A 71340-nucleotide genomic window follows, 5' to 3' on the forward strand; every position below is an offset into this window, starting at 1 on the left:
AAAAGTGACTGCAATTTAGAAGTAGTGACGAATGTAAATGACATTTTTTTTTTGGCCGTGCCATGTGACATGCAGGATCTTAGTTCCCCAAGCAGGGATCAAATCTGTGCCCCTGCGGTGGAAGCACAGAGTCTTAACCACTGGACTGCCAGGGAAGTCCCTAAACATTTTGAGATACATACAGCTGTAAATGTGGTGTGAAAATAGCTGATTTCTGTTGGTGACAAAGTCACAGGAATGCACACATCACTGAGGCTTGTGGCCTAGACTCAGAAGGAAAATCTAAGCTTCATTTAGAGGTTAGTGAAAAGAAAATGTAATTTTTTTCTTAACCAAGTTCACAGACCCCTGAGTGGACCTGTCTATGAACCCCAGATTTAGGGTCACTGCATTTGCTGTAGGAAGCACTGCTGTTTCACGGCTACCATGTCGCCTTGGCAACGCTAGACTCACTCACCTGTCCTGACTTGTTTTCCTCTAGACCTTGTGCAACAATTTCTCACTAGCTCATTAGCCATCTGATGTTTCTAGAAAAACACTTTTTCTATTTTATCCAGCATATAAATTGTCTTCAGCGTGAGAGTTGACCACGGAGATGCCGAACCATCGCCTCGTGTCACCACCTTTATGTGTTGCCGGGTCCTCATTTCTCCTCGCCTGGATTGCCAGCACGGCCACCTGTTTCTAACTCTGTAGTCTGGCCTCCATTCTCCACAGTCAGCAGAGGGATTTTTCTAAATGCAAATCACATTTCTACAATGCAAACCTGATCAAATCAAAGTCCTTCAGAGGCTTCCAAATGTTTTAGTGCAAAAATCCAAATTTTTTAGCATGGAAAATCAGACTCCTGTAAAACTTACACATCATGTATGTCTTATAAGCCTCCTATGAGACCCTATGAAATGGGAAGCTGCTCTCTGGCTACACCCCGCCCCCCCCATCCTATGCTCTTGCCAAGCCAGCCCCTCGGAGGGCCCAGAATGCTCTATGTGCCCATGGCTTCTGTGCCTTTAAACATGGCATTTCCACCCAAAACAGCCATCGCCTCTTCCCTCCTTGGCCTGGCTAACTCCTTGAGTGTTCAAGTCCTGGCTCAGGCATCACCCCTTCTGGGAAGCTTTGGCGATTTCTTCATCTTTGGAGGCCTTCCTATGCTCTCTCTTAATGCCCCATGCCCATTCCTACTTTTGTAAAAGCATGTTCTTCTGGGATTTGTGCTCTGGCTGGTCTCTCTCACTAGACCACATGCTGTTTCAGGTCAGAGGCCTTCTTCCTCTGAATGCACAGGGTACAAGCAGGTTACACACACAGTGTCTGACCCTATGTGTTCAGGTACCAATTGAATGGAGTTACAGTTAGCAACTACTATTTTTTTTTTTTTTTTTGGTACGCGGGCCCCTCACTCCCGCGGCCCCTCCCGTTGTGGAGCACAGGCTCCGGACGCGCAGGCCCAGCGACCATGGCTCATGGGTCCAGCCACTCCGCGGCATGTGGGATCCTCCCGGACTGGGGCACGAACTCACGTCCCCTGCACCGGCAGGCGGACTCCCAACCACGGCGCCACCAGGGAAGCCTGGCAACTACTATTTTTTTTTTTTTTTGGTACGCGGGCCCCTCACTGCTGAGGCCCCTCCCGTTGTGGAGCACAGGCTCCGGACGCGCAGGCTCAGCGGCCATGGCTCACGGCCCCAGCCGCTCCGCGGCATGTGGGATCCTCCCGGACTGGGGCACGAACTCACGTCCCCTGCACCGGCAGGCGGACTCCCAACCACGGCGCCACCAGGGAAGCCTGGCAACTACTATTTTTATTGCATCATTGACGTGACCTATTCCCTCTTTTTAGAGTTCTAGAGTGACAGGACTCTACGACTCTTGCCTTTATCACCACTTCTGCTGATGTGCCTCACTTAGGAATTTGTGTTTTGTGAAATGGCTCATTCTCATATATATTTTATTTTATTTTAAAAATGTATTTATTTATATATTTGGCTGCACTGGGTCTTAGTTGCGGCGTTCGGGATCTTTAGTTGCAGCATGTGGGATCTTTACTTGTGGCACGTGGGATCTAGTTCCCTGAGCAGGAATCAAACCTGGGCCCCCTGCATTGGGAGCATGGAGTCTTAACCACTGGACCACCAGGGAAGTCCCCTCATACATATTTTTAAAAATTGGGGACACAAAGTTACTCATATATGCCCAAGTGACTACTCCACATTTATCTTTTACTTGATTCTTCCCCAAATTGGGCTCTCTTTTTAAATTAAGACAAAATAAAATAGAAAAATTGGAGGTATAAAAAGGAGATCAGAGAGTGTTTAAGGAAAGATCCAGGGCAGTATTACAGGAAGCTGCAGTGAGACAGTGAAACAGGAATTGCCTCTGTGCCCCTTGCTAGGAAGGCTAACAAGGGGAAGTGATAGGACTCATCTATCTGATAAAAATAAATCATAGGGCTTCCCTGGTGGTGCAGTGGTTGGGAGTCCGCCTGCCGATGCCGGGGACATGGGTTCATGCCCCGGTCCGGGAAGATCCCACATGCCGCGGAGCGGCTGGGCCCGTAAGCCGTGGCCGCTGAGCCTGCGCGTCCGGAGCCTGTGCTCCGCAACGGGAGAGGCCGCAGCAGTGAGAGGCCCGCATACTGCAAAAATAAATAAATAAATAAATAAATAAATAAATAAATCATAGACATTTGAAGAGGCAAACTTTTACTTGCACTAAATTCTAAGAAAAATCTATTACATGGATCCTTATAAAGAAAAGAATAGGTCATGTAATTGACCATGTCTTCAATTATAATTTTTGGAAGACAGAAGATGTTGCTCACAGGGCTATTTCTTTGCTAAAAGCAAGGAACTTATACCTTAGCCCAGGGGTATTGCTTTCCGGCATCAAGTTTGATATGGAAATAAAATTGGGGGAACCAAGAGAAACAGACAGACGATACTGTCCTTCGTATCTCTCTCGTTTCCCTTATTAAACTGTGGCCATGCCTTGATTAGCAGCCGGCTCATCACTGAGCCCACGGAGTGCAGACATGCGATGTTGATTGGAGATCAGGAAGCTCTAGGTACCAGAAGATGGCAAAGTTGATGATCTTTCATAAAAATGAAGGAGGCGGGCTACAGTCTCATTCAGACTGAAGAGCAACCGACTTGCCCAGAGGTTGAGGGCAGCCATGCCTGCGAACAGAGCTAAGCTGTTGCCGTTTGTTAACGATGAAGTCAGACGAAGCATATGCTATTTTTCATTTAGGTTATTTTCATGACCTGTTCTGGAAATTAGATTGCAGCCATGCCCAAATCATCTCGTTGGCACCAGTGTTACTAATGTGAAATTATTTATACCTTACTTAGTTCCCCAAAGAATCTTGGTGGGATTTTAAGAAAGATAAAATAGTAAAAATGTAAGTATGAAAAGGAGATTAGAAACCATTTAGGGGAAGAAAATATACAATTTAACCAGGAAGCTGGGATACGATGGTGAGACTACTGCTTATCTTACAGGGTCGTTATGAGGATTAAACAAGGTAATCTGTGGAGGGCCATCAGTCCACTGTCCAGGACACGGATGCTCAAAAAATATTAATCTCCTTCACCCCCTTCCTTTCCCGTAGGCAATAAGTAACCACGGAAGCTATTTAAGAGCAGCAATGACATGGTTAGAATTATACTTGAGGAAAATTGCAGGTTCAGAGATGACAGAAGCAGTTAGTAGAAGTTTTAAAAAATTTACATTTGAGCTGGGAACAACTTTGGGTCCCAAGCAGTACCCCCACTTAAACATTCACTGAAAACATTCTGTCATATACAAAGCTCTGAACCCAAGAAAATCATTTCCTGTCAAACTTTTTAGTCCCGGCTGTTAGGACAATTTTTCTTCTGAGTCAAACGATCTCATATTTTCAGATTTACTTAGGAAGTCTTCTTAGGATTCCTTGTAAATTCCTTGGGGCAGAAATAGTCATTTACTTTTGTCCTCATTCTCATAGAACCTAACAGAATTGGACAAGAAGCCAGGCTTAGGTAACTATGCACTGAATTGATATTGTTTTTCCTTGTCTTAGCCAGGAGAATTTGTGAGCATCTTGGTATACAGAACATGACCTACGTAGAGCAGAAAATACTCCCATGTTAAGAAAAATGCCATCTCCTCTAAAGTTATGTGAATGATAGTGGTTACTCCCCCAAGGAGTCTTTGGAAGACTTGAATTTACTCCAGTGAAGCTCTCATGGCTCAAAATACTTTTGGATCTTCTTTCCTTTTGTGGAGAGTATTACAAGGCAATGAAGAGGATGGAATATGGAGCTCTGAGCTCACCGGGGTCTGAACCCACTCTCTCTACTAGTAGCTGGGTGGCCTTCAGTGGATCTGTTTTTTCCATCTATAACATGGGGATATCAGTATTACCTACCTTACAAATATATGAAACATTTAAAAAATGTATTTAACAGTAGGAACTGTTGACTCTTGGACAGATGTAAAATGAACATGTGCCAATGATTTTATTTAATTTATTAAAATTTTTTTTTATTGGGGTATAGTTTTACAATGTCTTGTTAGTTCCTACTGTATGGTGAAGTGAATTAACTTATTTTTTTTAATGACAGAATCAGGAAAATGTTAAAACCAGTTCAAATGAGGATTTAGCTTTATTCTCTACAGCACAAAATTCATTTGCATTGCCATGGATGGGAATCACTTGCATAGCAACAATTAGGGAATATTCACATTACTATCAGTTTTCTATGAATTAACTTCTACCTCTAGAGAGTTGTAAAATAGCCTATTCAAAGACGTGGTTACACACCCTACAAGGATCAAGCATCCCATTGAAAGGATATCTAGTAATCTCTTTTGTTCATTCCAAAAATCTTAAGTTTTTCCTTGCGTAGTGTGGTTGTAAAGATTTACAGGTTTATCTACTTAAAGCATATGAGCGTCTGATTCATAGTAAATAAATCATAAACATTAGATATTACTATTGCCTTCAGAATCGACAGTGCCTTTGATATTCTATATTGATAATCTGTACTGCCTTTGAATAGCCCCAGTAGTTGTTTTTCTGTTGTGGAAAGGATATTCAATTTTTTTGAAATGACTAAGTTATTTGAAATCAAGTCTGTTAAATATTAAGAATACTGATTTTGCTTTTTAAAAAATGAAGGGCTTTTTGGACAAGGTGAGAGTACTTTCAGAGCTAGTTGATTAGATACATTAAAAAAAAAATCAATTCTCAGAGGATTCTGGGAGGTGGCAGAGCAGGAAGTGCCAGGAAGCTGTCTCTCCACCCAGACAACAACTGCAATGGCTCAAGGGAGTCCTGTGGGGTAAAATGAAAGGACACTAGACACTAGACAGTGACTTGAAGCTATATGGAGAAATAAAGATCTCAAAAAAGGCAAACATGTGGGCAATTATGTAAGCTACCATCATTGTAACAATGGTTTGTAACTGTACTTTTTGTTTTCTACATGAATTAAGAGACTAACACATTTTAAGAAAAAAACTCCCAACAATTACTAGTGTAAAAGCTAGTATTACTGTAACTTTGGTGTGTAACTCTAAATCTAGACTAATGCATTTAAATGAATTTTTAATTTATGTTTTTGGGCATACAATGGATAAAGACGCAGTTCTGTGACATCAGCAAATGAAAGGGGTGGGGACAGAGCTGTAAAGGAGCAGTTTTATAAAAACTTATTGAAGTTAAGCTGATATAAATTCAAATTAGAGTGTTAAAGCTTTACCATGTTATCCCCATGATAACCACAAAGAAAAGGGCTATAGAGTATAGAAAATGAGAAAGGGATTTAAATATTTCACTACAAAAAAATCAGCAAAACACAAAAGAAGACAGGAATGCAGGAAATGAGGGACAAAATGGCTACAGGGCATATAGAAAGCAAACAGCACAATGACTGAAATATGTCCCTTCTTATCTGTAATTACCTTAAACGTAAATGAATTAAACTCTCCGATCAAAAGACAGAGATTGGCAGAATGAATAAAAACACATGACCCAACCCATCTATGAGAGACTCCCTTGAGATCCAAAGACACAAAGAAGATGAAAGGGAAAGGATGGAAAAAGACATTCCATGTAAATAGTAACCAAAAGAGAGCAGGGGTGACTATACTAATATCTGACAAAATAGACTTTAAATCAAAAAAGGTTACAAGAGACAAAGGACATTATATATTAATAAAAGGTTCAATACAGCAAGATGATATAACAACTATAAACATTTACACACCTAGTGACAGACCATCAAAATACATGAAGCAAAAACTGACAGAGTTGAAGAGAGAAACAGACAGCTCCACAAAGATAAAGACACCAATACCCACTCACAATAATGGACAGAACTAATACCAATCATTCTCAAACTTTTCCAAAAAACCGAAGAGGAGAGAATACTTCTTAACTCATTCTATGAGACCAGCATAACCTTATGCTAAAGCCAGACAAAGACACTACAAGAAACAACAACCTTATGCTAAAGCCAGACAAAGACACTACAAGAAAAGAAAAACTACAGCACAGGGGACTATATTCCATACACTGGGATAAGCCATAATGGAAAAATATATTAAAAAGAATGTTTATATGTGTATAACTGAGTCACTTTGCTGTACAGCAGAAATTAACACAACATTGTAAATCAACTATACTTCAATAAAAAAAAAAAACTACAGACCAATATCCCTTATGAACAGTGATGCAAAAATCCTCAAAAAAATACTAGCAAATAGAATTCAGCACCATATTAAAAGGATTATACACATGACTGAGATTTATTCTTAGAATGCAAGGATGGCTCAACATATGACAATTATCAGTGTAATAGGTCATATCATCAAATGAAGGAAAAAACACAAAATCTTTTCAACTGATGCAGAAAAAGCATTTGTCAAAATTCAACACTTTCACGATAAAACCACTCAACACAATGGGAAGAGAAGGAAACTACCTCTACATGATAAAAGCCATATTTAAAAACCCACAGCAAACACCACATTTGATGGTGAAAGACTGAAACCTCTTCCTCTAAGATCAGAATGCCCGGCTTTACCACTTCTATTCAACATAGTACTGGAAGTTCTAGCCAGAGCACTTAGGCAAGAAAAATAAATAAAAAGTATCCAAATTGGAAAGGACTAAGTAAAATTATCTGTTTGCAGGTGATGTTTATCTTATATGTAGAAAACCCTAAAGGCTCCACGAAAAAGTTGTTAGAATAAATGAATTCAGCAAAGTAGCAGGATAGAAAGTCAACACACAAAATCCAATTGCATTTCTATATATGAGCAATCTGAAAAGGAAATTACAAAAACAGTTCCATTTAAAATAGCATCAGAAAGGACAAAATACTTAGGAAGTAACTTAACCGAGGAGGTAAAACACTTATACAATGAAAACTGAAGGACACTGCTGAAAGAAATTAAATAACACATAAATCAACGAAAACACATTGCATGTTCATGGGCCAGAAGACTTAATATTGCTAAAATGTCAATATTACCCAAAGAGACCTACAGATTCAATGCAATCTCTATAAAAATCCCAGTGACTATTTTTTGCAAAAACAGAAAAAAAACCATCCTAAAATTCATATGGAATCTCAAAAGACCCCCAATAACCAAAACAATCTTGAAAAAAGAGGAACGGAACTGGAGCAAGCACACTTCCTGATTTCAAAACTTACTACAAAGCTACAGTAATCAAAAGTGTGGTATTGGCATAAAAACAGACATACAGACCAATGGAACAGAATAGAAAGCCCAGAAATAAACCCTCACATATATGGTAACATTATTTTTGACAAGGGTACCAAGACCATTCAATGGGGGAAGGACAGTCTTTTGAACAAATGGTGCTGGGAAAACTGGATATCCACATGCAAAAAACTGAAGTTGAACCCTTACTTAACACTACATACAAAAATTAACTCAAAATGAATCAAGGACCTTTAGGTCTTTAAATTTATTTAAGACCTAAGCAAATAAAACTCTTGGAAGAAAGCATACGATAAAAACTTCATGACATTGGATTTCGTAATGATTTCTTGGATTTGACACCAAAGGCGCAGGTGACAAAAGAAAACATCAACAAATTGGACTTTATGAAAAAAAATTTTTAATTTATGCATAAAAGATACTATCCACAGAGTAAAAAGGCAACCCACAGAATGAGAGAAAGCATTGGCAAATCATATATCTGATAAGGAATTAATATCCAGAATGTACGGAGAACTCCTAAAACTCATCAACAATAAAAACAACTGGATTAGAAAAGCACAAAGCACTTGAATATACATTTCTCCAAAGAAGACGTAGGAATAACCAATAAGCACAGGAAAAGATGCTGAATCATTAGGGAAATGCAAATCAAAACTACAATGAGATATAACCTCACACTCATTAGTACGGTTACTACAAAAAACTAGCAAACAGGTATAGGCAAGGATGTAGAGAAATTGAAGCCCTTGTAAAATGGTACAGCTGCTGTGGAAGAGTGTGGTGTTTCCTCAAAAAATTTAAAAACAGAATTACATTATGATCCAGGAATTCCACTTGTGGGTGTATCGCCAAAAAATTTAAAAGCAGGATCTCGAAGATATCTGCACACCCATGTTCACAGCAGCACTATTCACAACAGCTGAAATGTGGAAGCAACCCAAGTGTCCACTGACAGATGTATGCATAAGCAAAAGGTGGTCTATACGTACAAGGGAATATTATTTAGCCTTAAGAAGAATTTCCGACACATGCTACAACATGGATAAACCTTGGGGTTTCCCAAGGTTTCCCTTATGCTAAGGGAAATAAGCCAGCCACAAAAAGACAAACTATGATTCCACGTAATGAGGTACTTAGAGTTGCCAAAACCGTAAAGACAAAGTAGAATGGTGGTTTTCAGGGACGGTGGGAGGGAGTTATTGTTTAACGGGTATAGAGTTTCAGTTTCACAAGATGAAGAGTCGTGGGGACGGATGGTGGTGATGGATGCACAACAAGGTGAATATATTTAATACCACTGAATGTGAACTTACAAATGGTTAAGATGGCAATTACGTTATGTGTATTTTACTATGATACAAAAAAGAAAAAAATCAATTTTGAACAATTCCAAATATTTGGAATGTTTATCCTCCCATGATAAATTACTTAACATTATATGAAGGTTTTTTTTTTTTTTTTTGCCGTACGCGGGCCTCTCACCATTGTGGCCTCTCCCGTTGCGGAGCACAGGCTCCAGACGCGCAGGCTCAGCGGCCATGGCTCACGGGCCCAGCCGCTCCACAGCATGTGGGATCTTTCCGGACTGGGGCACGAACCTGTGTCCCCTGCATCGGCAGGCGGACTCTCAACCACTGCGCCACCAGGGAAGACCTATATGAAGTATTTTTTAAACTGGAGTATACAGTAGTTGATTTACAATATCGTGTTAGTTCCAGGTATACAGCACAGCGATTCAGTTATATATATGTATATGTACACTCTCTTCAGATTCTCTTCCAAGTTATTACAAAATATCGAGTAGAGCTCTCTGTGCTACACAGGTCCTTGTTGATTATCTATTTAATATATAGTATAGTAATAAATAATCCCAAACTCCTAATTTATCCCTCTCTTCCCCCTTTCCCCTTTGGTAACCATGTTTGTTTTCTACGTCTGTGGATTTGTTTTGGAAATAAGTTCTTGTATTTTTTTTATTCCACACAGAAGCGATATCATATAACATTTATCTGAAGTACTGGTGTATGATGTGCTCACTTCACAATCCCTCTTGAGAGTTTCATGGTTAGCTCAAGTCCATCACAGAAGGAAGGTGGATGTGCACGGGGTTGGGGGCACTGAAGCCTCAATGTTTGGGCACAGAGTAAACGCAGCGGGTCTTGCTCCAAGGTCACAGCTGGTACATGTTTTTGCTGCACCTGCAGATATGGACCTGCAAGCATTTCTCAGGAATCTCGCTGGCAACAAGCTTATGATAAGGTATGATGCCACTGTTGGAAGTAAATGTCCCATCCTGCTTCCAGTGATGTTTTTAACCATAAAGCAAAATACTCCCCACAAATTGAAAATGTTAAAGACGTCACACTAAACCACATCATTTCCCTTCACTTGGTTTTGAAATACAACTTCCCCTTTATTTCGAAATGGCTTATCTAAACCAGTCTCCCTTTGCAGAGGTGACCTATGAAATGGAGCAATGAGCTCTGTGGTTTCAGTGATGACCTCACTCCTCCGTGCTGCCCGGCATGAACAGGGCAGGAGCAGGTGACATGATGCAGCCCGGTCCTCTCCTTTCCACAGCAGAGGCAACGGTGACATGGGACCACAAGGTGGCCCTGAGGACGGAGACTTGGGTTCAGACTTATTGCTAAACGCCCACCTTGTTTCCCACCTATTTACCTACTACCAGCCCTGCCTGCTTCTCAGGATGCTGTGAGGACCCATGGGGTCCTTGCTAACAAAGCTGTTAAGTGATCTGGGGCCAGCCTGCCTCTCAGACCTTAATCCTGCACCCTTCTGCATCGTGCCCACTGCCTTCTAGCCACACCGACTGCAGGTAGAATTCGTTTCTGCCTCAGGGCCTTTGCACAAGCTGCCTTTTCTGCCTGGAAAGCCTTTTGAGTTCTGTGTCTGGCCCCTTCTTGTTATTCAGACCTCAGCCTAATTCAGTGAGATTCACTGAAATCAGTGAGAGCCTCTCAGAGCACCCAGTCATGCTGGTGAGCCCCCGTGAGCCCCCCCGTTCTAAGTCTCTTCAAGGCACTTCTCCCACCTGAGCAGGGTCAGTGACCATCTCATTCTGGCTTGGAGCCCCAGTGTGGCGGACCGTGCCCGGCATACTGTATGCTCACTGCACATTTATTTAATGAATGGCTGAAGAGGGTGAAAACGCTCTGGAGAAAACAAAGCACTGTGTGAGATATAAAACGTTTTTATTAACGAATAAAACCTTCCTTGCTTTCACTTAGTGATTTCTCTTGGAAATGACAGCAATATCACACTGATTACTCCAAGACCCAACATCACGCAGATGAAAACCTGCCTTTGCGTTGAGCAAGACTGGAAGGCAGTTGCTCTGTATCACGTTCCAAGGGAAGACGATTCACGTGTGCACATCCCTCCTCGGGTGTCACCGAGACACTGTCCACTCGCCGAGGTTAATTTCACCTATTCCCCTTGAGAACGTGAAGAGCCTAAAAAGGAACAGCTGCCGCTGAGGTGGCGGCGTAGGAGAGCTGCTGCTGCTCCACCGCCGGGGCCCTGGTCAAGGCCGGCACATGGACCGCCCGACGCTGCAGTTCGCGGCGGGGAGGATGCACCTCACTAGACTACACGCTGGGAACTGCCCACGGGCTCCTTCTGCCATGAAGCCGAGACCTAGTTACTAGTTTATCGGTTGTGATGCTCAGTTAGGCACGACAGAAGTTGGCTTTAAGTGCGAGAGCAGAGGCTCCAGAAGCTGAGTTTACACGAGTCAGTGACATACTATACAGGGCGGCCCCACGGTTTAATCTATTTACACTCTTCCTACCAGGAGGGTTGAGGGAGTGCTGCTGCCGCTGTCAGGTCGGGGCCCACCAGTCCCCTCATCACAGGCAGCGCGGCCTTTCTATGCACCCCCTCGGCCTCACTTTCCTCAGTTCAAACACCACCACGAAGGGTGCTTCTGTGTCCCTGCCCAGCCGCGGGGTCGGCAGAGCGATCACCCCACCTGCTGATCCTGGCTGGAGCAGCCAGGGAGGGTCTGCCCCGAGCGGATCTCAATGCCCCAGTGACCCACGGCACTGCCGGGAAAAGTTCCCGTCCTCGGGCACCAGGTGACACGGGGGGTTTCCAAATACGCTCTCCAACGTTCCACGTCCTCACTCTTGGTTAGTTGCTTCCGGTTTTAAATCAGCTGTACGGCTCCAGAAGCGACCAGGGGTGCGATGGTTTTGTATCGGATCAAGTGCTGTGAGCCCTCCTCCAGGTCGATCACGTAGTCCCTGGAAGAGAGAACAATGTACCCGCGGAGCTCAGCTGCAGCCCCATGGGGAGGAGTGCTTCCCACCACCCACAACGCAAACGCCACTCACCTCTGCTCATCTGTTTCCGGTTCTACCAGTATGTTTTCCTGTCGCTCTTTCACCCTCAGAAACACATATGAATCCAGATCTGGTTTGGGAACTGCCAGGAGGACGATAGTGTGATCAGAAAATGCTCAGCTAACAAGATCGGGATGGAGAAGCTGCTAGGATTAACTGCCTCAGGCACAAAGGGACCCCTGATGTAAAAGCATCTTGGGGGCAGGGATGAGAGGAGAGATCTGGCTCCTTCTAGAAACAGCATACTTCCCTCAAGGTTTCACACGGCACGCGCTCATTTGACAAGTGATGAGGATGTAAGATCTGCAGGGCACCTGGGAGGGAGAGCGAGGGCCATGGGAGAAACACGCGTGACGTCTTAGGAGGACAGAGTGTGTGAATCGGGCCAGAAAGTGTCTGTATAAAGGGTGGGAGGACTGGATGTTAGGCAGACTGGGTCACACGGTGATGGCCTTGAGTGTCAGGGAGATGAATACGGGCTGCGCGCTGTAAGCATCCCTCCCTCTCTACCACCAGCCAGCACTTCACCACGAAGTGCCCCGCGCTGGCAGCTCTCCAGCCCTTCCCTGCCTGCGGCTCCGTTTGTGCCAAGAGGACCCCATCACCTGCGGGGTCCGGAGAACCCACCGGACAACTCAGTGTTCAGAGCCCAGCTCAGGTGTGGGGCTGCCCTCGGTTCCCTCTCTACGGGAAGGGGGTCAGGATAACTGATCGCAAAGGTCCGGGGAGGGTCCCCTGGGCTGCTCGGGGGTTCTGGGCCTGCTAGAGACACCAACTTCAGCAGGGTCAGCTGGGCCCACTGGGCAGCTGCTGATTTGAGGAAACCCTCGAAGGATGTTCGGCTACAATGCCCTTCCACGACTCTGCCACTGTGGTCTCCGTGCTCCAGGGGGCATCTGGGCTACGTGAGCAAGGCTCTCATCTCACGAGGGAAGGCTGGTTCCCGAACAGCTCCAGCCCTAGGCGCCCAGCTCTGGTCCTTGGAAGGGACCCAGGACAAGCGACACATGAGCGTCAGGAGGTGTTGGCCAGCATCAAGTAGAAGCAGCTCTGGGGCAACGGCCTGGACCTGGCTCAACTGGATACGACAGGTGGTGCTGGGCAGTGATTAGGGACGTGGTCCTTGCCCCACTCGTAAGTGCAGACGAAAGCGGCCGAACTGGACACGGACTGGGCCTCCTGTGTCCCTCAGGCAGGTTCACCAAAACGACCAGTTCAGAGTTCCACAAGCCCAGCACGTGGTGGGCTTGCTCCTGGTGTCCCCTCCACGATGACACGCTGAAGCCCCGAACCCCAGTACGTCAGGACGGGAATGGATTTGGAGACCAGGCCTCTAAAGAGGCAAAATAAAGCCGTCAGGGTGGGGTTCTGATGCAACCTGATGAGGAGAGGGACAGACAGCAGGGTGCGTGTGCAGGGGCGGCTGCCTGCAAGCCAAGGAGAGAGACTCAGGGAAACCAACACTGTCAGCACCCTGACCATGGACTCTGGCCTCCACATCTGTGAGAAGATCCACGCCGACTGGTCAGGCGCCCCCGTCCTGTCGGTGGTACTTAGCTGTGGCAGCCGGGGCTAAGTCCCCCACCAGCGGCAGGGCTCAGGGCGCGGCCCCCAGGCTGGGTCGGCGAGGGACGCTCAGGGCTTGGCTGTCGTGAACTCAGCTTGGGAACCTGTGGACTCCAGGCCCCCGTGAGGTCCTGCGCGGACACAGCGAGCTGGGAAAGGCCGGGGAGGAGGACTGGAGGCCACACGCCAGGGGCCCTGCTGGCTGATCCAAGGTTAGGGGTTACCACCAGGGCCCCTCCTTGGCTCGGCAGACTTTCAGGGGACCGAGCAAGGGGGCGAGAGGTAGAGATGGCCGTGCTTCCCTCCCTGGCGCCTCCCTGCCGTCTGTCCTGCTCCCCTTCCCACAGCCGGGAGGCTGTTCACAACCGAAGATCAGGAGCCCTGAGGGACCCCTGTAGGCGTCCCAGCCTCCCAGCTAACGTTCCCCCCCCCCGAGGAGACAGGCCCTGCATGGCCTGGAACCTGTGAGGGGGACGCTGCTGCCCCCGGAGACCACAGACCCCGGCATCTTCCTCGCCCAGAAGAGCCGAGCACAGCATGGACCCTCGGGAGGTGACTGCGTACGCGGGTGAGTCTGCACTTACAGGGGCAGCTACGAGAATTTCCTCTGAACCGGAAGAACACAAAAGTGATGCTGAAATCGCTACCCCGGCGCCTGCTTTTCACGATTTTTGGTTTTTTAACCCAGAACCCTTCCCCTCTGTCTCTTTTCTGCTGATCTATCTATGCACCTATTTGCCCATGTTCGAGAGAAGAGAGTGGAGATGAAGACGCTATTCTAAGGCACCTGGAGATACGTGGGGTGTAAACTACAGCCCCTCGGGATGTCCGAAAGGAGAATGTTCTGCTCACCTGCCCTCAAGAGGTCCACCTTCTGTAAATTAGGAGGCATGTGCTTTAAGGCAACGTTCTTTAGGTAGGTCTCTGTGTTAGCCATGTACCTGAAACACACAAACCCACATCGCAGTGACGACACGCCCCGGAGCCACCAGGGCTGTAAGACCAACAGCAGTGGCCCTGCGACTGGCCTCAGGGACACAACCACCAAACACACTGGCAAGCCAGGGAAATAAAGGCGGGTCCCACGCTCGCTGCTTACTTACTCTCTGGCAAAGGCAAACTCTTCCGGAGAAAGGCTGGAAGGCTCCCCCTCACGGCGTGTTTTCTCCTTTTCGAGGACATGAGGGAAAAACTTCTCTATCTGTGGGGACAGGAAACACCTGTCAACGCTTTTTGCCATCAGCAAGTTTGATCAAGTGTGTCATCGAAGGTCTGGTCTGACTCCAGTGGCACACATGCTAGTTTTCTGAAACAGGTCGAGGTTAATCTAGAAAGTGGCTCTTAAAATGACACGTTTTCATGGTTGAAGCTCTTTCTAATCATAAGACTTACACACTGGACTTCACGAAGGCAGGTTTCAGAGAATTTGGAGCAAAGGCCAGGGCTCAAAAAAGGAAGACAGTTTAAAAAGGATGAGAGGCTTTCATGAAAGAAACTATGGTGAGACAACTGGAAATGGAAGTTAAGAGAAAGGAAGGGGCTGTTACCCAGCACTTCTATGTCCTTGTACAGACACAACTGTACAACCTGTGAAGTGAAACAGATACAGAGGCTGGAGAGACACACACAGAACATTTAAGCAGACAGAGAGTGAAGCTCGATTATAAGACTATAACCAGGGACTTCCCTGGTGGTGCAGGGGTTAAGAATCCGCCTGCCAATGCAGGGGACACGGGTTTGAGCCCTGGTCCAGGAAGATCTCACATGCCATGGAGCACCTAAGCCCGTGCACCACAATTACTGAGCCTGCGCTCTAGAGCCCGTGAGCCACAACTACTGAGCCTGTGAGCCACAACTACTGGGCCCACGTGCCACAACTACTGAGCCCACGCACCTAGAGCCTGTGCTCCGCACCACAACTACTGAGCCCACGTGCCTAGAGCCTGTGCCACTGCAACGAGAAGCCTGTGCACTGCAATGAAGAGTAGCCCCCACTCGCTGCAACTAGAGAAAGCCCGTGCGCAGCAACGAAGACCCAACACAGCCAAAAATAAATAAATAAATTTATAAATTAACAACAAAAGAAACAATATAACCAGCAAGGATAAAACCCACAATGAGGTGAGGCTTGGGAAGCGTGCTCGGAACTACCAGAAAACAACAACAAAGCTAAAAGCTACAGAAAGGTGTGTGGTCAGGAACCAGGAAAGGCAGTCTCGTTTGGAGTCAAAGCTCTCACGATCACCTCCACCAGGGAAACACTCTCTGCGAGCAGGACCACGATGATGGCAAGGAGGAGCTGAAGGCCCAGAGAAGGCAGCACTTATCCTTAAAGCGGTGAGGTGTCCCGGCTCGGACGGACTGTGTTCCAGGATGAACTAAATTCTCGTCTGTACGGAGTTTGAGTGTGTGAGGCACCTTCTCCTGTCCTCTGTGGATCGCGGCTGCTACTGTATCACTTCGTGCACTAAAAATACATGCCATTTCAGAATCTCAGAGTCACTGAGTTCAGAAGAGGTGGGAAAGATTAGAGGCACACACATTTCCTGATTTTCAAAAATACAAAGGAGGAGACTCTTCCAACACACATCAGCGTCCTTCCCGTTGTACGTGGCCTTGCAGACAGACGGTCTGTGAACTCACAGGGAAGTAGCGGTGCGCGTGAAGAGCATTCACCTCACCACACGCCTCAAAAAACTGAGCGGCCTGGCAGCTGAGGGTGGGGAGAGGCGTAGCACGTCTCAAGTTTTTCAAAATGCGTGATGATGTCTTTAACGTCCTTGTGGACAAGCTGTAGCGGGGGTGCTGGCTGACAGCACAGACTAGGAGACGCATAAATGAGTGAAAGAAGAACACGGATTCAACTGACAGACGCCGATCGGCGGGGAAGGCTCTGGCGGGACATCGATCACTGGCCCAGTCCTACTAAAGAACCAGATAAGATCTCTGATGACACACTCATAAAACTTGCTGAAATAACTAACAGGCTAGGTGACAAGACTGGGATCCAGAGACCAGGGAAATGGCCCAAAAAAAGAAGCTGAAGAGGGACAAGTACTGAGCCCTACACTGAAGGGTCAAAAATCAAGCCATGGAAATACAGGAGAGTGACGGGATGGCGTAATAACAGTAACAACAGCTTAAAATTTTCCAAAGAGGTTGGTGCTCATGGCGAGTGCGGAATGAACCCAGGGTGACGTGTCCGTCAGATGCTACATGACACTGGGTGGCGTTACTACCAGTCTGATACCCACAAGGGAAGCGACCATCCTGCTTTTCACAAAAGTGACCAAACTACAACGGGAACTCTGTTCCACTGTAGGTGGGGTAATGTAAGGAGGATACTGATAAACCTTTTAGGGGAAGAGACCAGGAGAGTAAATGGAAATAAGCTGAAATGTTTAGCTGAGAGGACTCTCAAGAGCCTTCTGAGCTGTCTTCAGTATCTGAAGCGCGTCCACATGGTAGAGGGTACGGCTGGCCCTTGAACAACTCGGGGCTTGAGTGTGCCAGCAGCCCTCCCCTCCCCCCGCCTTACAGTCGGCCCTCCGTACCCCTGGTTCTGCACCCGGATTCAACCAACCTCGGATCACTTTACAGCAAATATTGAAAAAATTCTATGTATCAATGGACCCACGCAGTTCACACCCATGGTGTTCAAGAATCAAGCATATTTGCTTTGTAATAACTAAGAGGACAAGTGGAACCAAATGAGAAGAGACTTCAAGGAGGTAAGAACTTCCAGGGTTAAAACAGACGTCATTGAAAAGAAGCATGTTTTGCCGTTTCATTTTTATAAGTTAGACGGCCATAGAGATATAGCTGAATGTCACTAGCATGGTCCATTTGACATTGACTTGACGACAGATGCAAAACAGTTCTTAAAACCAGGTCCCCTCTGGTCAGTATTCCCTGTTCATCCACTGCCAATACCTCCACGCTCAGCACCGCCCGACGGTCACTCCGGGGGGTGCCGTTCGCGCAGCAGACAGACTAACAGTGTCCCTGGAGGTGGGAGACAACCGTGCCGTCGATGCTTCTCCAGAACAGTCCCGCCCTCCTGACTCTGGCTCCCCTGACGTGGGGCCTCAGCAGCACCTGCAGGCCCTGGACCCTCCTAGCTCCTCCCAGGACCCTCAGTCCGCACGACAGCTGCCCCCTGCCCCCCGACCTTCATGAGCCGACACCGCAGGTAGCTGCTCAGGACGAAGCGGATCCTCTCCATCTCCATCTGATGGATGCTGACCTTCAGGTCCCCCTTCTTGGCCCTCCTAAGATTTTCTTCCTGTTAAAAGAGAAAAAGAAGTTTGTAAAAAACATGAGAGTCAAAGACTAAGGACCTTATTTGTTCAATCAGCGTGTGGCCCATCATTGTTGGCAACAGTAAGGACGCAGAGGCTACATGTAGGTCAGAGGAGAACAAAAAACTCATCGTTTAAGGGCTCTCATTTCCTTCTAATTTCTTAACTACACAAACAATACATGACCACAGTCTCACGACATAAAGTGCAGACAGCACTCGTTTACTTTTAGAAAATGACCACTTGAATAGAATCTGAAGCTGGCTGGTCAGAAGGGCCCAAAAGAACCCCAGCCCGAGTGTGAAGGACAGCAGCAGACAGAAGAAATGTCTAAAGAGTCTTAAAATAGTTAAAACACCAGCTGAGAAACTGTAAAATACCAACGTTTCAAAGCCACCCTGAGGCTGACAGTGACTAAAGCCCGGCTCATCTAAGGCAAGGGCCGCAGACGCACAGGCTTCGGGGCCAGGCAGGTAAGGTACCTGAGAAAGGTAGGCAGCCAGGAGCTGGGGGCCTGGGGAGCACATTGGAAGGGGCGGTCCCTACCCTGCTCTGGTCAGCTGTTCTCACGTACAAATGCAGGAATGCTGAGGACAGGTTTTTAGAAGCTGACGTCCAGATGTTCATAGGAGCTCCCAGGCTTTGTAAATGTAGGTAATTAATTCAACATTAAAAAAGAAAAAAAACCCAAACTAGGATGGGCCCAACGAAACAGATTTGCTATCAGCTTACGGGCTCTCACTGTGCCGACGCACTTTCTACGCTGCCCTCCTCTGAACGCTGAGGGAGGCATCGCTTACCATGTGCTGCAGCTGCTCCATGACACACTCAACGATTTCCGACTTGTTTTCCAGCAGCTCAGGGGCAAACTTTTCATTCATCCAGGCCTAAAAAAACAATGCCCGAAAAACACACAAAGGGGCGTTACTCCCAATGGAGCAAAATAACCCTGTGAGCCAGTACTCACCCCTAAAATCACAGCCACCTCAGCGAAGAAACTGTCTACCGGTTGGAAATACTGGAAATGCTTTGAAGACAAGCTATGTTTAATGATGGCTTTTTTATTTCCATTAGTGGAAAGGCTGTGTTGTCAGTACACCTATGGCTGAGAGTAACCCTACCTGGTGTCCACTCGGTACCTGTCACCGGGCACCAGTGTCTGGATCTGCTATTGCCCACCAGGGGGCACCAGCGCCCTCCCATTCAGCTCAGAGCACTTTATAATTTTTTCATTCATCACTATCATAACCGAGATGAAATGGATACAGTTATCCTTACCTTCTTGATGAGAAAACACAGATTACGTTATTTACTAACTTCCCAAGAGTACAAAGGATCACAAAGGAAATGGAGATTTATCTGTTAAGCAGTTTTTGGAATAAGACGTTAAATCCCTAATTTATGACTTAGGCCCAGACGCTTGGTATGTTTCAGCAATTACCAAGGCTTGGGGAACTGAAGTATCCACTGGTGACTGAGGAAGCTGTACTTACCTTTCAATCACAGGAAATTGAGTTCTAGCATAGCTCAGAGTTACAGGCCAAGCACGCTCCAGTTATTCATTTTGACACACTTAAGCGTCTGCTTCTCCAATTATCACCATTCAGACGCATTATTAAATACCGGTATTGCTACTATCATAAAATTTTTTTTCAGGTGCTCAAGCTTCTGGAATAGTGTTGCAGATATATAAAATTAACCAGAAAGACAATCTGTCTTTTCAAGTAGCATAATGAATGAGAAAAGATCAAACTGTCATAGAGAACTTATAAAGCAGGAGATTTTCTTTTTTTTAAAATAAATTTATTTATTTTATTTTATTTATTTTTGGCTGCATTGGGTCTTCATTGCTGCAAGCGGGGGGGGGGCTACTCTTTGTTGCGGTGCGCGGGCTTCTCATTGCGGTGGCTTCTCTTGTTGCGGAGCACGGGTTCTAGGTGCGTGGGCTTCAGTAGTTGTGGCTCACGGGCTCTAGAGTGCAGGCTCAGTAGTTGTGGCACACGGGCTTAGCTGCTCTGCAGCATGTGGGATCTTAGTTCCCAGACCAGGGCTCAAACCCGTGTCCCCTGCATTGGCAGGCGGATTCTTAACCACTGTGCCACCAGGGAAGCCCAGGTTTTCTTTTTACCTGACTTTATTAAATACTGAATAGGTACAAAAATATTTATGAAATACATAACAACATGAAGAATACTGATAAACACCTATGTGCACACAGCTTCATTAAAGAATGTCATCATCACTTTACAAGTCCCCTTGTGTCCCCTCCCTCCTCAGAGGTGATCGTTGGTCTGAATTTAGTGATTAATTTTCTGTCGTTTCATTACTTCTGTTCTTATCTCTACATGGTGCTCACCAACCTTTCCATGACAGGGCACTCAAAGAAATGAGAGCACTTGTATGGTATACTGGGTAAAATGGAGTAGATCTGGGGGAGATTTCTCATTTACAGTATGAAATCATGGTAATAAAACATGTAACAGTAGGGCAAAGTTTATATTCGTACAACATGCTCAAATAAAATCTTTTCAAAATTTTTAGTGGGAAACTTGTATTTAAGTTCACAGTCTTTTTAAAAATAATGAAGTTCTCTGTTTGAAATGACTGCATCAAAAAAAAATCTTAACAACAACCTGTTTATCACTGTTACGGGTGAAACTGTGCCGCCTCCACCTGCCGATTTGTATGTTAGAGCCCTAACTCCTAGCACCTCAGAACGTGACTGGATTTGGAGATGCAGTCTTTTAACGAGGCAGTTAGGTTGAAAGGCGGTCATTAGGTGGGCCTTAATCCAATACGGCTGGTGTCCTTGTGGGAGAAGAAGAGGACACAGACACGGAGTTTCCCAAGGCTCAGTCCCTGGCACCTTCTTTTCTTTATGTACATTCACTCTCTATGGGAAATTATCTACCGAGAGGACAGAGCACATGAGGACACAGAAGATGGCCGTCTCCAAGTCCAGGAGAGAGGCCTCAGAGGAGACCGTGTCAGCACCTTGATCTCGTCTCAGATAGAAGAGCCTCCAGAACTGAGAAGATAAATCTCTGTCAGCAAAGCCACCCAGTCTGTGGCACTTTGTTAGGCAGCCTTAGCAAACTAATATGACCATTAAAATGAGAAACTTTGCATTTTAGGTACCAAGTTTTAAATCGTATTTTTACCAGCATTCAAGAGTATCCTACGTATGCCCCCAGAGCTGTGCTCATCAGTGGCCTGTCAGGCCGGCCCCGAGGCCATGCTACACGGCAGCTGTCCAGGCGGTGGCTGCCCTCCGGGAGGGAGAGCATCAGGCCGCAGGCGTGACTCCTGCTCACCCCCTGCCAAGGCCGCCAGACCCCACCCTCCTTGGGTTCCCTCCCAGGGAGCCCTGAGGACACCCAGAAGATGCCAGCAGTCTGGGCCCGGCTGACCTGGAGGGCGAGGGTCAGCATCTGAGCCTCTGCAGAGCCTCAGCGTGTGCAGCGCCACCAAGCTGGCAAGCTCGGCCCCGGACGACAGCTTCGCCAGGCTCTGAACGGTACACAGACGGTTTCTTCCGCAACTTATCTTTTGTTCTTCTATGTGATGTTCCTGACATCTGTCCATGCTGTGGCAGGAGCTTTTACTCATTTTACTGCTGTCTTTCTCCCTCGTTATGTGTATATGCCGCACTCTAGGTATGCACCCAGGAGTAGAATAATTCGGCCACGAGACACGTGTGCCTTCTTTAACCTGACCAGAAAATAACGTTAACATTTTAAAGTGACTGTACCAAGTTACACGCACACCGTGGTATACGTGTGCTAAATTCTCTACATCCTTGCCAACACTTTATACTGTTCACCTTTTTCATTTCTACCACTCTGATGGGTATAAGTGATATCTCATTGGGTTTTAAATTTTCAGGGTGTCTGTGAATCTCCTGAAATTACATGCAAAGTTCTGCATGGGTGTATATGTGCATTATTCTGGGAGGGCCAGAGTTTTCACCAGATTCTTAAAAAGGTCTGAGACATAATTTTTAAATGACCTTCCTTGGGTTTTATCACTCACGATGGCATGTAATGGCAGGAAAGAATGAAGAATCCTAAAGTAACAAACATGAGAGAGCTCTGGAAAGGGGCGGTGAGAGGGAGAAGAGTAAGGCAGCAGGTGTAGTAAATCAAAGAGACCTGGTTCACATCCTGGCTCTGCTGTCCTTGTGTGGCCTTGGCAAGTTACTTTACACCTCTAACCTCTAAGCTTCAGTTTCCTCATCTGTAAAATGGAGATGACAAAAGTGCTTGCCTCAGGGCGTTGTTGTACTGATTATGACCACTTGCACCTAACATTCAGTGAGTGCTCAGCACACGTCAGACAACACTCTGAGCTCTTCACACATAATACCCCATTTCATCCTCACAAGAGCTCTGTGAGGCAGCCGCTATTATTACCTCCACTGACAGTCAAGGAAGTGCTAGAGACAAGCTATACAACCTGCCTAAGTTGTAAAACAGACGAGTGGGGACTTCCCTGGTGGCACAGTGGTTAAGAATCCGCCTGCCAATGCAGGGGACACGGGTTCAAGCCCTGGTCCGGGAAGATCCCACAAGCCATGGAGCAACTAAGCCCATGTGCCACAACTACCGAAGCCCACGTGCCACAGCTAATGAGCCTGCGTGCTGCAACTACTGAAGCCCGTGCGCCTAGAGCCTGTGCTCTGCAATAAGAGAAGCCACCGCAATGAGAAGCCCGCACACCACAACAAAGAGTAGCCCCCGCTCGCCGCAACTAGAGAAAGCCCACGTGCAGCAATGAAGACCCACTGCAGCCAAAAAAATTTTTTTTTAATTAAAAAATTAAAAAAAAAAAAAAAAAACGAGTGACATGCAGGGATATAAACACAGGTAGTCTGAACTCCAAAACTATCAAGGTCTCCTCAGACAATAATTGTGAAGAGCCCTGGCACACAGGAAATACTCAACAAGCCACAGCGATTATGACTAAAAGGAGAAACAGCCCAGAAGTGGTTTGAGGCAAGCAGTGGAAACATACAGAACGGTGGACAAAAGAAGTATTTGGAGGAAAAGGAAGAGTAAGACCAGTTTTCTCGGGCTTCCCCGGTGGCGCAGTGGTTAAGAACCTGCCTGCTAATGCAGGGAATACGGGTTCAAGCCCTGGTCTGGGAGGATCCCACATGCCGCGGAGCAACTATGCCTGTGTACCACGACTACTGAGCCTGTGCTCTAGAGCCCGCATGCCACAACTACTGAAGCCCGCGCACTTAGAGCCCGTGCTCCACAACAAGAGAAGCCACTGCAATGAGAAGCCCTCGTGCCGCAACTAGAGAAAGCTCGCGTGCAGCAACAAAGACCCAATGCAGCCCAAAATAAAAATAAACTTAAAAAAATAAAAAAGACCTGTTTTCTCCTAAAGTAGGTATTTCAGCACTTTCTAGACCTTACAAGTCTCTACCAAGCACTTCTGCGGTCCCCACAAATACCAAGCAGATCCTCTGCTCTGTGAGCTGTTCTCGTAAGTGTCCCCAAAGCTGACCCTCTCTGGCCCCACTTGAGAATTTTGTGTCTGACATTATGAGGTTTCTATCCGGCTGTCCCCCTACTTCCTATTTCTGAGTAGATGGTAAGATGCGGTCTCTCTTCTCTTGAAATAAGCCTAGAGTTCCATCACATTTCCTGATTCGCGACATTTGCACAGCTGGACTAAATTAGAAGGCTGAGCTTGGAGCAGGGGGATTCTGTTTGGGCTGCTTACCTGTTCCAGCCTGTCAATGAGCTCTGCAGGGGTCAGGACCACCTCCTCACTCCCCGCATCAGAGTCCTGTCCCGGGAGATCCAGCTCCTCTGTCATCTTCTCTGAAACCAGGAACCTAATAAATAAAAGAACCCATACTATGCTGTGTGTTCCATTTCTTTTCAAGAATATGCAACTACGTACCTGGAAAAGGGAAAGGTTTACTGCGGTTGTAGAGGCTCACTTGCAGTGGCTAGGGAATTCATAGGTTTTGGTTTTGTAATTCTTCACCTCTCCGTTCAAATCTTAGGTCAGGGATCAATTTCTCAAAGCGATCACTCCTTACAAGGGCTTCCACGTGTATCCTGAATTGAGCACCTACCACACCCTGCAGTAATCTGTTTGCCTTCCAGAAGGAGGTCCTCTCCTCGGGGGCTGCGTTCACTTCAGCTCTAATATGAATCCTGGAACCTCTAAGGACACAGTGACCTGTGCAGCCCCTGCGCTCAGCACGGCTCTTCACTAAGAGCAGGCAAATAAAATCGCTGGGAGAACCAATCCATGCCCGTTTCCTGGAGCCACAAGGCCCAGCAACATCTGTCCGGTCAGTGACCCAAAGGGCTTAGGAAGGCGGGTGGTGGGGACGAGAGCGCGTCCCCGGAGCCTTGGGGACACCGAGAACACATTCCTCCCGCTCGCCTCCCGGGGCCACGAGCACAGGGTCACCGCCTCCCCCGAGGCGCGCGCGCACTCCCAGCGGTCCCACTCGGACGCTCACCCGGGCCTGGGCAGGCTGCGAAGGCACCCCGGGCTGGCGGGTGGCGAGGGCCGGACCCTCGCGGGAAGCAGCCTGAGGAGCACCGGCCGCAGAACGGTCCGCGCGAGGCCTTTCCGGGACGCAGCTAACCCACTTCTCAGCTCCCGCGCTCCTCTTGGACACTTCCCGTCCGGACTCAACGTCACTGCGCACGGACGGGGCTGACCAATCATGGCCAGACGGCCCCGCCCACCCTGGGGGCGGGAATTGTGTTCCCGTGGCTCGCTCTCCGGGCCACTTCCTGAGTGGAGGCGGGCCCGAGTTGGGCCCCGCCCACCTCGTCCCGGATTGGGTGTGCGGTGCCGGATGATACCTCCCAAGGACCGTCGGCAGGAGGCGCCTGGTCACCGCGGCTGGGGGCTCCGGCGGCGTGGGCCTTCCCGCCACCGGTTGCAGCCGTCCGCGTGTGCTCTGGCCGATAGCCGGGCCGACAGAGAGGTGGGCTGTGTTAAATCAGGCCGCTTCCACCTCTTGGGTCGTCTTCTCCACCCACTTCCCTTGTGGCCCTTCTGGTTACCGAATATCTGCAGGGGCTGCACCTGGGGCCACTACTCCCAGCTCTAAAAGCCTTTAGGCGAGTGGTTCTTAAAACGCGGTTCCAGACCACCAGCAACAAATCGGCTGGGACCCGAGAAAAATGCAAGTTCTCAGACCAGTCCGAGAACTGCGGAATCGGGAACTAGCGGGGGCCGGGGGAGGAGGGGGGGAGACGGTCAACAGGTTCATCAGGTGATTCTGAGGCAGGTGAGCTTGGAGAACCATTGCTTTAGGCAATGCTTCCATCCCAGCTGCTCTCTAGGTTATATTGACATTTACAGTTTATGCCTTCTGCCTTTACTGTAGGGCAAAGATAGATATATAGATATATTTTTTTTTCTTTGTGTGATTATAGTTTTTCATCTCTGAATTGCTGATGCTTTTCTTTCCGCTCTCCTTTGTTTTCTGTGCAAAGTGTCGCTTCTGGCTCCCCTAGAAGTGTCTCTTCCCCACCAATCTGAAGATTCTTTGTGATGTGATTAGAAAAAAGAAGTCCGGCTAATTGACCGATTGGGTAGTACCTGCCTGATTACAATAGTGTTATAAAAATAATTACAATAGAATATACTGAGTGAGAGAGTGGACATATTTACAAAGGGCTGAGGAAACTGGGGGACAGCAAAGAGGTATTCCAAGGGAAGGGCCCTTTGAACTGTGCTTGCAGAACGAGTTTTGTTAATGACAGATGATGGCCTTTTCCAGGTCCATTTCAATTCTGCGTTGCAGTGGTTGGTGGCCCAGTGGTTTTTAGTTGTGGCAAGTTGTGTTTTCCCAAGAGAGCTGCTCTGACATCAGCCTTATCCTGAACTCTTCTGCTCACACCTCTCCATCAAGAGGTGGAGTTTGTGATCTCCCCTTTTTAAAAAGATCTTATTTTGTTGAAGTATAGTTGATTTACAATTGTGTTCATTTCTGCTGTACAGCAAAGTGATTAAGTTATATATATATATATATATACACATATAAACATACACATGCTTTTTCATATTCTTTTCCATTATGATTTACCCCAGAATACTGAATATAGTTTCCTGTGCTATCTGGTAGGACCTGTTGTTTATCCGTTCTCTCTGTAATAGTTTGTATCTGCTAATCCCAAACTCTGAATCCTGTCTGAGTCTGTTTCTGTTTCATAGAGAAGTTCATTTGTGTCATATTTTAGATTCCACATAAGTGATATCATATGGTTTTGTTTTTCTCTGTCTGACTCACTTCACTCAGTATGATCATCTCTAGCTGCATCCATGTTGCTTCAAATGGCATTATTTCATTCTTTTTTATGGCTGAGTAGTATTCCATTGTATATATATACCACATCTTCTTTATCCATTCATTTGTTGGTGGGCACTTGGGTTGTTTCCATGTCCTGGCTATTGTAAATAGTGCTGCTATGAACACAGGGGTATATGTATCTTTTTGAATTAGAGTTTTGTCTGGATATATGCCCAGGAATGGGATTGCTGGTTGTGATCTCTCCTCTTCAATCTGGGAAGATCTTTGTAACTGCCTGGACCAAGAGAACGTGGCAGAAGTGCTGCTGAACGGCTTCCGGAGCTGAGTCATGAAAGGTGGTGCAGCTTCCACCCACTGTCTTTCTTGAGCTGCATCCCTTGGGAGCCGTGAGCTGACAGGTAAGATGTCTGGCTGTCCTGCAGCTGCCATGGAAGGTCCACGTGGAAAGGTCACTTAGAGATGGAGATCCATGTCCAAGGAACCCCAGCTGTTCTGTCCTTCAGATGTCTGAGTTGAAGGAGCCTTCAGATGGTTCTAGCTCTTAGACTTTGAGCGACCCCAGCTGACCCTAAAGGAGCAGAGACAAGCCATCCCTGCAGAGTACTACCCAGATTGCAGATTTGTGAGCAAAATATAGGTGTTTTAAGGCCCTACGTTTTGGGTGTTTTTTTTTAATTTTTTTTGGCTGCATTGGGTGTTTGTTGCTATGCACAGGCTTTCTCTAGTTGCAGCACGTGGGCTTCTCATTGCAGTGTTCTCTTGTTGCGGAACATGGGCTCTAGGTGCTCAGGCTTCAGTAGTTGTGGCGTGCAGGTTCGGTAGTTGTGACGCACGGGCTCTAGAGCGCAGGCTCAGTAGTTGTGGCTTGCGGGCTTAGTTGCTCCATGGCATGTAGGATCTTCCCGGACCAGGGATCGAATCCGTGTCCCTACATTGGCAGGCAGATTCTTAACCACTGCACCACCAGGGAAGTCCATTTTGGGTGGTTTTTAATCAGCATTAGAGGACGTGAACATTAGTCTCTGAGCACAATCCCATTCTTCCATAATTCTCATTCCTACATAGCTTTGCAATGGTCTTTCCAAATATTCCTTAAGTGTTCTAAATTGGAGTCCACTCACCGATGACTTCCCTGTATGAGTACCCATTGCTAAGTTTGCTCACTCAGAGTCTTCCCTTCCGTGGTGCCAACTGCCACCCTGGTCTCCCGCTGTGCCCCAGCTGGGGAGCTGGCGTCCAGCGCCTGCTTCCTTACTAAACAGGGCCGTTACCTGGGACACATCACTTCTTTGGGCTTCGAACAGTTGTACTGCCTGTCCAGTGAGAACAAGATGTGCCTTCCTGAAGGCAGAGGGATAGATACAAAATTGGGCCCCCCCTTTCGCTTCTAAGATCTTTGGTTCCAACTAATATTCATCAGATAAAATCACTCTAGAGTAAAATGAGTTGGAAAAAAAAATGAGTTGGCAGAGAACGATTTCTGCTATGTAAAGAAGGAGCATTGAAGGAGATGTCCAAAGAGGATCGACAGAGCTACCTGTGGGCAAGCAGCACAAACTTCTGGTGGGACGGTTGGCCTGTGAAGTTCAGGAAGGTGGGAGAAAAGACCCGGCTTAAGTTACATTATGTTAAATGGAGAGAAAAATCAGGAACATCTGGTGGACGTAGCCCCATTGTCAAGAAGTTTTAAAAAATAATTACATAGCCGTGCAAATAGAACGCCTTTCATGAAAATGATCACGTGAAAAGGAGAATTACGTAAGTTATGATAGCAGGAGGGTAAAGTTTGATGGTGATGTATGGAATTGCAGGACAGAATTTATAGGCAAGTTCTGATGATTAAAAAAGCAAGTGAACATGCCAGCATGAATTCAGATGAGTAAAACATGAAGCTACCAACATAGCAAAAGAAGGAAGAAGCTAGTGCCCAACGGTGAAGAGGATACAGAAAATAGGACCCTGTACAATTGAAGAAAGTCAATGCAATTTCCAGATACTGCTCAATGAAGGAGTTGATTGCACTTAAAGACAAGGCAAATGGAAACAGCCAAAATATATGTGGATAGGTATGGAAGTATCATTAATAAGAATGGACCTAATTTTTTTCAGTCACTAAGGATAAAAGACAACATATACATATCTATACAGTACCGTGAGCCTTTTTGAAGATGATGCTTTCTAAATACAAAGTAATACCATCATTACGGTTCATGTATCATCACTGCCCTTGCTCATTTGGTCAACAGCTGTTTCTCAATGTTTCCTTCCTCTAAATTCCATCACATTCTTGGTCTTGATACCCTCACAAGCAAAGCACTAAGTCTTGGGGAGTGTATTCGTTGAGCAGAGTTTAAGCCCCAGTAGTTCTGAATGAATGAAGACTTGGCCTAACGATAGGAAAGGAAGAGAGCAATTTGCATTTTTAAGGAAAGCAGAAAAGTACTCTTAGAATATTTCCTTTTAGCCTCACAAGGAAAGCTGTCGACTGGTGAATTGTAAGTATTTTTCTGGCGGATGGTAAAACCCCATACGCAGTTGTATGGCTGAGATGCTGGAAAACTCAGGAGGTCAGAGCCCTGAAAAATGTGAAATCTGGGCAGTGCATGATATTTCTAATTCCTTTTTTCCCCCTCAGACTTTATAGCTCCTCATCCCTTACTCAAAACCCATCTTTAAAGCACATTGAGGGCTTCCCTTGTGGCACAGTGGTTGAGAGTCTGCCTGCCGATGAAGGGGACACAGGTTCGTGTCCTGGTCCGGGAGGATCCCACATGTCGCGGAGCGGGCTGGGCCCGTGAGCCATGGCCGCTGAGCCTGCGCATCCGGAGCCTGTGCTCCACAACGGGAGAGGCCACAACAGTGAGAGCCCTGCGTACCAAAAAAACGCACATTGAATTAACATATATATGTTTCCAATAAAGATATAAACTTTTCAAATGTCTTCTAAGCTTTGAGATCACAGTTTCAAGAATAATGTGGCTTTGTACTATTGTTTAACCAAAAAAAAAAAGCAGGTACAAACCTTTAATGCTCTATTCTCCTACCCGCTCCCTTGTAGGAGCATGGTGAGACCCTCTTTCCTTAGTTCGGTCTTAATGTGTTTCTAGATTCTAGCAGAGACGCGACCTCCACCTTTGTGTCTTGTTGCCTTATGGTTGATGGGAGGATGCTTTTTTTCCTCCCAAGCCCAGATTGAGCCTTGGGAATAACAAAAAGAGTCAGTTTGCTGTGGAGGGGAACCCATCTTCTGAAAAGAAAGCTGACCCAGGAAATAGAGCATCTGGCTTTGACTTCAGCTCTTATGAAGGCTCTGCAGCCCTGGGCAAAGCTGTAGATGCTGTCTCCTCACTTTGCCTGAGCTTTGTTAACGAGGAAGCAGAGGCTGACACCAGCCAAGGCTGGCACCTCCTCGGGCAGAGTGTAAGATTATGTTCTCTCGTCCACTCTCGAAGCTTTCCTTGGAGGGGCGTGGACAGAACGCCTCAGGCTTTAGACCACTGCAAGGAAGCGGGTTGTTGGAGGCTGGAGGGAATCCCCTGAGAGGAGTCGGGAGCTTATGTGATTTTAGTCATGCTCTGAAAGCAGCAGTGTTGATTTTCTTGTTATTCAGTGTTTCCCCCTTACACCCTCTTCGCTCCCTTCATGTGGAACTGCTCAGGGACCTGAGGGATTTTGTCTCCTCTCTTTTCACCTCCTGTTCCCTCTTTCTAGGCTTCTCTCTTTCCCTGTAACCACCTAACGGACTCGTACGCATCCTTCAGGACTCAGCTGAAGTAGCTCTTCCTCTGTGAAACCATCCCTAGCAATTAGGTCAGTGTATATACCTTACACTATACCTTACACTATTCTGATATAGCATTTATCACAGTATATGGCAGTGTTAACATGTCCATTTCTCCTATTAGGTTGTGAATTCCCTGAAGGTATCCCCAAATCTAGCACAGCACCCCTCATTCCCATGTGCATTCATTTCTTCATCCAACAAATATTTCTGAGCATCTAGTGATACTTGAGTATCTACTGCCAGGCCCTGTGTAGGTGCTAGAGATAAAGCAGTGAATAGGAAACACAAACCATATGATGGGAGACAGACAATAAACAAATATCAATTGTTTGTCAGGTGGTGATAAAATAAAGCTGGGTAACACATATAGAACATTAAGAGGAAGGACATTTTAGATGGTTGTCCATTCAGGCTGCTATAACAAAATACCATAGAGTAGGTGTCTTATAAAGAACAGAAATTTGTTTCTCACAGTCTGGAGGCTGGGATGTCCAAGGTCATGGTGCCAACGAAGTCAGTGTCTGGTGAGGGCTTCCAAATGGCTGTCTTTTCACTGTGACCTTACATGGTAGGAGGGACAGTGGAGCTTTCTGGGCCGCTTTTATATGGGCACTAATCTCATTCATGAGAGCCCCACCCTCATGACTTAATCACCTCCCACCTTCTAGTACCATCACCTTGGGGGTTAGGGTCTCAACATGTGAATTTTGGGGGAACACAAACATTCAGCCTATAGCAGACTCCCTAAGGAAGTGACATGTGAGCACAGCTTGCAGGAAGAATGAGTCACTTCCAAGGAGACGAATGTGCAGCACTGTGAGGAGATCCAAAGGCCGTGCAGTTACTTGCTCACTGCAGAATATAAAATGACCATGAATTTTCCTTTTTTTAAAAAAAATTAAATATATCTTCTGAAAAACTATGGCCAAATAGCATTTATCAGGCCAAGTAGAATGATTTTCTTAATGATTTTCTGGATAAGAGTCAAGCAAAGAGAAATGTGACCTTTCCATCAAGAAATATGTGTGCCTTTGTGTCATGAACCTCTGATGAGAAGCTTCTATGTCTACGTGCTGGGCAGGTCCTCATGTTTATTTAGGGTCCACATAATTACTCTAGGGAATTGTCTCTAGGTCTAAATGAAAACCAGGCAAAGTCAGTATTTCTAAATGCTTACAGCTTAGGGCAATGCTCTTTTTTTTGTTCTTAAATACATAGCCATAGGAAAAAGCTAAAGGGTAGCATTACTCAAGAATGTACCCTGTATTGGCACATGAAAAGATTAAAGGGTAGCATTACTCAAGAATGTACCCTGTATTGGCACATGAAAAGATGCTCAACATTGCTAATTACTAGAGAAATGCAAATCAAAACTACAATGAGATACCACCTCACACTGGTCAGAATGGCCATCATCAAAAAGTCTACAAATAACAAATGCTGGAGATGGTGTGGAGAAAAAGGGAACCCTCCTACACTGTTGGTGGGAATGTAAACTGGTGCAGCCACTATGGAAAACAGTATGGAGGTTCCTCAAAAAACTAAAAATAGAGTTACCATATGATCTAGCAATCCCACTCCTGGGCATATATCTGGACAAAACTCAAATTCAAAAAGATACATGCACCCCTATGTTCATAGCAGCACTATTCACAATAGCCGAGACATGGAAGCAACCTAAGAGTCCAGATGAATGGATAAAGAAGATGTGGTGCATATGTAAAAAGGAATACTACTCAGCCATAAAAAAGAATGAAATAATGCCATTTGCAGCAACGTGGATGCAACTAGAGATTCTCATACTAAGTGAAGTAAGTCAGACAGAGAAAGACAAATACCATATGATATCACTTATATGTGGAATCTAAAATATGACACAAATGAACCTATCTATGAAGCAGAAACATTCACAGACATAGAGAACAGACCTGTGGTTGCCAAGGGGGCGGGGGGTGGGAGGATGAAGTGGGAGTTTGGGGTTAGCAGATGCAAACTATTATATATAGAATGGATAGATAATAAGGTCCTACTTCTATAGCACAAGGAACTATGTTCAATATCCTGGGATAAACCATAATGGAAAAGAATATGAAAAAGAATGTATAACTGAATCACTTTGCTGTACAGCAGAAATTAACACATGTTATAAATCAACTATACTCCAATAAAATAAATTGAAAAAAGAATGTACCCTGTATCAAAATTCCATTCATTGTTCTTCGTTTTAATGCCACACCTTTCTTTGTGTTAATGGATTGTAGGCATGGCACCATTTTGAGAACTTCACCTAACGAACGAAATGGGTCATTCCACTTCAGACTAAAGTTTATTAAAATAATTTTTTCTGTATAGAGGCAACTGTTAGAATACAATCAAGTTTGTCTGCATATAGATAGTGGTTTCCCTGAGCTGACAATATACAGTAAGATTTATTTTAAAATTTTCTTAAGTTCCAAACTTTCTAATTAGAGTTACAGAGATGGAATTGTATTATAATTGTTACCATTTTGTTTTCATTTCTACACGGAGGATCTATAAATTATACATCTCTTGAGGTGTCAGTACGTGAAATAATAAGGAATAAGAGGCTTGGGTTAATATAAAAATGTGAAATTTAAAAATTTGTGACATCTTAAAAACTTTTGGCATTGTATCTAAATTTCTTCATTTAAACACTTACAGGTTTCTCACTGGTAAAACTAAACATTTTAATTGAGTTCCGTATTCACCCTCTATCAGATGGCTAAAGAATGGCATGATTAATTATGTTCCATAATTTTACTATTAAATTAGCTAGAACAGATAATGTATTGATAATAATTCCACCTTTAGGGTATCCAAAAGTAATTTAAAAAATTATATTTTCTGTTTATGCCATGTTCAGTCAGTTATAAAAATATTTTCAGCTGAAAATACTGAAATTTGGACATGAAATTGTGTTACTTGTTGGTATCTTTGGAAACAAGAACCAGAAACCTTGGGTCAGTTGATCTGTCAGAGCTGATCTTGCTGTGAGCAGCTGTCATCCTGTGAGCTGCTAACTCAGTAGAATCAATAAGATTTGGATGTGACCCATGGAGCTCTGTGAGGGATGAAATTACTTTGGACTTTTCCCTGTTGGTGGGGAAGTGAGATCATACATTTCCCAGTCACCCTCTTTGTTTCGTCTTAGACATGTTTACTTTAAGAGAGAAATTCAGCTTGACCCTGAACTTTACCCTTCGCTAGAGGCTGCTTCTAGGCTACAAGTTTAATTCATTTCTTTTAGAGGCCTACTCACATACCTATCAACAGGAATAAGCTATTTGTCCATATTTTTCACTTTTTTTTTTTTTTTTGGTATAAGTAGAACTAGCAGGACTCAGAGGCTAGTGTCTCTTGACAATGAGACCAATGAGACTAACAGACCTGAACACGTGGAGGAATTACAGAGACCTGAGTGAAGTCCTGGGGAGTGGGGTTGTGTGTGTGAGTGTGAGAGGTATTGTGTAAAATGATCAAAGCCCAACCTGATACTGGAGATGTTAACTGGTCTGCATAATATTTAGGATATGGTCATTTATGTTGACAAATGTATGTAGTTTTTTCAAATTTTTTTCTCTTTTTAATTTCTTTTTTTAATTATTTTTTATTTTATATTGGAGTCTAGTTGATTTACAATGTTGTGTGAATTTCAGGTGTACAGCAAAGTGATTCAGTTATACATGTACATATATCTATTCTTTTTCAGATTCTTTTCCCACATGGGTTATTACAGAGTATTGAGTATTACTTTTTTTTTTTTTTGCGGTACGCGGGCCTCTCACTGTTGTGGCCTCTCCCGTTGCGGAGCACAGGTTCCGGACGCGCAGCCTCAGCGGCCATGGCTCATGGGCCCAGCCACTCCGCGGCATGTGGGATCTTTCCAGACCGGGGCACGAACCCGTGTCCCCTGCATCGTCAGGCGGACTCTCAACCACTGCGCCACCAGGGAAGCCCTGAGTATTACTCTTTTTGATTGCAGTATAGTTGATTTACAACACGTAACTGTTTTAGTAATAAATATTTTTTAGGCATTTGATGAAGTATGGAAAACAGTAAGCCATTTAACATCACAAGTTCAATCTAGGCCCTGCACTCCTTTTTCTGACCCCATCCCGTCTCCATCTCCAGAGGTAACAACTGGTGTTCCTCACTCCCTGGCATGTTTACATAGTTTATCAAAAATAATATGATAATATAAAAATTGTGTGGTGTGTGTGTATGTGTATCAGTTAGGATAACTCATGGAATGTAGCCATAAAGCAACTTTGTTTTTGTCCCTTTACATTTATTTGTTGTTGTATAGTTCTTCCCTGTCCATGGATGAAAACCGAGGAAGGTCCATGATTGCTCTTGTCAGTGTTGGAAAACAGAATCCCATGATCACTGTCCCAATTCAGTAATTAAAATGTTTTGTTATCATCAGAACGCCCCTGGAGAAGGGTGCCATACTGGGGCTTCGCATGGGCCTCCGATGGCCGCCTGGGCACTCAGCCGTGGCCGTGGACAGATCGGCGGTGGAGAAGTCCACGTGGTTGAGCCACTTGCTTCCCCCACCCCGCTGCAAGGACCATTTCAGGCGGCCCCACAGAGCAAGCACCAGGGAGGTGGGAAGAGGCTGGCAAACAGCAAAGGGTTTTCCACTTCCGCAGTGAGAAAGAACCTTTGCGGAGGACGCTCTCCAATGGGCACTCATGTGGCGTGGATGTCCTCACACCCTGAACCTGCTCCGAGAGGTCCTCACCAGGTTCCTCTGCTCCTCCGGGGCTGCGGGCTGACCCACTGGCCACGCCCTGGATCAGTGCGCACACTCAGATCAGGCGCTGCGCATCCCTCCCACCGGCCGAAACTCCAGGAAGCTTGGACCAGGGAGCCGGGTTGAAGCTGTGCACAGGTCAGTTTTCCAGAATGTAGCGAAGACACCGAAGGAGAAAGGATCCGAGGGGCAAAGAGACTGTCCCGCCCACCGCACGTGAGCCTGCGTCCAGCTCTGCATTCTGTCCCATCTAATGCGAGTCTATTCTTGCTCCAAAGCCACGCATATCAGCTCTAGGACTCGGCATGCCTTGCTAGTTGCAGGGCATGTCCCTTCACTTTCCCTAGAATCAGCATGTCAAGTTCCATTAAGACAAAAAACAAAAAACCCTTATTGACACTTTGTCAGGCCAATAAGTTCTTCAGTTCCTAATAAGCTTGTCTGTTAAGTGAACTGACTAGATTAAGTTTTACCCTGTGAGCCTTTTAAATGCCCCCAGTTTCAGAGGCATTTTTACTTTCTGCCTCTGCAGCTGCGTTTTATTGGCACCACACATTTCCTTGATAAATAAAAAAATTGTATTCACTTCAAAATCCACGTAGAACTTGGGAGCAGAAAACAATGTACACAAGCAACTTTTTCTTTTCCTCAGAATTTTCTCAGTTTCTATCAGGGATCTGATTATTTTTAATGTATAGCTCTTGCTGGCAGGGGTTGGTAAAGTTCCTATTGTCAATATGATTGCTGTTGATAATTCTGGTCATTTAAAAAGATGATTTTTCCTATCCTCAAGTAGCCCCTCCATATCATTAGATATGAAGTGAGGATTTTTCTCTGCAGTATTAAAGATGCCCCAAACATCCTGTTAGGCCTTTCCTGTTTAACTGAAGCACTCCTCATTTTAAAATTACACAGTAACATCTACAATAACGTTGCTTTTTCATAATTCTTCAAATATCTAAGAAATTGGACTAAATAAAACATTTGTAAATTGTATGAGATGCACAAAGATGTGCCAGAGTTGTGCACAGCGATCCTTTAATTGGAGAGAAAAGGCCACAATACATCTAGGTTTCTGAGTCCTTGCGTATCACAGAATCTGAACTCCTACAGTTATGCTGTTTGGCGTTTATTTGGTTGTTCAAAGAAGACTAATTGCTAAAACACTGTGAATACAAGTTATGATGTTCATTTCCTGGCAATAAAGTGGTCTGTGAAAACATGAAGTAACAGAATATATACATGAACAGAAACATTAAGAACAACAGATCTGGACTTCCCTGGTGGCACAGTGGTTAAGAATCCACCTGCCAGTGCAGGGGACTTGGGTTCGAGCCCTGATCCGGGAAGATCCCACATGCTGTGGAGCAGCTAAGCCCGTGCGCCACTACTGAGCCTGTGCTCTAGAGCTCGCGAGCCACAACTGCTGAGCCCACGCGCCTAGAGCCCACGCTCCACACCGGAGAATCCACTGCAATGAGAAGCCTGTGCACCGCAAGGAAGAGTAGCCCCCGTTCACCACAACTAGAGAAAGCCCGCGCACAGCAACGAAGACCCAACACAGCCAAAAAAATAAATTAAATAAAAATAAATTTTTAAAAAAAGAACAACAGATCTAGCAGCCAATGGACTAATTTTTAGCTGCCATCCCCGTCCCAACTGCCTTTAAAAAACTCTTTGTATGAGAAACAAAAAGAAATTCTTCAAAGTGATTTATTAATCTGAAGATTAAAGATTTCACTATCAAGGTAAAAAGTGATAGCACAAAGTTAAATAAATTCTTAACAAGGTCCATAAATACTTATTACTCAGATACTATTTAAAAAACCTGAAAATTCTGGCATAAATTTGTTTTCACTTGACAATGATACTTAATTGAAGATCTTTGGTTTTGTCCGATTTATAAAATTATTTCTTTTTGCAAGTTGGAGGCTTAAAAAATTTTAAAGTAGGCATTAAGTTCCTAGTTTCCTAGTTTTAGGCAGAATTTCTCAGAACTTCACATCTGTGCCATTTAAGGTTTATGGGAAGAACTTAGGATACAATACAGAAGGGCCATGACCTTTATTTGATCACTAATTCTGTTTACTCATTTTGGAACAAAATGTACCACTGTCCTATCCTAGAACTTGGGTGGTCTAGAACCTACGTTTTGGCATTCACCATTCATGGCAAATACGATGTTAATCAGACATTTGCTATCCTCTACACATTGCCATGTTTCCAGTACTGCAGAGTACTACTATATAACCATTTACTTCAGCTCTTGTGGGAGGAATAAAATCCTTCACATTTTACACATCTGCAGATTAAAGTGGGTCATTGTGTAATGGTTATATTTATTGATGTTTATCCTCCAGCCAGGCACAAACGATGAGGAACACTTTGACCTATTTCAATTAGTATTTATACCATTGAGTGGCGATATTTGCGAGCCTGTTTGATTCATTCTAGCTGCTAAATGAGTGACAAGCACATCCTTCATACAGTCTCTTGTAACTTTGTACAGAGAAGTCTAGTTAGTAAGGACTTAACATGAATACAAAGTGTCATTCACGCTTTACGAGGTCCTAGAAAGCTTTGAAAAGTGGAAACTTTCTCAAAGTGAACGTTTATCAGGTTCAAGAAGTTTAAAGAACTCAGGAGAAAAATACTTTAAAATGTTTTCTAGTTTTAACCAGAGCTAGATTTAACATAACACACTGGCAAGGCCAATGACATACAGAATAACAAAAGGACAAAGTATGCGTAGGAGGCTTATTCGTTTTTTTTTCATTACTTATCTACTTCGGGAGTTTTGAATGCAATTCCTTTCCTTTCCCTGGGAATTCCTGATCCAGAGGAAGGTCACTGAAATCCTCAAGAATAGTTACCTCTAGGCAAGTCCACTCTAATGGAGTTTAAGCCACAGATACTGCCTCTTAGAACAAGACTTTATAAGGGGAGTTTACCAGCCACTATCTTATCCAGCCAGCCAAACATCTTACTAATGAAGATGTAGTAAAGTAACTCTGTTAATGGCCTGTCAACTTATATCTCGTGCATTTACACACTTTATAAATAGCTGAGTGCCAAGTGTATGTAGCACTGTGCGGGATGCTGGGAGTTGGGGATGGATGCAGGGAGAAAGAGGAATCACCCCTGCTCTCAGGGCATTCGGGGGGCTAGGTGGGGCGGCAAGGGGGAGGGGAGGGAAGTTTGGAAATCAAAGGTGGCACGAATACCCTGACTTCCTTTATGAGACTGAAACAAACAACAAAACAAGGAACAAAGCCTGTCACTCTTGAGAAGCAATGACGCGGATCCAGGAACTAGGGCCAAGTGGAATATGGAAGGAATTTAAGTCGGAATATAGTCTCTATTTTTATAAGCAGTTACTCTCTGCAAAGGCATTTCATTAAAAAAAAACTGGAGTCATCAGATGATCCAAGATTGTCACAGCACTGGGATACTTTTTTCCTAATGAGACATTCCAATCTCTTATTTCTGTAACTGAATACATTCTGACCATTAGGAGCTATTTCTTGGTTTTTACCTGTTTAGCTAACATGTCTGCACTTGAGGTAAAGCATGTAAAAAATTGCAAAGTGTGACAAACTGTATGTCAGACGTTTGTTTAAAAATACTAAGCTACAGCGAACCAGGAATTCTTGTAGTATTTAATACCATATCATTTATCACTTTACCAAATCACACCAAACATGACACAGAGACAATCTGTTTAAGAAAAGTTTTACTAATGTGTTAATATTTCAGCAAAGTTATTGCAATGGGTTTAAAAGGCAGACAGACACACTATTATAGGCTATAAAGTAACAAGTTTCATACAATTAAAATATTACATAGACCTATGGGATTTACTGAATAACTAACAGACCCATAAAAGAAATTAAATCGGAAAGGTTAAATCCAGTATTAGCACCTACAATATCTCTGAAAGGAAAACTTTTAACCCTTTCATTCTCTCCTAGTGTATGTCCTAACTTTCTCCCAAATACAGTGCTCTCAAAGCCCAGAGATGAAGGGCACAGGAAGTCCCAATACTAAGAACACACGGCCAAAAAGAACTAGAAACAGTGACACAGACTTGAGAGTTTTAGTTGGAAATCACTTCACTTACTGAACTTGAACCAATCATAATATTTCTGTGCACTGAATACTGCATATGAGGAAAGTCTAGGAGTCATAAGGTTTGCCAGTAGGGATAGTCAAAAATTAGCAATATATAGTATTATTCCTATCAAATTTTTTTCTCTTAAGTTATATTTATAACAAAACTATAATTAAAATATTTATTAACACTTGCTCATTCAGGGACACAGCAGGGACATTTGTGTTTGATGGTTTAGCATCCACTTTATTGTGCTTACTTATTTTTATAAGGAACAAGCAACACATCTTCCCAATGTTCAAGGTAATGCAGTAATAACAGAATTCTCAAAAAAAAAAAAAAAAAAACCCAAAAAACAAAAACCTGGAAATTGCATTAAATACTGCTTTAATCAGGAATTGCTATAATAAAACAGGTAACATTATACATTATTTTTCCAATGAGCTTCCATTTGAGAAACTGAACAGCAGAACTTGATCGTTAAGCTTTGAGTCATGGCAAAACTGGTAATTCTCTGAAATCTGGGAGATGCATTAGCAAAACCAGACGCAGCCCACCCTTCACCAAAATCCTGGCGAAAAGCGTTTTATGAATTTGGGGGAGTAAGACTGAGCACTGGCTAGTTCACGACTTGCTGAGGCCCAAGGAATGACGAGAGCCACTGGCACTGCTGGCAGGTAAGAAATAAACTGTGTTGGGCTGACCAACTGCATATTTTATTAATGGCTTTGAATAAAAAAAGTGAAATGCTTCATTGCGTTTTCTCAAAAACTAATCAAAAGATTACAGAGTCCTACACAATTTGGAGACACAAAGTGGATGCTGAGTGACTAGAGGTCGCTCCAGGTGTGGAATTTTACAAAGTCAGTCCTTGGAGTGAATGGCACCGTGGCTCTGGCAGCAGATACGAAGGAATGATGCTCTGGAGAGGAGGTGGGGGACACTCTGCGGTCGGCCGGTGGACAGATGAGGGTCCCAGCTGGAGGTGGGCCTAGAGTTACAGGGGAGAAAAAAAGGTTTTAGAAAGGGATGCTAACTAACTTCCAAACATCGACTGATGGGAGCTCCTAGTACGTGGGCTACACTCTATGAAGCCAGGTGCTAGCTAATAAAATCCCTAGATCTGTACTACCTGCAGGAGCGAGTACACAGCTCGACGGTCTAGAGATCCAAGGCTGTGTATTTCCATCTCTGACCAATCCTGTCAGGACAGGTAGCACAGCACTGGGCAGGCGGCCAATCCGGGGCCTGGCTACCTCCATGACTGCCTGCCCACCTCCATAACTGCCTGCCCATTTTTGGCCTTGCACAAGTAACTTAGGTTCTCTGTGCCTGAGTTTCCTCATCTGAAAAACAGGGATAACATTATCTACCTCACAGGGATGTTGTGATAATTAAAATGAAGCATTTAGAAAAGTACAGGCACAAATGAAGTGCCAACAAACGGTTCTTTTTATTATCACTTATTTATTGTGACAGAATAATGACATATTCTGTTTTCTGAGTAAAGAAGACAATCTTAATCCAAAGAGAGAAAACACCATCAGTCTATATTTTTTTTTGTTTTGCGGTACGCGGGGCTCTCACTGCTCTGGCCTCTCCCGTTGTGGAGCACAGGCTCCGGACACGCAGGCCCAGAGGCCATGGCTCACGGGCCTAGCCGGTCCGCGGCATGTGGGATCTTCCCGGACCGGGGCACGAACCCGTGTCCCCTGCATCGGCAGGCGGACTCTCAACCACTGCGCCACCAGGGAAGCCCACCAACAGTCTATTTAAAGGCCACCTCCAGGATTTGTGTACTCTTCTGTTAAATCATTAATTCCCATATAATGCTTCAACCTGCAGACACCATGTAGACTGAAGAAAAATTATAGAACTGAATTCATTATTCTTATAGTTTCCCCCCTCCTCCAAGACCTCAGCCCACACAGGATCCTGGGTCTGAGGAACACACAGCTCAGAAAACTAAACTGCACTGAACAAAAATATCTGCATTCACGAAATTACCACAAGTTCCTACTGTAAATCTCATTTCAAAATTTTACTGTTGTTGAATGTTGATAGAGTGGTCTCTGGTGTGTAAACGCTCCAAACCCCGCACCACCTCAGAAAACCAGCGTATTGAGCAATAATAGCTGCAAAGTGGGCCATGATGACAAATGGATTGGGCCGAGTCAGTGCAGCTACAACTGATCAAACAAACTCATCCCAGCGGCACGTCACAAATACCACATGTAGGGCTCCTGGTTGCTCGTTTGAGAATTACCAGTTTGGAAACTGCATGTGAGAAAGTGCATGAATAGGTAACACTAAGTGTTCCAAAACAAAGCCTCAGTAGAGAATAAAAAGCCGAGCAGAGGGCATCATTATTTAGGTCTGTGGCTTGTAAGAATCTGTGTGACACATTCCCTAGAGCTAAAAGAGCGCAGCTTTGTAGGATTCAACAAATGGCACAGCAGACAAAACGTATTTTTAACAGGTAGTGAAAAAGAAAAGAAGGGGATAAATACTTAAATCATCTGATCAACTCTTTCCTTTCTCCACGTCTCTGCTGCTGCACGTACTTACAGGAAGTACGGTGTAAAAAACAGGGGTTTTATGGTCCATCAGATTTGGGTTCATATCTCAATACCCATTAGCTGTGTGACTTGGAGAACATCATTTAGTATATTTGTACCTTGGTTTGCTTATCTGTAAAGTGGGGGAAATCCTCTGCAGAATCTTGTGAGAATTGGAAAACACCGTTTGAATAATAGCGGGCACATAGCAGGTACCCTCAAAACGGCAGCTACTATTATGACTGTTGCCCTGGGAAGGAACTGGTCTGCTCTGGTACAATCTGTTTCTGTGCGGCCTGTGAATTAGTGACGGATGCCTGCAGACAAAGTCAATCAGGCAAGCACAGCAGCAGAACACATGACTGGACTTGGCAGAAACAGTGAAGTACAATGTTTTTGTCACTCAGAAGGCTGGGCTAAGGTGCTGTGGCTTCCACGTGATTCTTCCCACAGATTCCCATCAGTATCCACCAATTTGTTTCTCACTTGTTCAAGGTCATTATATGGATATATAAGAACATAAACATTCTAAAAAGAATGAAAATGTATGGTTCTACCCACTAGAGGTAAGTGTTCTTCTAAAGGGCTATGAAGCCACTTAAATAAATGAAATATTTAGAATCTCCCTACCCCACTCTGAAACGTTTCTTTGGTTATTAAAGCCATTTGTCATTTAGGCAGGGAAATCTCTGAACTGATTCTTATATGCAAGATCCATCTATTAAAATGTCTAGGATAGTTTTAAAATATTAAAATAAGACGCCTCCCCCCCAAAAAAAACCTCTCAAAACCCCCAAAACAAAGTAACAACTAAACCAGTCTGAAAACAATACAGGGGGAAGAAAAAAAATCAGGATTAAATTCTCTATCACTTGGGTTATAGAATTTGGTTTAAATACACATTTTGAATATCAAGCCAGTACAGAGAATGAGCCACTACTTACAATGCAGGGAAGAAAATTCATGCATCCTACAAAATTACAAAAATTGCACATAAATCATATAGTTTCATATTTACCTTTAATCCTATGGTTTATCTTCCACTGCTCATGCCTCTGTCTTCATAAATAGTAATTTCAATCTAAACAGCATGGCTGTTAAGAAAACACACTAAAGAACAGAACATAGAAAAAGGGACCACGGCAAGATGATAGGTATGATCTGTGCAGACTTGTCTTTATTTATTTTAAATTATTACTTAATTTAAATTCTTATTTAAATAATTAAATTATTTAAATAATTAAAAATTATTTGCTTTACTTATTTTGAATTATTAAAATTTTCTCCTGCTTGAGTTAAACACGATGTTTTCTACACCTTGCTAAAAATTTAAGAACTGTAATTGCTTGTAGTATACCACATGTAGCTCCTCCCCAAACACTGATTATTCATTTTTTGAAAAAAAAAAAAAAAATCTGAAAAAGGATGCTTTATTGTAGAACTAAGGGGGGGGGCTCTTAACTGAGCATCCATGGAGGTAATGAAGTCAGGGGTTCAAAATGCCCTGAATTATATGCAAACTGTTTCTTGGGAGATAGCTCACAACGTCTAAAAGTTTAAGAACCATTGCTGCCGAGTATAATAAAACTGTTGAAATTATTATCAGCCGGAAGGCCTGGGGTTATCTGACCTAGGTTTTAAAAGAAAATTTATTTTACCCAGTTATTTATTTTACTCCCATTATCAAGCTAAATTGGTTTTTTTGCAATTTTATTTATGAAATTCACTTTGTGATTTTCAAAGCTTGCTGCCTCTAAAAATACGCGCAGTATGTCAAAGGTAATGAAATGATACATCTGGCAGCTGTGGCTGATTTCAATGAGCCAGATGAACCCACGGATCTGTGATTCATCTGGACAACCTTGCTGCACGTTAGGAGTTCATGCATTTCAAAGGGGCTTTGGGTCCAGCCTCTGCAGCTGAAATGCATGACTCACACCACTCCCATTATTACTACAAGATGCCACAGAGCCACCAAGATGACGGCAACCCGAGCACTACACAATGCACAGAGACCAGCATGATACAGAGGAAGGAGAGGCGTGCGTCAAGGGAGAGTGCTGGAGCTGGGGGGCTCATGGCGGGTGTGCCTTCTCACAGAAGAGTCCTAGGGCAAGTACGGCAGTAAGGGAGTTAAATTCTCTCCGGCCGCTGCTCGACAGGACCGATCAAAAGGTTCTGTTTACAGATATTGAGACCTTGTGATCTAGGCTGAAAAGATACAACTCGAAGTCCTCTCTCGATGGGATCTGTCAGGAGGAGGCCTTGGGGAGCATAGATCTTCTCATTCTGCTCTTGAATGTATTTGGAGACTTTCTTCAGAACCTGACAAAAAGAAACACCACAGCTTTTTATAAATGTCATCAGATTTCCCTGTGAAGCATCAGCTGGACCTCAAAATATTCAGGCAGTGGAATTAGTTTTCAAAGCAAGAATGGGTGTTCACGTGGAGGGACGGCCCTGACTAGGTGGCTAAGGCCACGGGGCTCCCGACACCGCCTGCCCCCAGTCCCGAGCACCATCCACACAGTTCAAGTGCCACAGCAGATGCGGCCTCATGGTGGCACGAGAGCCACGCCCTCCCCTCCCGGTCACCTTCATCCTGGTTGCGGAGAAATACAAGGTGACTATATACACGAGGGTTGGCATGCTTTCCCCTTCTCTACTCATGAAGTGCGCATCATGTGACCTCTTCTGATATCAAGGGAAGCTCTTGGCCTTCTCCTTAATACTTAAGAACTGCTTCTCGGGACTTCCCTAGTGGTCCAGTGGTTAGGACTCGGCGCTTTCACTGCTGAGGGCCCAGCCTCAACGCCCGGTTGGGGAGCTAAAATCCCGCAAGCTGCGCGGCGCAACCAAAAATAAAAAACATAAAAGACAGAGAGGGAAAAAAGAAAAAAAAAAGAACTTCTCTCCTTTGTACATTTTCATCAATTTTAAGTAATGATACAAGGTAGGCCTACAACAAAGGAGCCCAGTGAGTTTTAAACTGAAAAGTTTATTCCCTTCATCAAGCATGCACGTGCTGGCTGCCATGGAGGTTCTGATGACAAGTGTCTTATATCATTTCCAGGCCTGCATGGAGCGTTGCTCTGTAGTTCGCTCTTGTGTCCTAGATGGGAACCTCAACCTCACTAAACCTTGTAAGTTTAGTATTAAGCTTGTAAAAGTCAAAGCAAATGTAGACAAAAGCCAGACAGGATACAAAGGAACTTCTGGAAATTGCCAAATCTCCAGCTTTAATAAGGGCAATTCTGAAACAGATAACCTAGAAGAAAATAAATTTTAATAGCTATATACAAAATCAAAGAGTTACATGTTTTATTTCAGATTCAAAGTCATAATAATCCTTTTCTGGCTCTAATCTTCAAAGAGGCTTTGATCCAATTCTTTAATTACTATATGCTTTCTTAAATTCACACTACCAGAATATGATAAAGTCACAGATAAATGTGATCACAACATAAAGGGAAAAGAACTGTATGAAAATGAAGTTGGAAATTAAGAAATGATTTATGTGTGGGTCTATAATGTACCAGGCTAAACTAACAAATTAGGATGTTAAAATTTAGGTGCTTTGGTATAAGTTGATTTAGAATTTAAAACTCTATGTGGTTTGTATAATGAATTTTCTCATTAAAGGACGATAAATAGTTTATTCAGGTTACATCTTTGGGGAGTAATACAATCTAACGTTTTACGCTTTTTTAAAAAGAGCATGATATTATTAAGAGAGCAATCTGCAGGGTTATGAGCAATTTAAGAATACTAGTTCTAAAGAAAAGAGCTTTTCACCAAATTATCTGAAGTACACATGTCATTCTCCTATTCTCAACTCTCAAAGAACGTGAGCGGTGCTAGGTCTTTATGGGCGCTATCTTTCTATCAGCGTTTGTCAATCATGCTGAAATGACATGGGGAAGGAAGTAGCCCATGAAGGTGCCCAACTCAGGACCCTCCATCTTCTCTCCAATTTCCTTCTCAGCTCACCTGCCAGAGCTAGAAACTGGAGAGCCAGTCTCCCCTCACCTCAGTCCATTTATACTCAGGGGTACACTCAGAAAAATGCCTGCATGGCTGGTTTCAAAGAAAGAATTCCTTCAGAACAGCTTTCCTCCCTGTCTCCGTGGGTACAAGTTACTAGCAAAGAAACAGCATTCCTTTATGTGATTCATGCAGAACTTTGTCATGCAAGGTTTTTATTTAAACTTTAATAACATTCATGGGCACTTGGGTATCTGTTCAGAAAGAAAACAATTAGTTTTCTTTTTGTGTAAGTTCCAAATCCTCTTATGGTATTATGGTGAAGCCAGCATTGTCCTAACCAAGATGCTTTTAAACTCTTAGTGTCATTAGCAATAGGAAAGCATTAATATGAGTCAACTCAAACCTCATCCCAGACAGGAGAAAGCACCATTCTCACCCCCAAGAAACCTTATGTTGACATATTACTCATAATTTATTATTTTTGGTAAATCAATGTTAAAACAAACTATGATATTGAACAAAATTATGTTATCTTCACTCAATAAAACCTCAATTTATATAATATTTACCAAGCTAAACACTCAAACCTCAGGAAAGACTATTATCCTCCTTGAGAACATTAAACCGGAGAAAGCCTACCAGACCTTCAAGGAAAGATATCCTAAGTGAGGCTGCATGAGAGCACCAGGATTTTAGTATTTTCAGAAAGATCTAAGCTCCTCTGATTGTGCTCCTTTCAGATCACAGCCCACGGGCAGGAGGGATGTCTTCTGGTTGATGAACACAGCAGACAGCTCCTGAGAGGAGAACCTTCTACAAGCCCGTGAGGAGCTCCTTCTACAAGCCCGTTTGTTCCCTGATTATAATGGGCAGCAACAGAGAGGAATAACACTGAAGCCTTTATCTTCACTTTAAATCAATAAATAGCACATTATAGGAAAAAAAATACATGATTGTTCTAGTGGGTTTTAAAAGGCCTATTTACAATTTTCAAAAGTTGAACCCACGTGACTAGCGTAAGCACAATTATATTTGGCTTACTGTTTGTAGACTAGAAGTTTTAGTGTTTAAAACAATAAGGACTACTAAATGACTCAATCCTGTCCTTTCATAAAGTAGAAAATAACGGCACAGAAATTCCTGAGGGACAAACTGGAGAGAGGGGGTGGCTGGGTATCAAAAATACAAATACACGTTTAAAATGTTTTCTTTTAAAAGTACAGGTACATTATATCTTAATTATGGCCATTCCAGTTATTTACTTTGCATGATCTAGTTATTCATGTCCAGTTTCTAAAATAAAATCATGTATTTCTAAAAAGTGACCATGCCTTAAATTTTGGTTTCTTGACTAATTTTACTTGGTTTTTACTTGTGTTTATTAATACTCACTCTACAAAAAGAAAGAGACCTTAACTAGACTTATAAAGTAGTACCTTATATGTTACCTATGAACTCAAGTCCATTATATTTCTGACACTGAGAACTTCCTTCCAAGATTAATAATCAAAAAAATTTTAACTAAGGGTTGCTAAATGTTTTAGTAGATAAACAAACTAGCAGCTGCTAAAAAAGATTACTTATACACTTGAAATAAACTGTACATGTAAGTTCACAAATATCTGATTAAAGCATATATATGTATACACTAACTTAATTTTTAAATCTATCTTAAGAAAACTTTATTAAGCATCTACCACATATAAGGCAATTTATTAATTCTAAGACCCATTTTTTTTTTGATTTACCTTTTTTTAAAATCGAAGTATAGCTGATTTACAATGTTGTGTTAATTACTGCTGTACAGCAAATTGATTCAGTTACACATGTATGTACGTTCTTTTTCATATTCTTTTCCTTTATGGTTTATCACAGGAGATTGAGTATAGTTCCCTGTGCTGTACAGTAGGACCTTGTTGTTTATCCATTCTCTATGTAATAGTTTGCATCTGCTAATCCCAGCCTCCCACTCCATCCCTCCCCCAGCCCCCTCCCCCTTGGCAACCACCAGTCTAAGACCCATTTTATGGTTGAGAGAACTCAGACTTGGAGAGATTAACTTGCCCATGATCTCATCATTAGTAAATGACTTGGCTGGCACCCAATTACCAATTTCTTTTTATAACTGAGGTCAGAAGCAGGTATCTGTATCTATTTTAGCAACTGCACACAAATAAATAAAAGTTAATTAAAATCTCATCAACAAATTTAAAAGCTACAGTGAAATGAGAATTCAAGCATCTAATACTCCACTAAGCATGAATAAAATACTCTGGAGGATCTACTTCTACCTTAGATTGACAATATTACACGTCTTTAATGGCCACCCGGGGTGACTGCTTTTACCCACCGTGGTCAGGGGCTCCTCAGGGTGTCCAGGCTCCACCACCAGCGCGTCCCCTGAATTTGTTCACCTCCTTCCATCCCTGCTGCTCTGCTCTCCATCCAAGCTACCACCCTCTCTTGCCTGGACTTCAACAGAGCGTCTTACTTCCACTTTTATTCCTTTTCCCCCCAGAGCCAAGGAATCTCTTTAAAATGAAAATCTAGTCCTATTATTACTCCTGCTTAAAAGCTTTGAGTGGTTCCTCCCTGCAGGGAAATAAAATCTAAGCCTCTTTCCACGGAGCACACACTCCCGGAGGATGCAGGTCCCCTCACCTCCCGAGTCGCCTCCACCCTCCTCCCCACGCCCCGCTCCGCACGGGGGACGCCAGATGCTCTGCATACACTCATCCCTCCGCCTGAAGGGCCCTGGGCTTCCCATCCTTCACGCGGCAGCTTAATGTTACCATCTCAGAGGCCCTTTCTGACCACACGATCTAAATTAGGTCTTTCCTGTATTTTCTATCCTAGGGAAGTTCGTTTTTTTCAAGGCATTTATCACGACTTACAATTCTGTGGGTTTTGTTTCCTTATTATCAGTTTTTACCACTGAGTTATAAACTCCATGACGTCAGCAACCATAGCACATGGTAGGTGTTCAATAAATATTTATAGAATGAATGAATCCCCTGTCCCTTCACTCACCAAATGTATTATTACAGAGAAGCTGGTAAGACAGACAGACTGAAAGCTGATACTGATCCTCTGTAACTCCTGATGTGGAATATTCAGCAGGAATGAGAGTGTGCGACATGGAGAGGGATATAAACTACTCTTCCTCAGTGCTCCCTTTTAGTAACACCAGGAGAATTCGTGTCAGGATGATAAGGAAGAATGCAGCATCACTGTCAGCCGACAGCTCAAAATATTTTAGCTGCAACTGTATCTGCTCTCCACCACATGGAGTGCAAGACAGTCACAGGGAAACTTCTATCAGGTGGGTATAATATAGATCTCCTTACAGCCTTTCATTTTCTAATCATGGTCAGAATTTAATTATCTATTTGGGGTTTACTGTGATTAACATAAATTCATTCACTTAACACACAGTAAATGAGTGCCTCATCTACCCAAGGTATGGTGCTAGGCCTGAAGAGGGACACACCATCCTTGACCTCAAGGAAAAGACATACTTGAAGGGCAAGTAAGACAAGAATATAAACGGCTACATTCCTAAGTAGAGAGTGCCAAGTGCCAGAAAATAGATACGAGTAAAGCATTGTGGGGATACAGAGGAGAGAACGAATTCCGATTACAGGGGTAGATAAAAAGTTAGGAAAAAAAAAAAAAAAAAAAAAGTTAGCTGAGGGCTTCCCTGGTGGTGCAGTGGTTGAGAGTCCACCTGCCGATGCAGGGGACACGGGTTTGTGTCCCGGTCCGGGAAGATCCCACATGTCACGGAGCGGCTGGGCCTGTGAGCCACGGCCTCGGAGCCTGCACGTCCGGAGCCTGTGCTCCACAACGGGAGAGGCCACAACAGTGAGAGGCTCGTATACCGCAAAAAAAAAAAAAAAAGTTAGCTGAAAGTGGGACTGAGGGACTAGTGAGATTCGGACATGGGAAGAACGGCACTTCAGGTGGAGGAAAACCTCGGAGTTTTTGCGTGGTTGGCTGAAAGACAAAGTGAGGAAGGGGCGCAGGACACAGCTGGAAAGGTGAGCTGGAGGTGGGCTCGAGAAGGGCCTGAAATGGAACCCGGGAAGGCCTCTCACTTTGCAGGAGTGGCAGGGGAGGCATGGCTGTGTTTTATGACACAGCAGCTGTTTGGAAATGGAAAAGAAGGGAAGGAGTGAGGCTCCGGAGACTGTGGCACTGGTCTAGGAGAAAGGTCATAAGGGCATGAATCAGGGTGGTGGCAGGTGTCATAAAGTTAATGAATGGGAAAATGGAAGCTATTTCAGTCTGACAACTGATAAATTCTCCCCCTCTAGCCCTCCACCTAAAGATGGTCCTGAAAAAGACAGGATGCTACTGAACGAAATGGGGAGGTGACTTCTGGACATCTAGGTTGAGAAGCCGGCAACTCGGGGCCCAGCAGACAGTTGAAAGAGAAGACAAGAACTCAGAGGGGAGGAAAGATGGAGGATAGAAATTTGGGGAAATGAAGAAAGGGCTTCTCAGAAGGCTAGGCAGAATGAGAACATGGATCTTCCACATTCTCCCTAAGTGTAAGCCAATTTGAATATTAACAGGGCAACCTGTTTCTGAAAGACTCAGGGTTCTTTTCTATGTGTCTGGTCATAGAAGCAACAATAAGATCTGAACTATTATTATTATGAATGCCCCTTTAAATTTTACTGCAACTGTCACCCTGTAAACATAAACCTGTAATAAACCCACCTTCTTTATGATTTTAAGAGATTGTGCGAAAACAGACGTAGGCTTACCTTCTCGTAGTGAGTTTCCATGCACAAGAAGATGGTGTACGCTGTTAGACAAGCCAGGCAGCCTTCAAGATAGGACTGGCCCCCGAGCTTCTCTGCTTCAGCATAAAGGTTATTTAGAGTTCGAACTGTTTCTTCAAATTGTTGCCTATCAATCTGTAAGAAAAAAAGAAGTTAAAAATAAGTTTTGGAAAAAAAGACGAGCACCTCACTCCTGCTTGCTGTCACTAATTTAGGTTGTTGTTTTGTCAACATTCTTATCTGACTGTCCGAAAACAAATTTTTAGGTGATGAAATCTGGACGTAAGTTACTGAAACTGGTTAGTGTTTGTTTAATTTTATCCTTCTTATGGACACTGGATACCATCAAGCCTCAGAATGGTGTCTCTTTATCCTCTATACTGAATCACAGGTAGCTTAATTAAATTATACAATCTTTCCATCTTTCCATTCTCTCATATTCACATTTATGGAGCGCCTACCATCAGATATCATGACAGGCCGTAAAGAAAGATGACTAAGATACTTTCTAGTCCTCAAGGCATTTACAGTCATAAGCATAACAGATATGTAACAATAAAAACAAAGTAAGTCAACAGAATACTGTAACTGAGGCATGCATAAAGTATGGTGGGGAAACAAACGGAGGGGTGCATTCTCTTTATCTGGAAAGAGCAGGTCATCTTAAATCAAGTCCCTAAATGCTGGAATCTACTTAGGCAAAAAAGGGAAGTAAGGGGCTTCCCTGGTGGCGCAGTGGTTGAGAATCTGCCTGCCGATGCAGGGGACATGGGTTCGTGCCCCAGTCTGGGAAGATCCCACATGCCACGGAGCGGCTAGACCTGTGAGCCATGGCCGCTGAGCCTGCGTGTCTGGAGCCTGTGCTCCGCAACAGGAGAGGCCACAACAGTGAGAGGCCCGTGTACCCCCCCCCCCAAAAAAAAAGGGAAGAAAGGACATTTTCAGCAGATCAAAAGGTGCAAACTGTATTATTTCCTCACTTCCCATCTCTAAATTAAAGTAACTATTTGGTTACTAAAAGCTGACACCGAACCAGGCAAAATCTCAAACTACTACACAACTCTTCATACCACGGGTTCCTACCACCCTTGTCTAGTCAGTGACACCATGTACACTAACATTACTATTGTATCCTCTTTTCACTCTCATCAACTGCTTTCACTTTCTCCTTCCAGTAGCTCATTACTTGCTTCTTTTAACAGTTCGTGGATTTCAAATCCCAATACTTTGCCCTAGGAAATTTCAAGTCCCATTAGTTGAGTATTTCACCCAATTGTAGCATTCTTGGTAGGTAACAAAGCACAATTTATCTGTCCTTATTCTCCGCTTTCTCTCACACAATATCTCCCTTATTCCTAAAACTAATAACTACTTACATATGAATTCTCTCTTTCATGAAGACTTTACATAGAAATAGACTCAGAAAGAAACTCAAAGAACCTCAGTATACAGTGTGAGACAAAATGTTCCCAAGAACATAATTCTCTGTTAACATACAGAATACATCTGATGATTTATGACCATCACCCTTAAGCTATTGAAACCCTTTAGGTGAGAGGCAGTTGTTTTGTCCTTCATGTGGAAAACTGTGAGGACTCAATGAGCCAAAGGCATGAAAACTTGAAAGTGGTGGGTGCCTTGACCTGCTTCCAGAACATGAGTGTTTCTGACCGGGGCTGGGTGGGTGGAGATGGTGCTGAGAGCCAGGGCAGCGTCCCTTCACCGAGCCTCCACTTGAAGATGTGCTGCGTTACGAACGGTCACCCAGGCAACCTGTCACCATTCCCAGAAAACAGACTTAGGAGAACAACTCAGTGAACAAGTATTAATGGTAAATTGTTATCTCCACCTGGTTTTGCCTAAGTTAATGCCTTCAGTTTGTCCATCAGTAAAAGCACAAAGGTCCAAATAATTTCAAACACTCGCATTTGATTTACTACGATGTTATGATCTGAGAAAGAAAGTTCTTTGAATTATTTACGTTTCTTTGGACAGAATGATTCAAAACTAGGGAATCAACCCAGAAACATTTTATTTCTTTCAGATCAGAATTACTGATCCTACCAGAAACACTAATTCTTAAAAGTTATTCCAAGATTGCAATGCTTTATAGGTTGGAGGCAAATCATAGATCATAAAAAAAAAAAAATCCAAGGTGAAGAATTCTTTTAAAAAAAGTTTAATTAAAAAAAAAGGCGGGGGGGAATTCCCTGGTGGTCCAGCGGTTAGGACTCCATGCTTTCACTGCCCAGGGCGCAGGTTCAGTCCCTGAAGACCCTGCAAGCCTCACACCTTGGCCAAAAAAAAAAAGAATAAAAAAGGAAAAAGCATGATGGGCAGCAGTAAGGGCAAGGATACACTTACGAAGGGCTCTACAGAGGTATGGGCCTTGTTCTCATACCCTTCAGGCACCATGAAGCGTGGCTGTCAATGTTCACCCCTCGGTGCCTGCACACTAATATAGCAGCTACATTGACATCTGGAGATATGTGAAGCTGGAGCTAAATGCAAATTTGGACCAATAAATACCGGCAGCCAGAATAGAAATAGGAATCAGGCTCGTCTTCCCAGAATTTCTGTTTCTTGTTGAACTACCTGTCAAAGAATGGGGCTGAAGCTTAAAGAGACTGCAAGTCAAACATAATTTCTACTGACTGGATGTAGAGGCATATTTTTAAAGGGATGCAGGGGAACAAATGCCTCAATTATAGTTCACTCACTTCTCTGCTGCCCAGGCCAAGGGTGCCTAAGATGTCTGTATTTTCGCTAAAGTGAGAATCGAGCTTTCTTTAAAGAACTGTCCTGGCAACAAAGCACTTATACATCAAAGTATTAAGTTCTCACAGGCAGTGAGTAAGTAAACTTGTTAACAGACAGAACTTGTCCTCACTCACAAATTAAAGGGTACAAATGTGTGTGTTTAATGCTTTAAACTCATACAAAACATTTGCATGTTTATTTCTTCCTCTATTAAATTGCCAAGTGCAATGTTCTCACAAAGGGAAAATCAGCCCCAGAGGCAGAGCAATCAGTACAATTTCTAGGGTAAGTAGTAAAAAAACAAGGAAAGAAACTTTGAATTTTCCATCAAACAAAGCAAGGAAAATTTAAATCTGTAATTTAAAATTAATCTCGACACATTTAAAAAAAAAAACAAAGCTTTCCCAAGCAGTTTAAAGTATAAGCTAGTGTTTTAACCCAAACATTAAAAAAAAAAAGAAAATTCAAGGGCATAATACCAAATAACATTCCATATAGTACTCAGAATCACAAGCAGTTCTGGGCTACATGAAGTCAAAGAAGTAAAAGGACTCCAGAATTTAGAGACAGCAATTTCCTGTAACAGTGAAGTTCTATGACTACATTGTTTCTCTATTCAGACTACAAAATAAAGGCTCTACCACACACAGAGTGGAAGGCTCATGTCTGATTCTACATACATATATTTGGGTCAATTATGAGTTGGAAGTTTGACTTTTTAAACTTTTAAACAAAGGCATCATGTGACATCCAAATAAGTGTGGTGCAAAAGAACTGTTTACACTCTGATTTGAAAGTACATAAATAGTATTGTCAGAGTTTCAGTGTAAGAGGCTTAAAAGTAACACATTTGATCCATTTCATGTAAGTCCTAAAATGTAAACCATGTTAACTGTGCTGTTAAATTATTTTTAAAAAACAACATTCAGTAGCTCTAACCAAGAAGTAACACGCTCAATGGCAATCAGGTAGGACAACCCACCTCCTCACAAGCCAATTTTAAATGACTGCTACACACTGCTCCAGTAGACTCATCAACACCTACTTACTCCACAGCCAGCACTTCTCAGCTCCACACCCATGCCCAATGACCTCTCAGTCCCACACCCACCCCTTGTCAAAGAGGAAAGAGCCACAAAACCTGCTCCCATCTAACCAGAAATTGACCTCTGAACAGGAAACACACAGGTTTATCTTACAAAGCTCAAGACCAAACAGTCTGTCTTTGGGTGTATGAACACATGTGGGCACAAGAAGACACACATACTCACATACGCTCACATCGCTGTACCTTTAAAGTAAGATACAATCATCATTACCATTATTTTTCCTAAGTCTGAAAAAAGGGGAAGCACATCCCTTTTTGCATGCAAGGCTGCCCCAAAGACCCACATCCTGATGACAATTCTGACCTGAAAGCCAACACAGTACAGGTGTCTCCCAGCTATCAGAACTGCGAGGGACAAGTTGAGGGCCTCGTTCTGAGATATTTCCCTGCCCAGGCCCATCCAATGCTCTGCGTTTTCCAGGTTCAAGGCCTGTCTGCACTGCCTAGCACAGCCCTTAATAATAAACCCTTCCGGCCAAGCAGTGTGGCCGGCACTGTGGCCACAGACGTCAGTCACGAAAATGATATTTATTTCCCTGGCGTGGTGAGGTTGGAGGATGCAGCTTACAACACGCTGAGGTAGGTGGCCTGGAGCGCCAGGAATTAGTTCCTCATCACTGTGGTCAATGACCCGGGGTGGGGTGGGGATGGCCAGGGAAGACGGCGGCGCAAACATCAGGGCCCTGGGCACCACGGAGCTCCACCAGGTCGTCAGACCGGGGGCTTGGCTTTATTCCTTGTCATCCAAACACCAGGTCTTGCTTAGAGGCCCTTTTCGCACATCCCCAGCCCAGGCTCCTTCTGTGCCTGCTCCTCCCAGACCCGCACTCCCTGTCGCCCCGGGGGAGGCTCCCGGCCTCGCCCCAGAGCATGTGCGGGGAGTCCGGCTGCATACCCGGTTCTCCAGCTCCGCGGGGAACTTGGTCTGGAACTGGCAGCGGGTGCCACTGCTGTAGTCTCGCTGAATGAAAACCTTCCCGGACACTGGCGCCTGCTGCGGCCTCATGGCGAGGACAGGACGGGCCGCGCTGCGGGTTCGGGGGACACCAACCACGGTCAGATCTCCGGCCTGGACCCAGGACTCCAGCCCGCCAGCCCCGCAGACCCACCCACCGCCCAAAGCAGCCCAAGGCCTCCCCGCCCCACTCCCCTTCACCCATGCTTTCACCGCGGGCCTTCAGCTACCTCCCGGGCCAGGCCCCGCGCCCCCCAGAGCCCGGTTCGGCCCGGAAACACGAAACCGCCTCCGCTGCCCTCCAGCGGCTGTCGCACCGCCTACGCCGTCACTTACGTCCTGCCGCAAAAGGCCTCTTTCCTCGCCCCTCAACTCGGCCTCCTACCTCGAGTCTAGGACCCACCCACTCCTCCGGCCGTAAAGCGATCCTGCCGAGGCTGCGCGCTGCGGTGCGGGGGCGGGCACCGTGGGCGGGGCCAGGGCCTACTCCGTCCCCCACCTAGCTCGGAGGAGTCCATCCGGAAGGAAAAGGCCGGGCGGGGCCTCAGGGCGGGGCCGGAGGGCGGGGCTGCAGGACCCGGGGGGGCGAGACTCGGGATTTCCCCGGTGTGTCATTTCCCTGGTGTGTCATTTCCTCGTTATCATGGCGGCATAGTTTCTGGTCACCGATTGTAAGGGTTTATTTTCACTCTTGATTGGAAGTCTCAGTTTACAAGTGGGACACCACCCAACTCTACAAAACAACTGCTCACACAGATTTACAAATGAAAAGCAGGCTTGGCTGGGGACGGTCGGTTTGGCAATGGGCGGGGGGAGGAAGGGAGGAGGGAGAAGCTGCATGGGCTTCATTGTCAAGCATCCCTCCTTCAGCTTTCCTGGAAGTGTTGTCTTTCCTTCTACCCCAAAGATTTTCATCCAGCAGTCCAGCCTCCACCCCTCCTGAGAGGCTTGATGCCTGGCTGATACAGTAGTCCACCTTTGTTTTGCTTTCCCAGGTTTCAGTTACCTCCGCCCCCACCCCCAGTCAACCTCAGTCTGAAAATATTAAATGAAATAAACAATTTATTAAATGAAATAAACAATTCATGTTTTAAGTTGTGTGCCTCTTCTGAGTAGCGTGATGGAATGTCTTGCTTTTGGCTCCATCCCTTTGGTATCCCCAATCATCCATGTCCACTCCTGACGTCCCATCATTGACATCATCATGATCCAGGATCTCCCAAAGCAGATGCTCCTCTCTGACCTATTATCAGGTCAATAGCAGCCTAAGGCTGTCATTCACCTCACATCATCTCATCGCGTAGGCGTTTTATCATCTCACATTATCACAAGACGAAGGCTGAGTACAGTACAATACGATTCTGAGAGAGACCACATTCACATAACTTTCATTACAATATATTGTTATAACTGTTCTATTTTGTTATTGTTGCTAGTCTCTCACTGAGCCTAATTTATAAACTAAAATTTATCATCGGTATGTATATGTAGAAAAACAGTATATATAGGGTTTGGTACTATCTTCAGGCATCAAACTAGTACTTTGGTACTAGTTTCAGGCATCCACTGGGGTTCTTGGAATGTACCCCCCGCCTTGGGTAAGGGGGACCAATGTATAACCTGTTAGCACCACTCTCTGATACTGCCTACTATATATTAAAAATTTTTTCTCTTATTGTATTTTAAAAACAGCTTTATGGGAGTATAAATAGCATACAATAAACTGAATGTATTTAAAGCAGACAAATTGGTAAGTTCTAACATGTATACAACCATGAAACCATCACCTCAATCAAGAGAATTCCTTTCTTCAGTCCCTTTCCCCAGGCACTGATCTACTTCCTGTCACTATACATTAGTTTGCATTTCCCTGAATTTTATATGAAATGAATCACACAGTATGTGTTCTTCTTGTCTGGCTTCTTTCACATAGACTAATTATTTTGAGATTCATCTGTTGTGCTGTCAAGAATTCATTCCTTTTTGTTGCTGGATAGTATTCCATTGTAGGGACACCCACAGTTTGTTTATTCATTCATGAGTTGATCGGCATTGGAGTTGCTTCCAGTTTTTGGCTATGACAAGTAACGCTGCTGTTGCACATTCTTCTGCAAGCCTTTGTATAAATATATGTTTTCCTTTCTCTTGGGTAAATACCTAGGAGTAGAATGTCTGGATCATAGGATAAGTATCTGTTTAACTTTTTGGGAAGCTGCCAAACTAGTTTCCAAAGTGGTTGTACCATTTTACGTTCCCACCAGCAGCAAACGAGAGTTCCAGTTGCTCCACATCTTTGCCAATACTTGTATTGTGGTATCCCCTTGTGGTTATAACTCTAGGTTTTCTATGCCTAATGATTCTGAACATCTTTTCCTGTATTTATTTGCCATCCATATATCTTCTTTGATGAAGTATCTTTTCAAATCTTTTGCCATTTTTTATTTGTGTTTATTTTCCTGTTTTGAGTTTTGAGACTTATTTGTATATTCTAGAGCAAAGTCCTATATCAGACATATGGTTTGCAATCATTTTTCCCTATTCTGTGGCTTGTCTTTTTAGTCTCTTAACACATTCCTGGGTTTGGGGGGATTAGGGTGTGGACATCTTGAGGAAGGCATTATTCTGCCTACCACAGGTATGAAGTTCATTTTTCCCCTCCATTCGATTATCCAATTGTTCTAGCACCATTTGTTGGAAAGACTCTCCTTTCTCCACTGCATTGCCTTTGTACCTGTGTTGAAAATCAGTTTGTGTGTGTGTGTGTGTGTGTGTGTGTGTGTGTGTGTGTTTCTGGATTTTCTGTTCTGTTCCATCGTCTAATCGTGTTTTGCATTAAATGTCTACTAGTGTTTGTCTATGAAATTGATGCTTCCTTACTGCCTCAGTAAGATCTCTTGGGAGTTGTTTTCCTACACACTTAATATTTGCAGTTGGGAACACCCTGAAACAGGTAGGTAAAACAGTTTCCACCCTCAAACTGTCAGTTTAGTGGAGTAAACAAAGAAAACAGTTTTCATACAATGTGTACAAGGGTAATATTTTTGGAAATATTTCTCAATGTACTTACCCTAGGGAAAGTACAACCCAACTCTTGATGCTTGGGAAGAGGGACCTGGTTGAAAGAGGGATTAAGGGACAATAAGTCAGAGTAAATGTCTTTGCCTACCCCCTTCACACAATCATGTGTCTGTATTCTTTTGGGAGGAAACTGCCGGGGGATGTGTTACTGGATTTTCTGTTCTGTTCCATCGTCTAATCGTGTTTTGCATTAAATGTCTACTAGTGTTTGTCTATGAAATTGATGCTTCCTTACTGCCTCAGTAAGATCTCTTGGGAGTTGTTTTCCTACACACTTAATATTTGCAGTTGGGAACACCCTGAAACAGGTAGGTAAAACAGTTTCCACCCTCAAACTGTCAGTTTAGTGGAGTAAACAAAGAAAACAGTTTTCATACAATGTGTACAAGGGTAATATTTTTGGAAATATTTCTCAATGTACTTACCCTAGGGAAAGTACAACCCAACTCTTGATGCTTGGGAAGAGGGACCTGGTTGAAAGAGGGATTAAGGGACAATAAGTCAGAGTAAATGTCTTTGCCTACCCCCTTCACACAATCATGTGTCTGTATTCTTTTGGGAGGAAACTGCCGGGGGAGGGAAGGAGGACGAAGGGGGAGTCCAGGATGCCAGGACATCTTGCTCACTGCTTCTCAAGGTTTAGAACAGAAAGTCCCTCTTCCAGCATCGAACCGGCAATCAGAGGAGCCCAGGTGCCACACAGGTGGCGGGTGAGAGAGGCCAAGACCGGTGGGCCAGAGTTGGTGCTCCAAGGTCTGTGCCTGTGACTGGGGGAACCAGAAACCCCTCTGTGGAAATGCCCAGAGATCCGGGGACACGGAAGAAGCCTGGGGCGGGGATGAATAGGCTGCAGAACGCAAGGGCCTTCAGCTGGGCATGCATTTTTCTACATTGCTGCCAGCGTGATGCTCAAAAGGCTCATGTGTGCCCTACTGCACCTCAGTGAAGAGCAGCACAAGATGTCCAGAGGCTAAGCAGGGCAAGCTAGACCCGGGAGGTTGCCAGAGCAAGAGCCCAGCTCCCCTTCCCGCAAATCGGAATGCTATGCAAGCTCCTCTACAACCTGGATTTCCTCCAGGAGGAGGGACTCAGTGTTGACTGCACTTAAAACCTAACCCAGGTTAAAAAAAAATACTCGGAAGGGAAGCTTTTTTGAATAGACAACTTTAAGTGCCCCCCTCCCCTGCTAAAATAGCAATAAAGAGAATAAAGAGAAAATCAAGTTATATTTCTTTAGCCCAACTATCACAGCCTCTAAATTTCACCTCTCGAAGCCAGCACCTGGAAAGTTATCCCCAAAGATGTGAAATCTGATCGTCCATATGAATAGGAAGGGGTTAAAAGGGAGAGGTGGGCTCTCTCCTGCACTTGAGTTTGTTTTGGTACCAGTGATTAGGGTTGAGCTTCTACCTAATTACTTTTGTTCCTTGGTATCCATGGGGGATTGGTCCTGGGACCCTCATAGATACCAAAATCTGTGGATGCTCAAGCCCCCTATATAAAATGGTGTAGCACAGATGGCCCCCCATGTCCACGGGCACCGCAGGCTTGTTGAATCCGAGGATACAGAGGGCCCACTCTGTTGAGGGAGATAAGTGTGACTATGGAATTACTTTTCTCCCAGCGAGACTGGTTAAGGATCAGAGATATACTTTTACCTTAGTGGCTCCCAAGCTGTTTTTCTGCCTCGATATACCAGATGGACGACAATTGCATTGATGAAACACTTCCACAGACGTGCCTAGATCAAGGACTATGGTCCAGAGAAAACATTTCCATTTGCATCAGTCTTCATCCTCCTCCTCCTTCCCCTACTTTTCCTCCTCCTCTTTTTTTTTTTTTTTTTTGTGGCCCCTCCCATTGCGGAGCACAGGCTCCAGACTCGCAGGCCCAGCGGCCATGGCTCATGGGCCCAGTCACTCCACGGCATGTGGGATCTTCCTGGACCGGGGCACGAACCCGTGTCCCCTGCATCGGCAGGCGGACTCTCAACCACTGCGCCACCAGGGAAGCCCTCAAGTGACCCTTATTTTATTTAATACTGGCCAAGGGTAGTGATGCTAGAAATTCGGATATGCCAAAGAGAACCTGTGAAAAGCTTCCTTTAAGGGAAAAGGTAAAAGTTCTCCACTTCCTAAGGAAAAAAAATCATATGCCATGGCTGCGGAGATCTATGGTAAGAGCCAATCTTCTGTCCATGAAATTGTGAGGGAAAAAGAAATTTGTGTTAGTTTTGTTGTCACACTTCAAGCGACAAAAGTTACAGTCACAGTGTGTACAGGGCACAGTGTTTAGTTAAGATGGAAAAGGTATTAAATTTGCACAGTAAGATATTTTGAGAGGAGAGAGAGACCACATTCACAGAACTTTTACTACAGTATATTGTTATAATTGTTTTATTTTTAGTTATTGTAGCTAATCTCTTACTGTGACTAATTTATAAATTAAACTTTATTATAGGTGTGTACAGGAAAACATATAGTCTGTATAGAGTTCGGTACTATCTGAGGTTTTAGGCATCTGCTGGGGGTCTTGGAACGTATCCCCTGCAGATAAGGGGGGCTACTATAATACTATAATATGAATCAGACACAGTCTATGATCCATGACCCTATGTTAGCTCCAAATGATCTTTTATATGTTTTCAAAACTCCTTTAATATTTTAACTGGCTGAAGTCAAGCTACTGGTCTCTAGCCTTGAAACTTTATTCTTTTCTCTTTTGAAGCTTGAGTCCACTGTCTGGGTCTAGTTTCTTTGAAACCTACATGTTTATTTTATTACTCTGTCCATGATAAATTCTCAAGAAATGATTTGACAACGAATTCATCCAACAAATATTTATTGAGCACTTACTCATATGAAGATGAAGGGGTGAGAAAAGCATGGAGTAAGTCCTAGCAAGCAGGAGGGTGGGAGTGGGGAGATTATAGCAGGTAGATAAGCTTGAAGGAGGAGATGGGATTTAACGGATGGAGAAGTAATAGGATATTCCAGCCCTGTGTCCAGGGAATGATGAGTATACCTGGGGGCTGGTAAATTTTACATCTCACCTTGACTTGGCCAAGGGCCGCCCAGATAGCTGGGTGTGTCTGTGACAGTGTTTGCAGAAAAGACTAGCATTTGAACTGGTAGACAGAGCACAGCAGGTGGCCCTCTTCAGTGTGGATGGGCATCACCCAATCCACCAAGGGCCTGAATGAAACAAAAAGGTGGAGGAAGGTTGAATTTGCTCTCCACCTGGCTGACTTGAGCTGGGATGTTGATCTTGTCCTGCTCTCAGCACTTGTTGTTCTCAGGACCTCAGACCCAGACTGGAATCTACAACATCAGCTTCCCAGCTCTTGGGTCTTCCAACTGCATCAGCAATTTTCCTGGGTCTCCAGTGTGCAGAGAGCAGATTGTGGAACTTCTCAGCCTCCATAGTTGCATGAGTCTCTTTATACCTAAACCGGTCAGTCTGTCTGTCTTTCTGTCTGTCTCCTTCTCTCTCTGTCTCTCTCTCTCTGTGTCTGTCTCTCTCTATATATATGTATGCATGCTTCGCTTCTTTGGAGAACCCTGGCTAATACACCTGGAGTGATAGACTTTGATGTCTGTCTGGGTGAGGGCAAGGTGGGCGTCAGGGTAAAAGACCTTCAACAGAGAAGAGAGATAGTGGTAAAAATCTTACATCCTTTTACATGCCCCTCTATTGTCTATTCTTCTTCAAGATAAATGAACCAGTTCCCTTTGTCTTGTAAGGTAGGATCTCTTTTCCAAAGCTCCAGTCTTCTTGTACGACTCTCGGACCCTTTTGGTGTTTAGAACTAGAGGCAGGACTCCAGTAAGAGCATTCATCTGTGCTGAAGATGATCAGAGAATGGCCTTTAGTCCTTTCATTGTAAACTCTATTTCTTTCTGATCAGGACAAAGCAAGCTTTTCAATATGGGACGCTATTCTGTATCACTGACTCATGTTCAACTTTTGACCCAGAGATCATTTTCAGCCCTGCTTACAAACAGCTTTCTGTGCTGCAGTTTATTTCCCTCTTCAGCTACCGTCCCTCTCAGGTTTTGTTCTGTTTGTGCCTGACCACTTTCTCTGAGGTCCTTCACCAGGATTTGAATTGAAAGATGTACTTATACTAAAGAAATTTGAGACTGTGCTCCCTGGCCATGCTCGTGTTGCTAACCAAGTCCGCCATTTCATCCAGCATTGTTTTTTGGTTGTTTCCTTCTAAAGCGTCGAGGCAGAACTAGACGGGAAGATCACACCCGTTTTTTAAAATTAATTAATTAATTTATTTTTGGCTGCATTGGGTCTTTGTTGCCGCACACGGGCTTTCTCCAGTTGCGGCGAACGGGGGCTACTCTTCGTTGTGGTGCACGGGCTTTTCATTTGGTGGCTTCTCTTGTTGTGGAGCCTGGGCTCTAGGCGCACAGGGTTCAGTGGTTGTGGCGCACAGGCTCAGTAGTTGTGGCTCGCGGGCTCTAGAGCGCAGGCTAAGTAGTTGTGGCGCGCGGGCTTAGTTGCTCCGCTGCATGTGGGATCTTCCTGGACCAGGGCTCAAACCCGTGTCCCCTGCATTGGCAGGTGGATTCTTAACCACTGTCCCACCAGGGAAGTCCCCAGACCCATTTTCTTAGTTTACATTTCTTGTTTCCAGAGCGCACTCATATGATGGACAGAACTGCAAGGATCATTGTCTCTTTGTGTTCATGCATTTGAACACAAGTTAGCTCCTGTTTCAGAAGCGTGCCTGTCTTTATTGCATTTTCAAGTTAGCTTCTGTTTCAGAAGCTTGCATGTCCTTATTGCATTTTGAGATTGCATTATTAGCATATCTGAGTTGACAGCATCTGTTCCTTCCCAATTAAATCCCACCATCCAAAGCCACACGTTCCCCAGTTTCAGAAAGCAGGCTGAACAGATGCCTAACAGTCGTCCTGAACACTTTCCCCATGAAAGAGCTGTTCTTGCTTGCACTTTTGTTTCTTTCATTGTGAAGAAGAGTGGATTCAACTATGTCATTAACAGGGGTCCTTTGCCTTTACTGTTTGCGCTAATCATGCAGAACTCTCATCTCTGAAGTGCGTGGTGGGCGCAGGTTTGGAGATTTCAGACTCTCTTCACCAGCACAGTGTAGATTCATAGAGCTGGAAGCAATGTGGCTTCACGGACGTACAGCCTGTGTGGTTGCACCTGGCTCAGGGCTTGCGTGGACCCCAGGATGCTGTTGCATCTTGACATCCTTCATTTTTGAACATGGAGGGGGCTCCAAATTTTCATCTCGTCATAGCTGGGAAGAATAAGAGAGCATCACACCATCACTATCTTGGGTAGATGTGTCAACTGAAGAAAAACGCATAACCTACAAGTTGCAAGTTATGTTTTATTCAAGGAACTTACTGAGGACTATAGCCCAGGAGACAGCCTCTCAGATAGCGCTGAGCAATTGTTCTGAAGAAGAAAGGGAGGAGCCAGGATACATAGGAGTTTTGCGGTACGCGGGCCTCTCACTGCTGTGGCCCCTCCCGTTGCGGAGCACAGGCTCCGGACGCAGAGGCTCAGCGGCCATGGCTCACGGGCCCAGCCGCTCCGCGGCATGTGGGATCTTTCTGGATCGGGGCACGAACCCGTGTCCCCTGCATCGGCAGGCAGACTCTCAACCACTGCGCCACCAGGGAAGCCCCTACATAGGAGTTTTTGTTCAAAAAACCCATGTAGTAGAACATCAAAACATTATCGCTAATCACAAAAACAGACACCGCAAGTTAATGATTTTAGTGCTTTTATATGTATGGGAAGATGCAAGAGCCTGAACTCATTGAAACTATTCCTTAACTATCTAGGGCCAGTATCCTGCTTTTCTCCACCCTGAAATCCCCTCAGGGCGCAACGTCAGGGGTGGCTACCGTGGCTGGTGGCTTGATGGCGTTGTTTATCGGAATGGCAGGTGATTTTTTTTTGTCCACAGATGATTAACCTGCTGTCTCTCCATGGAACCTGATTCAATGTGAATTTTGATAAAAGTGGAAAAGAAAAAGAATCTCTCTTAGAATTGAATCTTCCTAGAGTTAGAAGGGCCTGGTAAGTTCTGCTTCAGGTATCCTTCTTAGAGTGGAGCACTGTTAAACCATCTTTGTGACTTGTAGGGATGAAGACTTCACATCTCCCCAAGAGGTCCTTTCAAGTCCACTGCAGGCTATACCCAGTTTTCTCATAAAGGACAAATACCCGTCGGACATGAAGGATTAATGCCTATAGTATCTTCATAGTAATATGCATTCCAGGGCATTGGAAAAATGAGAATTGAGGCTGTCAGTAAATTTAAGATTTTTTTCCCCCTGAGAGCTAGCATTGTTGAAGAAGGATGCATACTTAGATCTTTGCTTTGGAAGGGGGTTAGTAAAATTACTCCCTTCTTGACATTTGACCATGGAGACTCCTTTACAGAGGGGAGGAGTTGGAGCATTCAGGGCTAGAAGATAATCGAGAGGAATGAAGGAAGGAAGGACCACCCCGCCACCGGCAAAAGGGAGAGAAGATGGAGGCCTTGGGGAGGATATTGTTTGGGATGGCTACATTACTGGCCATTGATTCGGTATGTTCTAGAATCCTCTCCACTTTCTAAACCATGCGTCCATACATGTTATTAAACCCTGCCCTGTATAAAGCATGGCACACTCTGTGCATCCCTGAGCCCCTCACACCTGTCCTGCTGGGTGATGCTGAACCATGTGGTCTCCATATTGTTTGGGTATGTTTTTAATTCTTTCATGTAAGACTTGTACAATGTCCCTAGTAAACTCCATCTTGCCCTTGAAAATCAGTCTTATTCATGCCCTTCCTGCTTTAGTGAATCTCCTGCATTTAACCAGCTCCGTTTTTCTTTCTCAAGATTGCTTTGGCTATTCATGGTCTTCTGTGTTTCCATACAAATTGTAAAAATTTTTGTTCTAATTCTGTGAAAAATGCCATTGGTAATTTGATAGGGATTGCACTGAATCTGTAGATTGCTTTGGGTAGTATAGTCATTTTCACAATATTGATTCTTTCAATCCAAGAACATGGTATATCTCTCCATCCGTTTGTGTCATCTTTGATTTCTTTCATCAGCGTTTTATAGTTTTCTGAGTACAGATCTTTTGTCTTCTTAGGTAGGTTTATTCCTAGGTATTTTCTTCTTTTTGTTGCAGTGGTAAATGGGATTGTTTCCTTAATTTCTCTTTCTGATTTTTCATTGTTAGTGTATAGACATACAAGAGATTTCTGTATATTAATTTTGTATCCTGCAACTTTACCAAATTCATTGATTAGCTCTAGTAATTTCCTAGTGGCTTCTTTAGGATTTTCTTTGTGTAGTATCATGTCATCTGCAAAGAGTGACAGTTTTACTTCTTCTTTTCCAGTTTGGATTCCTTTTATTTCTTTTTCTCCTCTGATTGCCATGGATAGGACTTCCAAAACTATGTTGAATAATAGTGGCAAGAGTGGACATCCTTTTCTTTTTCCTGATCTTAGAGGAAATGCTTTCAGTCTTTCACCATTGGGAGTGATGTTTGCTGTGGATTTGTCATATACAGCCTGTAATATGTTGAGGTAGGTTCCCTTTATGCCCACTTTTTTTTTTTTTTTTTTTTTTTTTGCGGTACGCGGGCCTCTCACTGTTGTGGCCTCTCCCGTTGCGGAGCACAGGCTCCGGACGTGCTGGCTCAGTGGCCATGGCTCACGGGCCCAGCCGCTCCGTGGCATGTGGGATCTTCCCGGACCGGGGCACGAACCCATGTCCCCTGCATCGGAAAGTGGACTCTTAACCGCTGCACCACCAGGGAAGCCCTATGCCCACTTTTGAGAGAGTTTTTGTTGTAAATCGGTGTTGAATTTAGTCAGAAACCTTTTCTGCATCTATTGAGATGATCATATGGTTTTTATTCTTCGGTTTGTTATATGGTGTATCACATTGATTGTTTTGTGTATACTGAAGAATCCTTGCATCCCTGGGATAAATTCCACTTGATCATAGTGTATGACCCTTTTAATGTGTTGTTGGATTCTGTTTGCTAGCATTTTGTTGAGGATTTTTGCATCTATGTACATCAGTGATGTTGGCCTGTAATTTTCTTTTTTTGTGATACCCTTGTCTGGTTTTGGTATCAGGGTGATGGTGGCCTTGTAGAACGAGTTTGGGAGTGTTCCTCCCTCTGCAATTTTTTGGAAGAGTTTGAGAAGGATAAGTGTTAGCTCTTCTCTAAATACTTGATAAAATTCACCCGTGAAGCCATCTGGTCCTGGGCTTTTGTTTGTTGGAAGATTTTTAATCACAGTTTCAATTTCATTACTTGTGATTGGTCTGTTCATATTTTCTATTTCTTCGTGGTTCAGTCTTGGAAGGTTGTACCTTTCTAAGAATTTTTCCATTTCTTTCAGGTTGTCCATTTTATTGGCATATAGTTGCTTGTAGTAGTCTCTTATGATCCTTTGTATTTCTGAGGTGTCAGTTGTAACTTCTCCTTTTTCATTTCTAATTTTATTGATTTGAGTCCTCTGCCTTTTTTCTTATGAGTCTGGCTAGTGGTTTGTCAATTTTGTTTATCTGCTCAAAGAACCAGCCTTTAGTTTCATTGATCTCTGCTATTGTTTTCTTCATTTCTATTTCATTTATTTCTGCTCTGATCTTTATAATTTCTTCTCTTCTACTAACTGTGGTTTTGTTTGTTCTCCTTTCTCTAGTTGCTTTAGGTGTAAGGTTAGGTTGTTTATTTGAGATTTTTCTCATTTCTTGAGGTGAGATTGTATTGCTATAAATTTCCCTCTTAGAACTGCTTTTGCTGCATCCATAGGTTTTGGGTCATTGTGTTTTTGTTGTCATCTGTTTCTAGGTAGTTTTTGATTTTCTCTTTGATTTCTTCAGTGATCCATTGGTTATTTAGTAGCATACTGTTTAGCCTCCATGTGTTTGTGTTTTTTACAGTTTTTTTTTCCTGTAATTGATTTCTAATCTCATAACCTTGTGGTTGGAAAAGGTGCTTGATATGATTTCAATTTTCTTAAATTTACCGAGGCTTGATTGGTGACTCAAAATGTGATCTATCGTGGTGAATGTTCCGTGTGCACTTCAGAAGAAAGTGTATTCTGCTGTCTAATGTGTCACTTAATGTTTGTATTTACTTATTAATTTTCTGTCTGGAAGATCTGCCCATTGGTGTAAGTGGGGTGTTAAAGTCCCTCACTATTATTGTGTTACTGTCAATTTCCCCTTTTATAGCTGTTAACATTTGCCTTATGTATTGAGGTCCTGCTATGTTGGTGCATAAATATTTACTATTGTTATATCTTCTTGGATTGATCCCTTAATCATTATGTAGTGTCCTTCTTTGTCTCTTATAACAATCTTTATTTTAAAGTCTATTTTGTCTGATATGAGAATTGCTACTCCAGCTTTCTTTTGATTTCCATTTGCATGGAATGCCTGTTTCCATCCTCTCATTTTCAGTCTGTATGTGTCCCTAGGTCTGAAGTGGGTCTCTTGAAGACAGCATATATATGGGTCTTGTTTTTTGTATCCATTCAGCCAGTCTGTGTCTTTTGGTTGGAGCATTTAGCCCATTTACATTTTAAGGTAATTATTGATATATATGTTCCTATTGCCATTTTCTTAATTGTTTTGGGTTTATTATTTTTTTCTTCCCTTCCTCTTTTGTTCTCTTCTCTTGGGTCTTTTGCCTAGAGAAGTTCCTTTAGCAATTGTTGTAAAGCTGGTTTGGTGGTGCTGAATTCTCTTAGCTTTTGCTTGACTGTAAAACTTTTGATTTCTCCATTGAATTTGAATGAGAGCCTTGCTGGGTAGAGTAATCTTGGTTGTAGGTTTTCCCCTTTCATCACTTTAAATATATCATGCCACTCCCTTCTGGCCTGCAGAGTTTCTGCTAAAAAAACAGCTGATAACTTTATGGGGTTTTCCTTGTATGTTATTTGTTGCTTTTCCCTTGTTGTTTTAATATTTTTTTCTTTGTATTTAATTTTCATTAGTTTGATGAATATGTGTTTCGGCCTGTTCCTCCTTGGGTTTATCTGGTATGGAACTCTCTGTTCTTCCTGGATTTGGGTGACTATTTCCCTTTCAATGTTAGGGAAGTTTTTGACTATGCTTTCTTCAAATATTTTCTCAGGCCCTTTCCCTTTTTCTTCTTCTTCTGGAAGCCTTATAATTCGAATGTTTGTGCATTTAATGTTGTCCCAGAGGTCTCTGAGACTGTCCTCATTTTTTTTTCATTCTTTTTTCTTTACTCTGTTCTGCTGCAGATATTTCCACCATTCTGTCTTCCAGGTAATTTATCTGTTCATCTGCCTCAGTTATTCTCCTATTGATTCCTTCTAGTGTGTTTTTCATTTCAGTTATTGTTCATCTCTGTTTGTTTGTTCTTTAGTTCTTCTAGGTCTTTGTTAAACTTTTCTTTTATCTTCTCAATCCATGCCTCCATTTTTTCCCAAGATCTTGGATCATTTTTACTATTATTACTCTGAATTCTTTTTCAGATACATTGCTTATCTCCTCTTCATTTAGTTGTTCTTGTAGGTTTTTATGTTGCTCCTTTGTCTGCAACATATTTCTTTGTCATCTCATTTTGTCATACTTGTTGTGTTTGTGGTCTCCTTTCCACAGGCTGCAGGATCGTAGTTCATCTTGCTTCTGCCCCCTGGTGGGTGAAGTTGGTCCAGAGGCTTGTGCTGTTCTCCCTGCCCCCGATAGGGGGTTTGATTGGTGTTATGTTGATCAGACCCTGCCCTAGACATTGAGTGGGTCCTCCCCTTTGCTCTGTGGTTGTCACTGCCCTGTCAGCGTTGGGCTCTGCTCCCTGTGTGTTGGAGTAGAGGTCCTCAGATCTGCTTCTTAGCTGTGTTTCTGATCTGCAGTGTGAGGTAGGCGCGTTTGGAGCACTCCCGCTGGGAGGTCAGTATTCCTCCTCTGGAGCTATTCACCTGTGGGTGTGATCTGTTGTGTCACCTTTCACCCGTTGTGCGAGCTCACAAGTTACACTGTTGTTGGCACTGCTCTCAGCCCCACCTTAACTGTGGGTGTGCCGGCAGTTGGCCCCGGTGTCTCTTGGACGTTGTTTTCACCAGGCCACCAGAGTAGATCCACTGAAGTCAGGCCCCAGGACTGCAGTAATCATGGATCTGGACCTGCTGTGGGTGTTATGAGGGCCCCTCAGAGTCTAGCCTGGCCCAACCCCCATGTGTATGTGTCCACAGAGGCTACAGCTGCTAAAGCTAGACCTGTCTTGGCTGTGGGAGCGCTTGTCTGTTCAGTTGTTCTGTAGGCACTGAGTTTTTACCAAGCCACTTGTGGAGGTGTCAATTCACAGTTTGTTCAGCTGCAAGGGGAGATTTCTACTTTTCTTCCTTAGTTGCACAGCCCCTGGTGCTCAGCGGTGGTTTCAGCCCCACCTCTGCGTGTGGGCCACCCACAGGGGTCTGCTCCCGAGGCTTCCCTGGAGCATTGGGTCTGCCCCAGTGAGGACAGGGCGTGGAGGTGGCACAGCTGCCGGGGTCTCGGGAGCCCTGGCGATGACAGGTGCGCTGGGCATTTGGCGGCAGCTAGAGGTCTGGCCCAGTCAGTGACGAGGCACGCAGGAAGGCTGGTGGCCTCAGGTGCGAGAGATAAGGCTGTGGTGGGAACCTTTCCTAGCTCCTGGCTACAGGCACCGAAGTGACAATTTCTTACCAGAGGCATGTTGATATTCACGAATGTGTTAGCTTAGACAGATTTCTCTTTTTCCTAGAAGCCTGGAGGGTCTTGGATGATGTAAAGGAGTTTTATTTCCATGGAGAAGTGTGGAAAGAAGTAGTTGGGGCACAGGGAATAGCCCAAGTGAGCCAGCCCCCAGAGTGTTCCTCGAGGGTCTGGGGGCTGCCCAAAGGCATAGGGTGCCTGGGCAAGGGCATAGCTAGATGGTAACAGGTGTTTATCTCAGATGTCATCGACATTTACAATTTTGCTAAGAGCTGGTCCAGGACAATACGTTAGCTCTCTATTATGTCCAATCTGCAGAGAAGTTTCCTTTTTCCACAGGACCACAGAGAACAGGACAAAGGCCGGGTGAGCCTGGACCAGGCAGAGGAAGAAGCATGAGGTCTGAAGCAGGGCAGGCTCTAGTGTGATGATCTCTAATGGGCAGGTGGGGGAAGGATTGGGAGGGGAAAATAGGGGAAGACGAATTTCTCCTACTTAGCAGTTGTACTGGCATGGCCCTGCTTCGACCGATAAGACCATTTCAAAAATGAGCTAACCTTTAGAACCGGCTGCTTCAGGACTTAGTGCAGTTGAGGAGGGATGACGAGGTTTGCAGGTGTTAAGAACAGGTGTCCAAACCAGGTGTCCTCTGGTAAGTTGTACATCCTGCCAGGTGAGGTGTGTCCTTGTGGAAAGTGTGCCCTTCATCTCATGCTTCTGAGGATGGGGAAGGTCCTTCCTGTGGTCTGTCTCTGGGCCATACTTATTCCTTGACATTTGTCTTTCTTTTATTTTTCAATCCATCCAGTGTATTTTAATGGGCAAAAACTCTATACTCTTGATTTCTTTATATGAAATCAGAGGTAATTGATTGCTGGTCCCACAAGTTGTAACAAAGATGAAATGAGATAACTCAGTTAAGTTCCTAACTCAGCTTCTGGTAACTCCCTGGATGTTGGTTTTCGTTCCCTTCTAAGATTACTTTTCCTTCATTCATTTATTCATTCTTCCATAAGTATTTATTGAATGTCTCCTATGTGTCAGGTACTGTTTTGAATTTTGTAAAATAATGATTGCTTTGAAAAGAACTAAAGTACTGGCTTGCCTGTAGATTCGTTAATGTTACATGTCAATGTTAATCATACAGCCGACTAATAATACAATTACTGATCATGCTAATTAGTATGATTGATCATCATACAATTAATAGTATGATGGGTTATTAGACTATGGTTTTATAAGAGGGTAGCATTTGTGGAAGCTAGGTGAAAGATATGTAAGACTTTTTTTACACAACTTTTCATGTAATTATTTCAAAACAAAAAGTTTAAAAATTGTAAGAAGTATTGGGTCTCTCTGTTAAGTAGCAATCCATATGTATTTATCTCTTTGTCATTAGGTGAGGCTTGATGAGAGCATTGTAAATTATCCTGGGTTTCACTG

The 71340-nt window shown here is 44.1% G+C and overlaps 2 protein-coding genes across 9 annotated transcripts; both read right to left on the bottom strand.

The window, feature by feature from the left end:
- Positions 1-10935: 10935 nt before the first annotated feature.
- GINS4 (GINS complex subunit 4) lies at positions 10936-24623 on the bottom strand. Of its 4 annotated transcripts, none has more exons than XM_024765126.1 (8): positions 24462-24623; positions 23705-23819; positions 18772-18858; positions 17842-17955; positions 14774-14871; positions 14523-14611; positions 12096-12186; positions 10936-12005 (listed from the first exon to the last, which is right to left on the bottom strand). In XM_024765126.1, the coding sequence occupies exons 2-8, from the start codon at positions 23798-23800 to the stop codon at positions 11909-11911; spliced, it is 672 nt and encodes a 223-aa protein (XP_024620894.1). In that variant the 5' UTR covers positions 23801-23819; positions 24462-24623; the 3' UTR covers positions 10936-11908. The 4 variants fall into 4 exon arrangements, 2 of the variants coding, with proteins under 2 accessions (XP_024620894.1, XP_024620895.1); XR_003005918.1 differs by having other exon boundaries at positions 11948-12005; positions 12096-14277; XR_003005919.1 differs by lacking the exon at positions 24462-24623 and adding an exon at positions 21382-21682 and having other exon boundaries at positions 11948-12005; positions 12096-14277; positions 23705-23820.
- A 13923-nt stretch (positions 24624-38546) lies between these two features.
- Positions 38547-55523, bottom strand: GOLGA7 (golgin A7). 5 transcript variants are annotated; one of them, XM_024765099.1, is made up of 6 exons: positions 55437-55523; positions 55041-55173; positions 50260-50412; positions 43724-43825; positions 42519-42581; positions 38547-39933 (listed from the first exon to the last, which is right to left on the bottom strand). In XM_024765099.1, the coding sequence occupies exons 2-5, from the start codon at positions 55149-55151 to the stop codon at positions 42534-42536; spliced, it is 414 nt and encodes a 137-aa protein (XP_024620867.1). In that variant the 5' UTR covers positions 55152-55173; positions 55437-55523; the 3' UTR covers positions 38547-39933; positions 42519-42533. The 5 variants fall into 5 exon arrangements, with proteins under 5 accessions (XP_024620867.1, XP_024620864.1, XP_024620869.1 ...); XM_024765096.1 differs by having other exon boundaries at positions 55331-55443; XM_024765101.1 differs by having other exon boundaries at positions 42519-42586; positions 55331-55443.
- Positions 55524-71340: the final 15817 nt, after the last annotated feature.

This window comes from Neophocaena asiaeorientalis, unplaced genomic scaffold, assembly GCF_003031525.2.
Source record: "Neophocaena asiaeorientalis asiaeorientalis breed wild unplaced genomic scaffold, Neophocaena_asiaeorientalis_V1.1 scaffold14, whole genome shotgun sequence".
NCBI lineage: Eukaryota > Metazoa > Chordata > Mammalia > Artiodactyla > Phocoenidae > Neophocaena > Neophocaena asiaeorientalis.

Bases quoted from the DNA above. Each gene is read 5' to 3' on its own strand.
- GINS4 (XM_024765126.1), bottom strand. From the start codon at position 23,800: ATGACAGAGGAGCTGGATCTCCCGGGACAGGACTCTGATGCGGGGAGT. The intron at 14,612-14,773 runs GTAAGTAAGCAG...TGTGTGTTTCAG, and splicing joins GAGTTTGCCTTTGCCAGAGA to GTACATGGCTAACACAGAGA. The intron at 12,187-14,522 runs GTGAGCAGAACA...TCCTCCTGGCAG, and splicing joins GGTGGACCTCTTGAGGGCAG to TTCCCAAACCAGATCTGGAT.
- GOLGA7 (XM_024765099.1), bottom strand. From the start codon at position 55,151: ATGAGGCCGCAGCAGGCGCCAGTGTCCGGGAAGGTTTTCATTCAGCGA. The intron at 43,826-50,259 runs GTAAGCCTACGT...TCTTTTTGTCAG, and splicing joins TGGAAACTCACTACGAGAAG to GTTCTGAAGAAAGTCTCCAA. The intron at 42,582-43,723 runs GTATCTTTTCAG...CATGCTGTTTAG, and splicing joins TCGAGAGAGGACTTCGAGTT to ATTGAAATTACTATTTATGA.